Genomic DNA, 72,089 nt, shown 5'->3' on the forward strand with positions numbered 1-72,089 from the left:
GGATACAGTTTAAATCACTGCTCCACTGGGAAGATTTCTGAGCACTTTCTCTAGCGATAGAGTAGTTGCTAGAAATATGGATATTTTCCACTTTGTCACCTCTTTTTAGATCTCTGCCCTTTATGTTAAATGCCTTTAAATTTGTGACTGTGGTTGGCAGCTGTTTGTAATGTACCTGCAGTAACTCGACGTTTGTCGCCAGAGTGTCAAGTTCATGTTTTGTTTCTCCAAATCAAATTCCAGTTTCTCTGTGGTTTCTTTCTGCTCTCCCACCTGTGCCTTTATTCTCAGACAGGTAGGCCTAATGTTATCAATTTTTTTATTTCTGTTTTTTTTTTTTTGTTTTTTTTTTCATTTCGAGTTCTGAGTGTTTTAATGCCAGTGATACTAGTGGCCAGGGACTTTTTTTGTTGTTGTTTTCCTTTTGTATTTGTTAGGGATGCACCAAATCCACTATTTTGGATTCTGGCAAACATTGAATACTTTCTAAGAGATTCAGCCGAAAACCGGACCAAATCCAAATTATAATATGCAAATCAGTGAGGGGGTGGGGGAAAAAAAGAAGCGTGCGTGCAGCCAAATACATTTTTTTCACATCCTTGTTTTGGGACAAAACAAAATCACATGATTTTAAGAATTCAGCTCGGCCAGGGACAAGGATTCATCCGAATCCTGGCCAAACATGTTGCACCTTAATAACATGAATAACCTTCCTGGTTTCCATTTTGTATATTTGCCTTATCTCTTCTTTCTCCTTCGTTATCTTTTAACCTCATTTTCTCTATTTCATCAGCTGTCTCAAGCAGCATTTTGTCTTCCAGTGACTAAGCAAACTTGTCTATTTTCTGCCTGAGAGCCTTCATTTGTAATTTTATCCTCTCATTGACTTCCTCTTCCATCTTGTTTACCTTGCCCATATATCTAAGTGGGTTAGAGGAAGCACTAATAGGTTTGGGAGGCTCAGAAACATGTTTAACATCTTTTCCTGTATAATACACATCTAACTTTGACTGAAGGCTTTTCAGCCCATCATAGAATGATAATAGTTGGTTATGGTCTTTCACTGACAAAGAATTTAAAGGAACAATTTGCTTCAGGTGTTCATATCAATTTGGGGCAGAGAGGGTTGACACAGTTTGTTGCAGTCAGCGTGAAGAGTCACACCCAGGATCACACTCAGTAATAGGCACCTTTAGTTTACAGCATTCTCAGCTGGCCAACTCTTACACAAACGGATATCTGTACAGGTACACTGGTACTGTTGTACAAGACATGAGAAAAGTTATCTGAGGTTTCTATGTTTTTCCTAACCAGAGGAACATCAGACCGGTCCTCTTTCTTCCCAGTTGGAAACCAACGGTGACACTACTGTAACTAAATTGATTGTTATTAACTGTACATATTTTTCTCAATATCTTGGATTCTTAAAAGATGGATTCAAAATTGCTTATAATAGCACTCTCATCAATTTTGCATTCATGCCTCTTTCAGGGTTTATTTTTCTTTAAAGGAATATTGGCTTGGAACATAATACATGTATGGGATCCATTATCCAGAAATGTTGTCTTTTTTTCCCTGTCATAAATAATTTCCTTGTACTTGAGCCTAACTATTTTATAAGGCATCCTCATTGGAAGCAAACCAATCCTATTGGGTTTAATTCATGATATTGCCCACCTCAAGTGTGCATAGTAGCCAAAAACACAGCACTGAACTCCACTTAACCCTTAACTTAGCCCTTAACCCTGACATACCACCAAAAAGGCTACAGGTACGGGACCTGTTATCCAGAATGCTCGGGACATGGGGTTTTCCAGATAATGGATCTTTCTTTAATTTGGATCTTCATACCTTAAAGTAGAACTAAACCCCCTTGTTAATAAAAAAAACCCTATCCCCTACCCTCCCTCCATAGTCCTCCCTCCCTGCTCCACCCCGAACAGGTGTTAACATCTATAAATGCTCCTAACATATTTATCAAAGGTCACATTTTAGAGTTATGTGAGCTTTTTAAAACCACAAATGAACTCTTGAACAACTTGAATGGTTTCTGAATTAAGAAAAAGCAAGAATGGAAAAAAAACAATCAGCGAGTTCGGAGTTAACAACCCGAAAACTCAAATTAATACAGTTTTCAGCGGGAAGAAATTCAAATCTCTTGAATTATTCGAGTTACTAGCATCTTCAAATGGTTCAAGGGACCTCAAACATTGACTTCTACATGACCTTGACAGGTTTTAGATGGTGTACTTTTGGATTTGAGCTATTTCCAGGTTGGGGTATAATAAATCTCCAAAAATTAGTTGTTTTTTTTTTACAAAAACCTGAAAAATTCAATTTATTTTTACCTAAAAACTAAAAAAAATCTATTCTTGACTGAAATATCACCTTGAAAATTTGACCCTTCATAAATCTGCCCTTAAATAAACCCAATAGGCTGGTTTTGCTTCCAATAGGGATTAATTATATCTTAGCTGGGATCAAGTACAAGGTACCGTTTTATTATTACAGGGAACAAGGAAATTAATTTGAAAAATTGTAATTATTTGATTAAGGGGCCGATTCACTAAGGGTCGAATATCGAGGGTTAATTAACCCTCGATATTCGACTAGGAATTAAAATCCTTCGATTTCGAATATCGAAGTCGAAGGATTTAGCGCAGATAGTTCGATCGAACGATCGAAGGATAATTCCTTCGATCGAACAATAAAATCCTTCGAATCGAACGATTCGAAGGATAATTCCTTCGATCGAACGATAAAATCCTTCGAATCGAACGATTCGAAGGATTTTAATCCAACGAACGAAGGAATATCCTTCGATCAAAAAAAGTTAGCCAAGCTTATGGGGACCTTCCCCATAGGCTAACATTGACTTCGGTAGCTTTTAGATGGCGAACTAGGGGGTCGAAGTTTTTTTTAAAGAGACAGTGCTTCGACTATCGAATGGTCGAATAGTCGAACGATTTTTACTACGAATCCTTCGATTCGAAGTCGTAGTCGAAGTAGCCCAAAAAAAACTTCGAAATTCAAAGTTTTTTACCTTCGAATCCTTCACTCGAAGTTAGTGAATCGGCCCCTAAGAGTCAATGGGAGACGGCCTTTACGTAATTCAGAGTTTTTTGGATAACGGATCCCATACCTGTACACAGGCCCGGACTGGCAATCTGTGGGTTCTGGCAAATGCCAGAGGGGCTGCTATAAGGTCCCATAGAAAGTCAGTATTTAGTGGGCTGGTGGGGGTTGCTTGGGCCTCTATGTTGGGCTGGTGGGGGATGTTTGTGCCTCTATGTGGGCTGATTGGGCCTCTGTGTACCTGAAAAGCCAGGGCCTATTTTAATTCTCAGTCCGGACCTGCCTGTACAACTGATTATGAAGCTCAAATTTAGTGCTTTGATCAAATAGTCATGCTGGAATTCCTTCATTAGATACAATTATCTGTGATCAGAACATGCGATCCTTTCATCATCTGACTGTATAGATTGGCTCACACAATCAATCTATACAGGTATGGGGGGGGGGTGTGTGTGTGTGTAGCTAGGAAAGCAGGGGGCTTTCTGTTGGAATAGCTTTCTCAAAGTAAATTTTGAAAATTAACATCTAAAACTAGAAGACAATTGCGGATCTTCTTAAAAAACTAGTATTTGATGCACTGCTGTCTAGAAGGTAACAGTCTAGCATTTAGCAAAACAAAAAGGCAAAAGCATAGTCATATTTTTTTTTTTAGTTTGACTTTCTGACAATCTGGCTATGTACAGAATAATCATCAGATAAACAAGCACATAGCATGAAAAGCTCCTGTGTTTATGTCATAGAGAATTCACTACTACAGTGCCTCAAAGTATAGTACATAGAAACCAGTTATGCTGTTTGCATGCCAACCGAAGGTTCATTTCTAGTTCAACATTTGTGATGTCGCGGACAAAGAAGTAAAGACTTATTTACATGTCCTAAGAGTTGGCATGCAAACAGCAAATCAGAAGTCAGAAGATAACAGAGTTGCTTGTGGGAGCATAGAGAGTTGTTATATAAAGCAGACACCTTTTACATTAATGTGGAGTTGTCAGATCTTTACCACAGAAATTTAAAAAAAAAAAATAACTGAATGGCTGCAGAGACAGAAAATCTGGGAAATGCTAAATATTTGGTTTAGTGCTCTTGTACCTCTGGCACCGTCCATGTCCCTTTAATTAGGGCAGGGTATGGTGTTTCAATACTGAAAAGAAACCGTTCCTTTAATGACGACACAGTGATTGATAGAAATACTTCTTTAATCGAATATCTGAGGTCCATGACTTTAGGCTAGTCATTAAGCAGGATAAATCTTTTTTTCAGTGACCTTATCCTGCTTCCATTCTCTGGTGTCTGCAAGTGATAAATATACATATAAGCGATTAACAGAGAATTGATGACATAAACCAGACCTTTTCCACAATGGACCAAGCGTACACCCTTCATGCAGAGCGTCAGCGGTATAAATCATAATCACAAGTCAGAAACAAAAGGAGTATTCTCCAAATTTCCAGTAGCCGCCATAGATTTCTTTCCAGAAGCAAACTTCTTTGCGGCCTGAAAAATGCAAGACAAACAAATATTTATAATATAATATTTATATCATTATAAACGTGCTTATTGAGGTCATCGGTTATAATTGGAGCTTAGTGATGCCATTTCTGTCAAAACTCACTGAAACTTGTGTATTATAATAAAGTACCCCTGTTGCAAAATATGAGGATATTAGAAGTCACCTCGGAGTTCCATGACCTTCAATTTTGTGTTTCTAAATGGTCATGGAACGCCTCGGTAACTTATAACATCCTTATTTTTTTACAAGAGACGGTTTTACTCAAGAAAGCTACTTTGCATAGAAGGCTGCAGAACAGCTCCTCTAGTGTTCATAATAAACTGTGCTATTCTACTCCTCACATGCAGTGAAGGAAAGTTCAGTGAACATTATTTGTCCACAGAATTCACTGGAAATGGATATGCTGAATGTTTCCCTTCCTTTGTTTTGTTATGTAATGAAAATGCAATGAAACTTATCATTACAAAAAAAAAGGGGAAAAAAACTTGGGAAATACCCACTACTTAGATGTCACTTTGTGTGATGTGAGGTCACCACCTAAGCATTTTTATCGCAAAGAGATGCACACACAAGCACCCAGCATTAATTAGACGACCCAATTCACTCAGGTGCTCCGTCACTGGCAACCAAAGTTTAGCTTCAATTTCGAGTAGGTTAGTGAATTGAGGCAACAGCAGTCAGCAGAATACCTGCTATATTTTTATTGTGCATCACACAACATGTTTCGGGCATCAAGGGCCCTTTTTCAAGTGTGAAAAAGGGCCCTTGATGCCCGAAACATGTTGTGTGATGCACAATAAAAATATAGCAGGTATTCTGCTGACTGCTGTTGCCTCAATTCACTAACCTACTCGAAATTGAAGCTAAGCATTTTTATGCTGGCACAATAAATAGGTTTGCATCCATAGGTACAAATGCAGCTTTGGTCAATGTCCTCTTTAGTGTCATAGGGCAGTAGTGTATACAAGAATCTATATTCAAGGTGGACACTCACACTGACAACATCTGCGCTGGTCACAGAATCGATCTGCTGGATGGTTTCAGTTGGGGTTATATATGTTCCAGATGCCAATGCCTGGGAGCCAATTTCACCAATCAGACCACAGGAACTCTCCAGAGTCATCAGGTACTGGGATTTCAGTTGGTTCCTGAAGTAGCAAAAGAAAAGTGAAGGCAGGGGAAAATGAAGGGGCAGATTTATATTATTTATCACATTATAATATGCAACATAGTGAATTTTTTTTTTTGCAGTGAGCTCCAATCTCAAATTTTGATAGATGTGCACCTAAAACTAGGGGCAAAAAACAAGGTGGATGATCTGATTTTCTCAGTCTGCATTTTGTACGCAGGCAGAGAATCGATGTTCCACTTCTCCTTGTAGCTCCACTGACAGGCAAGGTGTTGGTTGTCCTGTGTGCAGAAGCCAGAGCAGAATTTGGTGCAAAAGTTAAACCATTGCATTATTGCACCAAAATCAGTGTAGCTGCACACAGGCCAACACAATGCCTTTCAGTGGAGGTACACAAAAGAGTTGGGAGCAGAGCTGTTTTCCCATTATGGTTTTAAGTACCAGGTCAATATTACTGCCGATACAAAAAGATTCACTTACTTTGCCCTAGTAACATCAGCTTCTGTGACATTGCCTTGAGCCACTGCCTTCACTTGGTTAAGAGCAGCATTGATAACCTAAAACAATGACAAATATACTTTTCTGTAAACATTTTCTGATCCTAGCGACATCTGTTGAGAATAAAGAATTGAGATTTCTGAAACATTAACATATGAAAATCATAAGATAAGACAAACCCTACTGTGGCATTCGAATTTACAGTACGATAAGTAGGGATGCACCGAATCCACTATTTTGGATTCGGCCGAACCCATGAATCCTTTTGCGAACGATTCGGCCGAATACCGAACTGGGTGGGAAGGGGAAAACATTTTTTACTTCCTTGTTTTGTGACAAAAAAAATCACGAGATTTCCCTCCCCGTCCCTAATTTGCATATGCAAATTAGGATGCTGATTCGGTTCGGCCAGGGGAAAGGATTCGGCTGAATCTGAATCCTGCTGAAAAAGGCCGAATCCTGGCTGAATCCCGAACCGAATCCTGGATTCTGTGCATCTCTAACAATAAGACAGATGCTTTTATACAGTTTACAGAACTTTAAGCTAACTTTTAACAACTTTATATTTATATAGCAGGAAAGCAGAAAGGTGTTACAGATCTTGTATGTTGAAGAATGATTGGTGTTTATAGTGAAGCACTTCTGAATATGTGAGCGATTTTATTTTGCCTTTTGCTTTTTAGTTTCATTGATGAATTATTTATATGGCACTAGTAAGTTAAGCAGTGCTTAAAGAGCACCTATAGCAAAAATCTTTTTTCCCCCACGGATGCAAGCTGTCAGGGGGGCACAATATTCATGTTATTATTCTTAAAAAATACTATTGTTTCCGGTGAAACTACATTTTTGTGGTAGGCGTACTTTAGCAGTAATAGAATAAACAGAGATCTTAATTAATTAATAAACTAAGAGACAGAAAATTAAAAATGAGGATTAACAGGTCCTTCTTGCCAGATCTTACAGAGGTTTATTTTATGAGCTAGGTCATTCAGAAAAATAGTTTTCAGCAGGAACAGTGTTAGGGTTTCTACCTTTTAAAAAAATCTCTACCGGCTGGTGGAGGGGGCGGGAATAAAAGGGCATTTGTTTGATGTATTACAAATTTACCGGCAGCTACATTGCCGGTAAATTTGTAATACCGGCCCCGGCTGGTGTTTTACCGGCCAAGCTGGTAAAATACCGGCCAGGTGGCAACACTAAACACAGTAGGGAACAGAAGCCAATATTTATCAGTCGCTGCTTTCACAGAGTGACAAATATAAGGATATTGTTTGCTGGATATTGTGTTATGTGTTATAACCTTATATAAAGATTTACCTCACTTGCTGCTGCTGCCTGAGAGACCGTGTAAATGCCAAAAAGACCAGAATCCGAGTAGCTGGCATTGAAAGCAGAGACCTAACAGAGATTTTAAAATAAAGATCAGTTAAAACACGTGTGTTTCGATAAAACGCTCTCTTATGGTATTTGCACTCACGTCAAAGGGCTGATTGGTTGCCTTGTTCACAGCTTGAAACAGTTTGCTGCTAGTATTGCTTCCTCTTTTGATGAAGGGCCCAGCTCCTAGAATGTGCTGAAGCGCACCAAATGCATTTGCTTCAGGACTACCTGTAGAAGCTCCTTCGGCAACAACAGCAGTGTGAACAAGGCTGTCTCCATTTTGTTCTCGGATTTCAGCTGCAGGAAGAGAAAATGCAATTTTTATTAAAGACTAAATGCTGGTCATCAGCAACTTTAAAAATCTATAATGGGCACACTCGCTTCCCTCTCCCAAATATACAATAGCTCATTTCCCAGATATATATGTGAAGCTCATTTAAAACATCCAGTAAACTGTACAAAGTTTTCTTGTAGTTTCATGAGAATAAACAATTCCATATAGTGATGTGTGGGTTCAGGCTGACCTTGCACCGCTTTGCATTTACTTTTAGTATGATATAGAGAGATTTTCTAAGACAATCTGCAATTGGTTTTCATTTTTTATTAGTTGTGGTTTTTAAAGTTATTCAGTTTTTATTTTAAGCAGCTCTCCAGCAATCGGGTTGCTAGGGTCCAGATTACTCTAGCAACTATGCACTGATTTGAATAAGAGACTTGAATATGAATAGGAGAGGCGCTGAATAGAAACATGAGGAATAAAATTTGGCAATAACAAATGTGTAGCTTAACAGAGCATTAAAGCTGGAAAGAAAGCAAATAATTAAAAAAAAAAAAACCTATACAGAATAAATAATGCAGACCAATTGAAAAGTTGCTTACAATTGGCCATTGTATAACATACTAAAAGTAAACTTAAACCACCCCTTTAATATGGTTGTATATTTCCACACTGCGTGGTCTCTTTTTTCTAATGTTAACTATTGCAGAACTATAACAGAAGTGAAATCATTCAATGATAAATTATATTTATCTATTTGCTTTTACAGGTTTTCCTCCAGTATTTTACTCAAAACAAGGAAAATGTTGTATACCTCCACGATACTGTGCTTTCACACCGGCAGAACCTGATCCGCTCCTTATATTCAGGAACTGCTCTCCCACTTGTTTAAGGACAGAGTGACTGACGCCTGAAATTCACACAATCAGCAATTAACCATATGTGCATATGAGAATCACGTAACTCTTTTTGAATGAATGTGAATGAATCAAGGACAATGTGCAGGTATGGGATCCGTTATCTGGAAACCCGTTATCCAGAAATACGGAACGAATTACGGAACAGTCGTCTCCCATTAACTCCATTTTATCCACATAATCCAAATCTTAAAAAATGATTTCCTTTTTCTCTGTAAAAGTAAATCAGTGCTTTGTACTTGAGCCAAACTAAGATATAATGAATCCAGATTGGAAGCAAAACCAGCCTATTAGGTTTATTTAATGTTTACATGATTTAATGTTTTAAAGGATTTTCTAGTAGACTTAAGGTATGAAGATCTAAATTATGAAAGATCCGTTATCTGGAAGACCCCAGGTCCTGAGTATTCTGGATAAAAGGTCCCATACCTGTATAAATGTTCAGAAGAAAAGGATTTAGAAGCCATTAAACAATTTTTATTAGGAAAAATTTTAATAATCTTTTAAAAATTAGGAAATGCATTTCATACCTTTTAGACTACTTGTGTTATTAAATGTTTAAAAAGTGTACACTTACAGGCCCTTAACTCATTTTTTCCTATTTTTACATGCCATGTACCAAAACATATTTTTTTAACTTGTTGGCCTTCCACCTACACAAACAAAATGGGTCTTTAGCTCAAATGTGTATGCATTGTATCTTTTAATCACATCAAGTATCATGTATGAACAGTGTCACGTCTTTTACAAACCTAATCCAACCAGTGCCATCCTTGAGCTTGTAAAATGGTTCTGTACAAACTGCTGCAACTGAATGAAAAAGAGAGAGAGAGAAAAAAATCACTACTGTACAGTAGATGAAACGTCCATGTGGTGCATGTAGAGAATAAATATTAACAGGTACCTCATCTGATGTAACTTTTCCAACCCTGTAGTCAGGACAGTACAAGGAGTTGGCAAGGGCATTTTTATAAGCTGCTGCATGAAGATTTTCTAGAACTCCTGTCCAAAAGCAGGAAACACAAAGCTTAATAAGGGCAATGCTGTGTATCAACAAACAGATCTACATTGTCAGTTCTTCCAGTAAATAGAAATCTGATCTCCTAATGCCCATTTCGATCTGTGAGACTGAAATTTTAAACTGTCCCTTGTCTTTAAAGGCGAAACAAACCCTTAATAAAAAAAATCCCTACCCTGCATAGACCCCCCTCCTCCTCCCCAGCCTAGCTGCTACCCCGGGCAAATGGCCCTAACTCTTTACTTACCCCTCCGTGCAAATTCTGTACAGCAGAGGTTACTCAATCTTCGGAATGAGACCGGTGTAGCGGCGCATGCATGGTTGGAGCAATTTTCTGTCTCGCGACAACTGCGCATGCGCCGAAACTCTTGAAAATTGTTGAAGCGCCGGTCTCATTCCAAAGATTACCAAAGCGGCTGAAGATGGTGCCCATGAACTCCGCTGTTTTTTTTTAATAAAGGAGAACTAAACCCTAAAAATGAATAGGGCTAAAAAAAAAACGTTTTATATACTGAAAGTATTACACCAGCCTAAAGTTTCAGCTTGTCTATAGCAGCAATGATCCAAGACTTCAAACTTGTCACAGGGGGTCACCATCTTGGAAAGTGTCTGTGACACTCACATGATCAGTGGGCTCTGAGCAGCTGTTGAGAAGCTAAGCTTAGGGGTTGTCACTAATTATCCAGCAGAAAATGAGGTTGGCCTCTAATATAAGCTGATGCTACAGGGCTGATTATTAAATTCTGATGGGAATTGCACTGGTGTCTGTGCTGCCATGTAGTAATAATCCATATTAATTACTAATCAGCCTTATACTGTGACATTTATACTCTATGTAGGGATGCACCGTATCCAGGATTCGGTTTGGTATTAGGCCATTTTCAGCAGGATCTGGATTGGGCCTAATCCTTGTGCCTGGCGAAAACGAATCCTTAAAATCATGTGACTTTTCTTTAGAAAACAACTAAGTAAAACTTTTTTTAGCCACCTACGTGCACGGCTCTCTTTTTCCCACCCCCTCACTGATTTGCATATGCAAATTAGGGTTCGTATTCAGTTCGGTATTTGGCCAAAAAAGTGGATTCGGCGCATCCCTTATTCTATGTGTACTGTATATTGTGAGTCGGTCCCTAAGCTCAGTAACTGACAGCACCATGGAGCATGTGCAGTGAATCAGCAGAAAAAAAGATGGAGAGCTACTGGGGCATCTTTGGAGACACAGGTCTTCCCTGCTAAAGGGTTGTGGTTGCCTTGTGCTGGTACAGAAGCTCAAAGCATAATGTACAACATTTCTAGCCTACTTCTTTAGTTTAACTTTCCTTGTCCTTTAAGGGTTTCTTTCTCCTTTAACCATGCTGCAATCCAACCTAACAGCTACATTCAGAATAGTTTGTACGGGTGTAATAAAGCATCTCTCTCAGTTCAACAAGAGAGGTTTTAGGCCACATGGAGCCTCAGAGTGTACTGCAGGTTACAAAAGGAAAGGAAACAGCAAAATATACCTGTGTAGTACTAAGCACATAGGGTAAAATATAATTTAGTGCTTTTTTTTGTGTTAATTTTAGAAGTGTTTACATCTCTTTCCTTACAGAAAGTTAAATATTAGAAGAGGAAGAAAAAGAAGAGGAAGTGAATGGAGAAGAAACAAAGGAGTACTGGCTTTGCTTCATAATTTAGTGCTTTTGATTGCCAAAGTGTTATTCCGTGAGCTCTTAACAGCACAATGTGTATACTTATGAACTCTAGATAGGCATCTACATGGAAAACCTGCAGACTGGTTCTAAACACAGGCAAAGATGATCAGATTATGCAAAATCTTTTTCAGACAGGACATCGGCACAGTACAGTGCCTGGATGTCTAACATAATAGCCAGAACACTACTTCCTGCTTTGCAGCTCTCTTGGTTTCCACCGATTAGTTACCAGGCAATAACCAATCAGTGATTTGAGAGGGGCACATGCGTCATAACTGTTGCTTTTGAATCTGAGCTGAATGCTAAGGATCAATTTCAAACTCACTGAACAGTCATGTTCCATGTGGCCCCCGTTCAAGTCGCTGACTAACTCAGAGTTAGAGAGCTCCAAAGCAGGAAGTAGTGTTCTGTTATGTTAGACATCCAGCCACTCCAGCCTTTATGCATTGCATTTTTGGCTAACTAAATTTTTTTTATTTTGCACAGCCTATTTACCCAGTTTTTATTTTTACACTGCACTGTTCGTTTAAAGAGGTGATTCACCTTTAAGGTAACTTTTATTATGTTATCGAACGGCCAATGCTAAGCAACTTCTCAATTGTTTTTCATTATTTATTTTTTATAGTGTTATAATTTTGACTTTTTTTCTGACTCTTTGCAGCTTTCAAATGGGAGTCGCTGACCCTTATAAAAAAACAAATGCTCTGTAAGGCTACAGATTTATTGTTTTTGTTACTTTTTATTACTGATCCTTCTATTCAGGCCCTCTCCTATTCATAATCCAGTCTCTTATTCAAATTAATGCATGGTTGCTAGGGTAATTTGGACCCTAGTTACCAGATTGCTTAATATGCAAATTGAAGAGCTGCTGAATAAAAAGCTAAATAACTCAAAAACCTTCAATAATAAAAAAATGAAAACCAATTGCAAATTGTCTCAGAATATCACTTTCTACATCATACTAAAAGTTCTCAAAGGTGAACAACCCCTTTAAGTAAATCCCACCAAATATGTGGTTGATCCAGAGAAAGTGTATAACCAGACATATCACTAGCAATAATTAGATTTACCCCTTGTATATAATCAAATTAAGCTGGCCATACACAAGGAGATCCACTTGTTTGGCCAAACAAGGGGATCTCTCCCGTATATGCCTACCACGAGGTAGGTGATATTGGGCCTATCTGATAGTGGGCCCTAGAGCCCAACGATTGGATCCCAATGAGAAGAATACGGGGTCGGATTGAGGACCGCATCAACTAACCAATGCGGTCCTTGATCCGACAGAATTTTTGAAAGCTGCTGATCGACATCTGCCCAACTTTCGGAAAGATATCAAATCGGGGAAGCCGGTCGGAGGGTCCCCCCCATACACTGCCCAATAAGCTACCAACTTAATCTGTCGGCAGCTTATATTTGTCTGTGTATGGGGGTCATTAGTTTAAGCTAGATAATTCAGACCCCCAGACAAAACCCTTCTCTGCCTCTGAAACAGAATATGCCGTACCAGAGAGGTACACTTAACATACAAACAAGTATCTCAAAGCCTTATAAGTCTGAGGATGCATAACTTACCAACTTGTGGGTTTTGATAGGCAAGGGCCTTATCATGTTTTACTTTTGACTGAACATCAGATACCTCCCATCTCCTGAATTCTGGGGCAGTGGTAACATTGATGAGGTATTCCATTACAGTGTCTCTAAAGCACAGATACAAATAAAAAACTGAAAAGGCATACATTTTATGAAGTATATCTGCAACTAGAGGTCACAGTATAACAATCTGAAGCAGCAAGAATATTATATTTATCTTGATATGCACTCGCTAGATTTATGACAAAGAATACTCACACATAATCCCGCAGACATTCTACCGAATACACAATATTTTCCCTTGTGGAGGTCACACTGGAGAAAAAAAAACAAAACAAAAATATCTACAACTTTTCGTGCACTTTAAAATCAGGAAGAAAAAACACCCTAAACTTATTAAACATATACCTTAAGCCGCCACCAACAGCTTCAATTCCACGGGTTATTTTAAATGCCGATGCACCCTTGGTTGTCTAAAGATAAAAAAAAAAAAAATCAGACTTAAAAGAAAATGGTACAATTAAGTAGACATTTTTCTTGCATGATACAAAGCACCCCCAGCTAAGAGGCACATTTATCAAGGGTCGAAGTTCGAATTCATGAGTTTTTTTAAACTCCCTTAAATTCAAAATGCGACTAGTCGAAATTTATTAATACAATAAAAATGTTTGAACTCAGATGAATTTAGACAACCCGAAAATTCTAATTCAAATCGAATTCGATTCTAATTAGATCAAACTCGATTTGAGTTTTTTTCTCTGAAAAAACTAAACTTGCATGTCAGGAAGGCTGGAAACATCTCCAAACTGATCCCTGGACCCTCCCATTGACTTAAACAGCAATTTGGCAGGTTTTAGGTGGCGAATAGTCAAAATCGAATTCCTAAAGGGCCACAGTATGATAAATCTCGAAAATCGAATTCTAATTTTTTTTAAGAAACTCTAATCGAATTTGGATAACTAATGAAAAAAAAAACAAAATTCAAATTCGAATTTTCAATTCGACCCTTGATAAATCTGGCCCTAAATATCAGTGCAAAATTTTTAATTTATAAGCAAATACAAGTATTTTTTATTCACATCTACCCCTGCATTCTCGTGGCCCATTTTGCTGTCTGGTAAAGAAGGAACTGTATATACCTCTGATTTAGACCAAATATTGCATTTATACCTTTATAATACACCAAGCAGTATGCAAAGTGCAGATGGTAAGAACAGGGCTAAATTGCACCTCCTGATGCTGGTATCTAAATGTTTGATCAGCTTTCTTTATGAGCACTAAGGGGGCAAACTGTTGTGGACCTGCACTTGTATCCTGGGGGAAGTTAATGAGCTCTAGCGTCTCTAGTTTGAGATTAGGCATGTTGGGAAGTATGTTGCCCATTGGGCTTATATAGCGCACTCTCTCTCTCTCTCTCTCTCTCTCTCTATCTCTATCTCTCTCTATATTCTCTAATGCACAAGTAAGATCCGCACTCAAAGGACTTATAAAAATTATGTACATTTTTTTTTAAGAGTCCTCCTCCGAGGCCTTTTTCAAAGTATCTAATACATTATACACATGCATTAAATACCTAGGTTGGCGGGAAAAATGGCCAAATTGAATGTGACGTATCCACCTCATTATTGAAACGCGACTGTTATATAAACAACACACATTAAACGTCCGTATTCACATAATAGCTATACATAAAAGACAAAGCAATAAACACAATAACAATTATGTAACAATCTCTACCACGACTTAATGGAGGCAGAATAGGAAAGTGATTACTAAAGTGCAAGATTTTGCCTTTTTAAAAACACAAATTTGATGCAGACTTTTCAATGTTATTAGTGATTTGCCTTCTCTAAGCTGCAAGCCCTGACACACTCCAAATCTGCTCCAGTTCATAAATGTGTACACTTTTTTAGATATCCAACACATACACATGTGAAAGCAGTTCAGACCAAAGCTCGCTAACGTAAATTTGTTTTTAAGCTTTTTTTATTAGTTAAATAGGAGATGGCAGGATGGCACTTACCAAGCTGGATGCAAGACGGAGAACGTGGTTAACGCCTAGATTACCGGCATTTTCATATCTGCTCCCTGCCCTTACAAACACGCCAATCTTGGATGAGGGGGAGTAATTTTCTAAAGATGCAATCACCAGTCCATTTGGCAACTTTGTGATCTGTGTATAACATAAGATGATAGGTGAACCAAACCAAGCTATTCACAGGACAGCCATTATACAGTACAGTGTTTATAGAGACTATAATAATTATAAAGATCATTAAAAGTGAACTTTAACAAATACTTCTAAACAAAATAATGAATGTCAAAATTAGGGGACCTGGCTACACAGTTAGACTTTAAGGAGGGAGGGGGAATGCGAGGAGGGCAGTGACATTTAGGAAGAGCTGAATGTAGAGTGAAAGTAATTAACTGCCCGCCTCCAATGCCGGGGGCATAAAGGCAGAGTAGGCAATATATGATTGACAGCTCAGATTTTAAAATACATTTAAAATTATTAAAAAGAAAAAAAAAAGATTGAATTTGGGTTTCATGTTTAACTTGCAAAGAACTTTTATTATACAGTTTTCTATGGGTGAGTTATAGGTCCCCTTTATATATTAAGAATAAAAACTGGGTAAATAGGTAGGCTGTGCAAAATAAAAAAAATTTCCAATATTGTTAGTTATTGTTAGTTAGCCAAAAATGTAATGTATGAAGGCTGGAGTGGCTGGATGTCTAACATAATAGCCAGAACACTACTTCCTCCTTTTCAGCTCTCTTGGTTTCCACTGATTGGTCACCAGGCAGAAACCAATCAGTGACTTGAGAGGGGCACATGGGTCATAACTGTTGCTTTTGAATCTGAGCTGAATGCTGAGGATCAATTGCAAACTCACTGAACAGTTATGTCCCATGTGGCACCCCTTCAAGTCACTGACTAACTCAAGAGTTAAAGAGCTGAAAAGCAGGAAGTAGTGTTCTGTTATGTTAGACATCCAGTCACTCCTGCCTTTATACATTAAATAGACAGGCTGTGCAAAATATAAAATGTTTCTAATATAGATAGTAAGCCAAAAATGTAAAGGAACAGTCACACCAAAAAATGTAAGTGTTTTAAAGTAATAAAAATATCATGTACTGTTGCCCTGCACTGGTAAAATTCTTCTGTTTGCTTCAGGAACACTACTATAGTTCATATAAACAAGCTGCTGGGGAGCAATGGCGGAAATTGAAAAACGGCTTTATGGCACAGGTTAACTAATGGATAAAAGATAACACCATTAGACAGACAGAGCTTACTTGCTATCTGATGTGTAACCTAAACCGTTTCTCATTTGAATGGCTGCCCCCATTGCTACACAGCAGCTTATTTATATGAACTATAGTAGTGTTTCGGAAGCAAACACAGCAGTTTTACCAGTGCAGGGCAACACTGCATGATATTTTCATTACTTTAAAACACTTATTTTTTTACGTTACTGTTCCTTTAACCAGTTTTTATTTTTACACTGAACTGCTCCTTTAAAGCACATTCGGTCTAATATAGATGGTCTATTCTATGCCGACTTTAGACTGGTCTTCTTCCGAGGGCAAGTGTATGATTTATTGAGCATCACGTTGCAATGTCGGTTGATGTTACTATGATGATCCTCCTCGCAGTCCCAGAACTCCTGCCTTTAGTAGATCGACATGCCGAATGTTTGCAATGTTACTGTACTGTGCATGCATACTATACTATATAACAAAGAGCAGGGGATCCCTGGGACTCTGCAATCGACAGAGATGGTGGTGCAGGGCTCATAGAACCATATATTCACTTTTCAGTGAATAGTAGGGTCTCAGGTTTAAGAACCGTATATACTCGAGTATAAGCCGTCCCGAGTATAAGCCGAGGTACCTAATTTTACCTCCAAAAACTGGGAAAGCTTAGACTCGAGTATAAGCCTAGGGTGAGAAATGCAGCAGCTTCTGGTAAGTTTCAATCAAAAAATTGAGGGTTACTGCTCCCATTGGAGGTCGGACGCCGGCGACCGTTTTTGCGCTTGACCCGAGTATAAGCCGAGGTGGAGTTTTTCAGCATATTTTGGGGGTATATACGGTAAGTTATTATATTTACTGGTAGGGTGCCACAAGACACGCCTAGTGAATTTGCGCTGACTTGTTCTGTAAGACAGGTTACATAGGAATATATCAATCGATATGTACCTGTAGCTCCTCCGGGTCAAGACGTGCCCGTCCGCTTGCTTCGGGTTTTGGAGCAGCTTTTGCAGAGTAAAGCCTCCTCTGAAAAAAAAGCAAGTAAAACAATGTTTTGGCATACATAATCTTTTGTATCAAAACTGAATATACTTCACAGCATTATAATAATCTATGCTACTTTGTGTACATTTATTGTGTAGTATACCATGTGTTTTTTTGATCACATGACTTTAAACTCATTATCAAAGCAGGCTACAATGTATGATGCAGAATACAATTTAGCCTCAGATTTGATGGTTTCCTTATTCAGATAAGGGGATAATTTGCAATTGGTTTTCATGTTTTATTATATGTGGTTTTTGGGTTATTCATCTTTTTATTCAGCACCTCTCCAGCTTGCCATTTTAGCAATCTGGTTGCTAGGGTCCAAATTACCCTAGCAACCATGCACTGATCTCAATAAGATACCGGAATATGAATAGGAAAGGACCTGAATAGAAAGATAAATAATAAAAAGTAGCAATAACAATACATTTGTAGCCTTGCAGAGCATTTGTTTATTAGATGAGATCAGTGAGCCCCATTTGAAAGCTGGGAAGTCAGAAAAAGAAGGCAAAATAACTGTAAAACAATAAAAAATAAATAATGAAGACAAATTGAATAGTTGCTTAGAATCAGCCATTCTGTAACATACTAAAAGTTAACTTAAAGGTGAACCACCTCTTTAAGAGTTGCCTTTATTTCTAATAAAGAATACACGCAGTGCTTGCATAAGACTATGCATTTTGTTAACATATGTTTAATGACAATATTTTACTGGATTTTGTTAAAGGGGTGGTTCACCTTTAAGTTAACTTTTAGTATGTTATAGAATGGCCATTTACTCATCTTTCTATTCAAGCCCTCTACTATCCATATTCCAGTTTGTTATTCATATCAATGAACTGATGCTAGGGTAATTTGAACCCTAGCAACCAGACTGCTGAAATTGCAAACTGGAGAGCTGCTGAATAAAAAGCTAAATAACGACAAATTAATCACAAATAAAAAATGAAAACCAAAAATTGGCTCAGAATATCACAAGTTCATTTAAAGGTAAACAACCTCTTTAACCTGACAAGACTGTAAAATACAGCTGCATATACACAAAGATGAAAAATACTAGGGTGTAGTGTAAAGACAAAAACAGGGCTAAAAGCAGATAAGACCATTTAAGACTACCCATCTCACATCTACTGCATATTCTAGAATGTATCAATGAAACAATCAAAAAGGAAAATATGCAGCTACGATCCCATCTTGTATTCCCAGGTTTATAAACAAGACAATGTCCTGTATTTAAATTATCAATGCAAACACAACTGACTAGATCAGGGATTGACAGTGAGTGGGGGATATAAATCCACTTAGCTTTACCCTAAAGGTGTAACCCATAGTAGCCAATCAGTCAACTGCATTGTGACAAATAAAAATACAAATCTGATTGGTTACACTTGCTATGGATAAATCATTTGTATATTGCCTGTGCCAATAAAGGTGATTTTATCTATTCACAGGTCGGCCATCCTAGTCTTATTACAGGGGTGGTTAAACATGACGTTAACTTTTAGTATGTTATAGAACATCTAATTTTATGCAACTTTTCAATGGGTCTTATTAATTTTTTTTATCGTTTTTGAAATATTTACCTTCCTCCAGCTTTCAAATGGGGGTCACTGACCCCATCTTAAAAACAAATATTGTTATTGCTACTTTGTTTTACTCCTCTTTCTATTCAGGCCTCTCCTATTCATATTCCAGTCTCTTGTTCAAATCAATGCATGTTTGCTAGGGTAACTTGGACCCTAGCAAGCAGACTGCTGACACTGCAAATTGGAGAGCTGCTGAATAAAAAGTTAAATAGCTCAAAAACCACAAATAATGAAAAATGAAAACCAATTGCAAATTGTCTCAAAATGTCACTCTCTACATCATGCTAAAAGTTAATTTAAAAGTGAACTATCACTTTAACTTTTGGCATGTTATAGAATGGCTAATTGTAAGCAATTTTTCAATTCTTTTTTTCTTTTAATTATTTGCCTTCTGACTCTTTCCAGATTTCAAATGAGGGTCACTGACCCCACCTAAAAAAATGCTCTGTAAGGCTAAAAATGTATTGATACTTTTTATTACACATTTTTCTATCCAGGCCTCTCCTATTAATATTCCAGTTTCAGAATATCACTATCTACCCTATACTAACATTTAAATGAAAAAATATGAGGGTACACAGATTATAACATACGGCAGAATACGTGGAACGTGGCCCTAAAATACCCCAATTTTATAGTTTTTGAATAATTTATCTTCTTCTTTGAACTCTTTCCAGCTTTCAAATGGGGATCACTGACCCCAACTGCCAAAAACTGTTGCTCTGTGTGTCTACAATGTTATTGTTGTTCTTACTTTTTATTACACTGTGTCCTGGTCAGTCCCTCTCCTATTCCTGTTCCAGTCTCTCTTTCAAACCACTGCCTTGTTGCTCGGTTAAATAAGCCCCTAGCAACCATAAAGCTGCTTAAATACCAAACTGGAGAGCTGCTGAACAGAAAGCTAAATAGCTGAGAAAGCACAAAAAAAAAAATAAAGAATGGAGACCAACTGTATATTGTCATGGAATATCAATGTCTACATCATACAAAGGTGAACAACCCATTTAATGCAGTAGTCTGCTCTCGGGTAGCCCTGCTGGCACATATTTTGGTTGTAATGTACTTTTTCCTACTGCACACCTGTAGTTCAACAGTCCTGCAATGGTGGTGCATTCTTCCGTTGACCCGGCCGGGTCCCCTAGCAACATATCCGTATAGAGATGGATCCGCACACACTCAAGTTAATGCAATCGGGGAGTATCCCCTTTTATTTAGCCACCAAACATTCAACATTTCGGGGGGAGGGGGCCCGGGGGGGCACCCTCCCTTTTGGTTTGTGCCCTGCTAGCACATATTTTGGTTTGTGTCCTGCTGGCACACATTTTGGTTGTATCCCTGCATTGGACATATTTTGGTTGTATCCCTGCATTGGACATATTTTGGTTGTATCCCTGCATTGGACATATTTTGGTTGTATCCCTGCATTGGACATATTTTGGTTGTATCCCTGCATTGGACATATTTTGGTTGTATCCCTGCTGGCACATATTTTTGGTTTGATAAATATAGGGTTTCAATGAAGAATTGGTATTTTCCTGCTTCAGGTACAGAGGGAGCCTGCGTCCCACCTCCAGGGCAATGGGGTGACCTTCAGCTCGAAGCCCTAATACACACCAGGCCTGAACTCCCTGCACCCACACTAATGGTCCAGCCCAGCTCCTCTGGCACCTCCCACACCCCAACAAGTGGAACACCTATATGAGGGGCATAATGGGGGCACAGGGCAGAGTAATTGTCCGCAACACAACATGGCTGCTTCCCCCAGCCACAAGCTACACGTTTTACAGCAGCACTGATTCCAGCCCTCGGGACGCTTATCAAGCCGGGAATATACTAAAAGGAAAGTAGAAATGCTTACAGAGAGGAACCGGGCACCCGTAGCAAGTTTCATGGCCTCACTCTCTCCTTCAGCCGCTGTCAGGAAGACAATATGGCCGCCGCCACCACAGACCCGGCATGCGCGACTCCGCCTACTTCCACAAGTGCTCCGTTCTTACAGGATGATGGGCGTGCACGTGACTTGTGCCAGTCACCTTGGAACTCGGCTACTTTTCACTACGGGATTTGCGTAGTGAGAAAGTGTCAAAGCCCCTAACTCCCAGCAAGCCCCGCTAAACCTTTATAGCGACGGGCAGCAGAGTTTCACTTCAGCAACAGCTTTAGGAGTGCGAGAGGTTTATCCTTTGTCTGGAGCAGGGGTGTCCAAACTTTTAACAACGAGGGCCAGATTTGATGGGGTGAAAATGTGTGGGGGCCGACCATTTTAGCCTGACATTCTTTGACTCGAACCATTAAGTTTATTTTCATGAAGCTGCTGGGCTGCTGGATCCAGGCAAAATTAAATGTGAAGCTACTATGATATGTTAGTGCCCTACTGCACTGATCTCCTTCTTTCCCCATAGCCAGCAGGCCCGGGCTGGCAATCTATGGGTTCTGCAAATGCCAGAGGGGCTGCTGTATGGTTCCATAGAAAATTACCAAATAGTGGGCTGGTAGGGGGATGTTTGGGCCTCTGTGTACTTGGAATGGCAGGGCCTATTTTGACTCCCAGTCCAGGCCTGATAGCCAGCCCCCACCCACCCCCGAATCCAGCCTCTGTAATCTTGTAATTTTTTATTCAACTGTTCATTCTCTCTCCGTTACACACTCACCTTCTGTAACTCCCCCTCCCTCTCAGAAACCAGGCATGAAAAAAAAGCTACACTACTAAAAAACCCTTTCTATCCCCTGACTCAAACCTCCCCCCTCCTCCATAGTTTTACAACTCCGGTCTCCGTTACTCATAAGCTCCTCTCCTTCTGGAGCTGCCAGCTCCCCCCTCCCTCTCAGAAACTAAAGGTGGACTGGACTCCTTGACTGTCTTCCCTGCAGCTGCTGCACATTCATTTCTATGTGATCACTGAGACACTTGTTAGATAAGCAGGATCAAGCTGCAGCAGCACATTCACTTCTCACGTGTCTCAGTGATCACATAGAAATGAATGTGCAGCAGCTGCAGGGAAGTAAGTCACAGTCAGGGAGTCCAGTCCACCTTTAGTTTCTGAGAGGGAGGGGGAGTGACAGAAGTTTAGTGTTTGTGTAGCGGAGAGAGAACAGAGCTTTAAAAACTCACGGAGGCTGCTGGCTGCTGCAGTGGGAATGGGGAGGCGGGTTGGTGTGCCTGTGCTGTGGCATGTAAGGAGAGGTGGAATCCCAGTCGGCAGCAGTTTTCTCAAGTGCAGCAGGTGCGCGTGTGACATGCTGCTGCGACGTTCTGCTCCTCTTCCGGCTCCCTCTCTGGCACTGACTTCCTGTTCACCGCTGGCCACTTCCACTGCACCCACTGGGGAGGGGGGTGGTGTGAAATGCTGCTGCCTGCGGGCCAATTAAAAATGAGTCGCGGGCCACAGTTGGCCCGCGGGCCGTAGTTTGGACACCCCTGGTCTGGAGAAATACTTTAGCATGACCAGGCAGAGTAGGATATTTCCCCCTTTTCTCTATAGAGCTACAAATGTATTGCTACTTTGTATTACTCATTTTTCTAATTCAGGCCCTCTCGTATTCATATTCCAGCTCTAATTCCAAGCAATGCATGGTTGCTAGGGTACTCTGGACCCTGGCAACCAAACAGCTGAATTGCAAATTGGAAAAGTTAACTCAAAGGTGAACAACCCGTTTAAATAAAGAAACACTAGGGTACACAAATTATAATGTGGACCTTTTATGCAGCCTGGAAGCCCTAAACTACCCCTAGAATTGCACATCTGGCCCCTTTGGGTCATCAGTTGGACTCTGCTTGGATAACATTTATATACGGTTTAAACAATCTCCAGTGGGATACTAAACCTGATTTTGAATCACTTGCCTTTATAAACATGCAAAAATCTGCAAAATTCACCTAGGGTTGCCACCTTTTTAGAAAAAAATACAGACCTTACTGTATATTTCATCTCTATTAATAACATTGGGATCAAGCCTGGTGGCAATTCTAATTCACAGTTATTTATTTTATTCGGTCACGGGATTTTTCTTTCTATAAGAACTGGAGCTATAACTTAAAGGGGACCCGTCACCCCAAAAAATTATTCAAAATCCTATTTTATCACATTAGTCAAGCAAAATTAACTTTAATTACACTATATCAATTATTTGAATCTTGTTTCCTTCAGTCTGGGAAAGAAAGCAGGCAGCAGCCATTTTGTGCACACTGTTATTAAGACAAGCCTTGTATCATCTCAGAATCTTGTTTGTGCAACAGAATGGGGGACCTGATGTCCATCCCCATGCCCTGGCTACACAATTAAATGGTAAAGAGAATGGGGAAATATGTGGAGAGCAGTGACATCTAAGAAGTGCTGAATGGAAAGTGAAAGTAATTGTCTGCCCCGCCTCGATGCCCAGGGCATAGAGGAGTGGCAGACAATATTTGATTGACAGCTGAGATTTTTAAATGAGCTTACAGCAGCTATGAATGCTTTAATAAAAAATAGAAAATGGATTTCATGTTTAATTTGAAAAGGACTTTTGTTGAACAGATTTTTGTGTCTGGGTGACAGGTCCACTTTAATTTTCAGCAACCGCGTTTATTTCTCCTGGTTCTCCTTTCACTTCAAGGGCTTCGGGATTTGTGGTTTTAGGCAAAGCCAGACGTGGCGTTTTTACGTTGCGTTTTAAAAAAAGCTAATTCGGGCGTAAATATGCATTACCACTGAAACAAATGAAAAACACACTATGGCAATTCTCACAGGGCGCTTGGAAGCCCTGTGAGAAACACCAGTACGTCAAGAAACTACCAAACCAATAGACTCTATGGGATCTGCACGTTTGAAACCACACTTAAATACGCAGCGTATTTTAAATATGGTGTCTAAATTCTTGAGAGGTAAATGACGCATATAGGTTTTTTTACGGCATATTAGGCCGGTGACGTAATTACGTTGCGTATTGACAATCATTCCTGCTCCATTTTGCATGTAAATAGATTTTCTATTTCTAGCCAGCGGAATTATGGGGGAACGAGAACAATGAGAAGTGCATGTTGGGAAAAGAAACCTATGTGCTGAAAAAGGCATAGTCGCGTGTGGTTTCAGTGCCCAACCGAGCTTTTTAAAAACGCAACGTAAAAACTCCACATCTGGCCTTGCCCTTATAGGTTATTTAGACCTCTTAACAAAGCTAGCAAGGTAATTTTGAGACCACAGTCCCCAGTGCCCTGCCTTCTCCCTCGTGTGGTGTCTCAGGGCTTAGCAACAACAATCAATAGAAGTTTCTTGGGACAGCTCCACCTCTTCACTATTTTCCATTTTCCTACCTATCAATTCATAAATGCTGGTTTTGTCTGAATTTAGTTAATTAACTTGAACTCATTTTTGTAACACCATATTTATTGCGCACTAGCACTTTCACTAAGTAGCCTTCTCAACCAATTAATTAAGGTTACATAAACAGTGAACGACCACAATAAATCACAGCACAGGCACTTCACTTGAAAGTTTTCAATCTGAATAATTAATTGGGATACAAATTGATGTAATTTGAGAATTTTTTTTTTTAATAATTGATTAGATTCAGTGATGGCACGGAATTAATTGGTAATTTTACTTTATTTTGAGTTTTCAGCACATTGCTTTTTAATAATCTAAAAATGATCAATTAGAATATTTAGTTATGCGTCGGTGCAGAGTGGGTTTTGCTGCTTTTCCTCTTTGTAATTAGGCAGTTCTAATTCACTATGCTTTTATCTGACAATGCAGCATTTTTCCTCAAAATGCCAACATATTTATGTTTGCCTGAAGGTCTCTTTATAATCTGGCACCTTACATCACAGGCACAACATTTGAGTCTGTTAATAAATGCCAAGCAGTTGGGCACAATGTGCACTTGCAATAAAATGGGACTTACACATAGGGTGGTCATAAGCGGGGGCTTGGATTACTGTGAAATGGGTTACAGAGCATAATTTGGACACATCAGGGCAGGGATGGATGGAATCAAGTTATTCTTGGTGGCAACCCTGATTGCCCAGGTAGAGCAAGGGCATGTACCTTCATGTCTCCTTAGTTGCATGCAGTGCAAAAATAGGGCAAATGGAGATACTGTAAATTATATGTTTAAAGTACAAAGCTCACTTGCACCTCTGTGTTGTGCATCTCATTCACATTAACAGTGCTAGGTGCAAAACAAGTGAGGTGCAACTGCTTAATGTATGGTGCCTTTCAATGGGAAAGTATACACAAGATTTTGCCATAGTGCTTGTATCTATGGAGAGAGTCATGTTGGAAAGTGCTTGGTTTGTTAATTAAAATGACACACTGTTTTTTCCTTTCCCTCTTTCTTATTCATACAGGGCTTCATTTTCAAGTACTGGTTAGTCCCACAAGGAAGATCAGAAGTATGCATGGATTTCTGCAAACTTGTCACTTAAGAACATTTTCTTGCTTACACTTGTGAAAAATAACAGGCATGAGAACCCCAGTGTGTGTCTATCTCCCATGTTTTTCATGTCTAACAGGCAGTTTGTAATATCGTAGCATAAACTGATTACACTCAGTTTACACAGAAGCTGTGATGCTGACCTGGACAAGAACATCATATATGAGCATCCCCTTGTTCCAATGGTGCGTAAGGATAAGAAGAACATTTTTATAGGCAACTACAATGAAATGGTGGCATGAGCTGCTGTCCATGGTAAGTGTCAGAGCAGCATTATTGTCTAAGATGGCTAAAAAAGACAATTGAATCCAGGCCTTTTTTGCCCTTTAATTTATTTGGCTAAAGATGTTACACAGCTACTTTACAAATCCAGACATCTGGTCATATTATGTTTTGGACTGTTATCGTCCCTCATTTATGTAATATTCCACATGATTTCGTGTTTTTTTTTGCTCAGTGATACTTTCCTCCCTATTATGCTCACCATTATGGAGCTCATTATCCTGGCATGCGTCAAATGCCACAAAGGAAGAATTTAGGAGAGCAGTAGGAGAGCAAGTTTAGGTCACTTCTGACTAAAACAAAGATTACAGCAGCAGCCAGAAATGTGAAAGGTCTTCCATTAACCACTGAACAGTCTGAATATGAACAGAGGGCAGTCCAGCTTCCCACGCTAACTTGCCAAAATATCTCAATGACGCTTTGGTATAGTTGGCTTTCAGTGCAATGGAATTACGGCACAATGCTCTTTCATTCCTCAACAAGGTAGCAAAGTGTTCATTGCTCTCTCCATATGCAAATGTGTGGCTCATCGGTTCCAAAAAAATTGCATTTAAGCAGGGCCCAATGGGGGACCGTAGCAATGCAATTAACAAAGTTCAGGAATTACCAGACTCCAGCCCTTCAACTGTTCAGCTACAACTCCCAGCAGCCCCTGACAGTGATGGTTTGCTGGAAGTTGCAATGTGAGCTATACTATATGTGCTGAGCTATACTCAGTTCAGATCAGACATACTGGCCCTTCAGGAACCATGCATTGCACCTATGTATATAATGCACCACAAACTAAGTACCGTATATACTCGAGTATAAGCCGTAATTTTACCTAGAAAACTGGGAAAACGTATTGACTTGAGTATAAGCCTAAGGTGAGAAATGCAGCAGCTACTGGTAAGTTTTCCTAAATTTGGCCACAAAAAAATGTAATGATTGAAAAATTTCTCTCAACCAGTGGTAGTAGTAATCTTCTTGGATACACTGCTAGGGCAGGATTTGGAGACAAGTGACCTGCTCACTGTACTAATGTGAGTAAAATGTGTTGTCCAGATTTTGTAAAATAAGCAGGTTGGTTGTTTCTGAAAACTTTAAAAATAAAACCCAATGCAATCCTAGCATTACATATTGGCCCTGATCTATAGGCTATAAACAGCAGCTGAAATGGCTTGTATATTTCACACACTGTGTTCGATGTGTGTATGTACTCAGGCAGCAGCTGGTATGTAAGAGGGGAGAGAGAGAGAGAAACCCCGTAGTATTGGCACAATTAAGAAGAAGATGTAGGAGGGGCTATCGCCGCATACTCATATACGGCAGGAACAATGTCATGCAGTGAAAATGTCATCCAGGCTAAATACAGCCAGGAACAAGGCAGCTGAGCAGGGCACACGAGGACATTTCATGAGCGCAATTGATGTGCTTTGGGTCATTGTGCACATTGGCTTCATCTACTGACTGGAGTATAAGCCTAGGTACACTTTTTCAGCACATATTGGGTGCTGAAAAACTCGGCTTATACTTGAGTATATATGGTAAATAGTGCTTGTTTGTGGATTTTCATAGATGAGAGGCTAGCTAGGAAGAACTTGAAATATCTGAATGTATCACAACTCCTGCATATGGCAGCATTGTAGAGTGGATGAAAGGTCACTGAAGACACTGTGTATTATAATAAATAATGTAGCCCCTGTTGTAAAATATAAATATAGTATAAGTCACTGAGGAGTTCTGTATAAAAGACCTAGCTTTGTGCCTTTATATAGTCATAGATCTCCTTGGGGCATATTTATTATGCTGTGTAAAACAGAATTTGCAGGACAAAATGGTGTAAAAAGATTTGTAAAATAAATGGTGAATTTATCAAGGTTTGTATAATTTTACGCCATGTGAACCCCAGTTTTATGCCGTTATTTTACATTGCTTCTGGTCACTCTAAGAAAAAACATGTAAAAATTTGACACCGTTTTCTACACAATGAAGCCTGAAGATGTGCAGTGTATTATCCCTCTGTTTGTAACCAGCAGAATAAATATGCCCCATAATGTCCTTAAACATTTATGAAACCCATGTGACTCCTGTTAGGTCTGGGCTACTTTTTAGGCCAATATGGTTCTTGCCTAGGGCCCACCTGATCCAAGGAGCCCAGGAATGGGGAGATGGCAAAAGTGCTAATATTGACCCAGTTTTGTTCACAATTCACAAGTTTAACACTTTTTTTTCGTAGTGCATTAGAAAAGGTGGAATGAGACAATGGTGTCCAATTTAGTGTTAATCCGACTGCTATGGCAACGTGCTGCTAAATCTAGTTCAAATTAGGATCAGATTTCCACATACACTTTTATTTATGAATAATATCTGCCTAAAGGCCCCCATACACGGGCCGATAAAAGCTGCCGAGTCGGCAGCTTATTGCCCAGTGTGTGGGGCCCTCCGAAGGGTGTCCCCAATCGATAACTGGCCGAAAGTCGGGCAGATCTCGATGGGGCAGGTTAAAAAATCCCGTTGGATACGATTGTTGGGACCTAGGGCCCACGATCAGATCAGCCCGATATCACCCACCTCAATGTGGGCATATCGGGGAGAGATCCACTCATTTGGCAACATTGCTTTACTGTGCATTTTATGGCTTTGTGGCGCCCTCCTTCATGTCTCTTCAGAACTATTTCTTTGTTGCAATAAGTGCCCCTGTACACAAGCATGCAAATGTGCATTTGTGCAAAAATAACTGCATTTATTTGTGTGCATGCTGAAGGCATCTTGTATATATACATTTGCAAGTGCATTTTTGTGAGTTTTCTAATCATTTCAACATTTGTCAAACACATAGAAATTCAGCACATGTGTTCTGAAATTAAAAAAAAACTGGAACGCGACTGCTAAAACAGATTTGAATTCTCATGCATACAACAGGAAGAATAAAATGGAAAGCTGTTTTTTCCCAGGGGTGTAACTACCTATACCTCCTGGGGGTAGGGTTGCCACCTTTTCTGGGAAAAAATACCGGCCTTCTGATATATTTATCTTTTTTCCCTATTAATAGCATTGGGATCAGCAATAAATTTTACCGGCCAGGCCAGTAAAATACTGGCCAGGTAGCAGCCCTACCTGGGGTGCCCAGGAGGTATAGAGGCCCCACAATTCAATTCATATACAATTTCAATGAATATTCTTAAAACAAGTCAACCTGTAGACATTTTGGGGGCCGTAAAAATAGTTTGCTAGTTACACCACTGTTTTTTTCTGTTAGTTTTAGAGAGATAATGTCTCGGCTTGGTCTGAGATTTTAGGGGTGACACAGTTCATGCATTGCCCCTCCTTGCACTGCCCAAATGAAATTCCAGCAAGCCTTACCGGGGCAGTCCACCGGGGGAGTGGCAGTTAGAGGTGGTTCCCTTGCAAAAAAAACCTTTAAAATGCTGAGAGTAAATTTCCAAGCTGGCAGATCTCTAGACACTCTGAACCCTGCATTGTGCAACTTTATTACCATGAACGAGCAGCCGGCTTTCATTGGGGCCAAGGTAGTGGAAAAGTACTTAGATTTTGCCACTCTCATTCCCCTGCTCGAGAGAGCTCTGATTCACTTCTCCAGTGGCAATGAAGGGGGAGTTGTTCAGCCCATCAGGACCATTGTTCCAGTGGCTAAGTACAGTGGGTAAGAGCTCAAACTAACAACAATGTATTACTGTTCTGTGTGACATTATTGCAGGGCACTAGGCATTAGTTTTCGTGTAGAAAAGACAGAGTCTGGCACACTGACAGCTTTCAGCTGCTGCAGAACATCATAGAATGAATATGTATTGTTTCTTGAAGAGTAATATCCATTGTTGCCCTGGATTACTGTCAGGGTGTGTAAGAGCAGGGACAGGCAGCCTCTACATCAGATGTATGAAAACTACAACTTTCACCACCCCTAACTGTGGTGACCTATTTGTGGAATTCTGGGAATTGTAGTCCTTTTTTTTTTTGCAACATCTGTAGAGCCAAAAGTTGCTACTAGCTGGACTGTGAGTGTGTATAAATATATGTTTATTGATAGGCACTGAACTTATATTCTTACGTTGAACCCCGCTCCGTAAAATTTTTCTTGCAAAAATCATGCTTTCTACACAGGGCTGATCCTATCAAATGTGGGGCCCAATTGGGACCATGTTGGCGGGGCCCCTAGACAAAGTGTTGCTGGCTACTGACACACCAAGTATTTAGGAAAATAAGGGCCTACAGGCACAAAATAGAAAGGAAAGGGGCAGACAAGGTAAGAGAGTGAGAGGGATGAAATAGGGGCACACAGGGTAAGAGAGAGAGGGAGGAAATAGGAGAGTGGACTGAGCCAATTAGTTTGGGGCAGGCTGGGCCAATTCAGCTTGGGAGCAGGCTTGGTTGGATTGGGGGCAGGGAGAGCCTATCAAGGTTGGAGGAAAGCTGGGCCTATGAGAGTTGGGGGCTCGCTAGACCTATGGATTTGGGTCGATAGGCTGGCTTATCAGAGTTGGGGGTGGGCTGGACCTATGGATTTGGGGATGGGCTGGACTCTCAAAGTTGGGGGCAGGCCAGGCAGCATCATGTGCTGAGGGAAATATTATCTGTGCTGCCCTGTGGTGCGGGGCCCCCAGAGGTGCGGGGCCCTATTGGGCCCAATTGGTCCAATAGGCCTAAGGCCGGCCCTGTTTCTACAAACCGTAAGTACGTTTAAAAAGAAGAACACAGGCACTCAATAACAATACTTTTGTCCGCATGAACCCTACCTGACTGCTACTGACAATTGTGCTCAGGATGTATCCAGACTATAGGACTAAATTACATTTTCTGTACATTAAAAAAATGTATTTGCTTTGAGACAAACCACAACAAAGCAGTATTAAACTGAAAATATATATTTTTTACATTTTGTTTTGTTCTCCAGCTTTCTCGGGGTGATGCCCGCATACAGCAAATGGGATGATGCTCTAACTACGAAGGTAGTAACTTTTTATGAGAAGAAGACATCCAGTGAAATTCCTTCCCACCAAGCAACGGTCCTGCTGTTTGAGCCCAGTAATGGAACATTGAAGGCTGTGAGTAGAGATTTGGTTAGCTGTTGTGTGTCACTGGACAGTGGCATTATCAACTCATTCACTAATCACAAATGAGGAATCATAATTATCAAGGCTGTGCTTGTGCAACTCAGCTTAGCTTTCTGATTGACTTCCCCCCCAATTTGGGGCCAACGAATTGGGCTAAAAATGGGAGAGGCTCCCAAAAAACTAATTTAACCTACAGGGTTTACAAGATGGGAGGTAATAAAAGAATATTTTTGCCCCAAAAGACTGCTAGCCCACTCCTCACTGTTGCAGTAGTGTCTTGTAAATTCACTTTATTCCAGCAGGTTGTGCCAAGTCACAAGTTTACTAGGAGTCTGTTCCTGTACCCCGTCCAAGGTACACAATGTAAGTAATACATAGAAATTGTATGGAATCAGACCAGGAGAGGTTCAGTGCTTTGCTGCAAATTATCCTTTTATTAGACACCATAGTGTCTGGTAGAGTTAATGGTCCCTATAAGCGAAGAATCCTTGTGATCACCTCTACATGGAGATATTAAATATCATTTAATCACCAATACCACTGGTCTGATTTAATACAAACTGCTATGAAACCATCAATTGCGACTGATCCAAATCTATACATAAATAACTTCAAGTCATTATCAGATTATTCAAGTCATTATGTTACTAATATTCACAGAAAGCACATTTGACCGTATAGTGTATTTGATCCATATCAATAAGGATCAAATCCACTTGGAAAAATAATTATTTATTCTAGTTCCTTCTAGCCGTAGTGCCAGCCATGTAGCATGACAAAACTGCAGCTTAGTGAGACAAAGCAAGGAGACTGAGCCCCATGAGCCTTGCACAAACAAGTTTTAAAAATGTATGCAAATCAATATTCTTTTCCAAAACTTTTTTTTTTCACGCAGTGTTTTCTGTTACAAATGAATTTACAATTTTTGATGAAAGTGTTTCTGTAAGTTTATATTTAATTCTGTAAGAATACACAAGAGGGCGCTTTAACCTTTCTCTTGGAAAGCGCAAAGAATTTGCACAATTATCTGCCAAAAGGCTAACATGACCTTATATTGCTTCTTTTGGAGGGTGAATTCATTCATTTAAACAATTTTTAAATAAAAAAGGAAGCTTAAGATTTTAAACTAATAGCTAGCTGAAAATATATCTATTTATAGATATGGGGCCTAGCTTAGGTTAACCCCTTCTCTGTTCATTATATGCCACAAAATGGATATGTGAGTCGAACTTGTCTTGAGGCTTTACCCTGAAATTGTCTTGCAGATATAGGATTTAAAGGAGGATCAAACCTGTTTAGTCACCATAGAGCGCCACATACCCCTCTCCTAAATTACAGCAACATTGCTCCCCAAAATATCCCTGCATGTGTTTTTGGTCAATAAACAGAGTAAGGCATCAGAAGTAAAGCAGATGAACATGGTGTCTGTGCAGCTCTCTTAAGAAAACAGGTAGAGAGATGCATCTCTGTTTTTAGGTGGATATGAAGTTGACCGTTGCAAGGATCCCTTGGTGAATGAGTAGGTTTAGTTTTGCTTAAAAGGCAGGAAATATGTTCTTTTGATTTACTGTAAAAATACTGTACAGGCCCAGACTGGCAATTTGCGAATTCTGAGAAATGCCAGAGAGGCTGCTATAAAATGACTTAGACAGTCCATTCTTAGTGTCCTGGTGGTGGCTATTTGGGCCTCTGTGTACTTGAAACGCCAGGACCTACAAATATGACAAAAATACTGCCTGTGCAGTATTTGGCTTGAATATTGGGTATTGAGTTTTTTTTTAGTTGTAATATTGGTGTGTAGACAGCCATCTCAGATAATTTTGCCTGGTCATGTGCTTTCATAAAGAGCCAGCACTTTAGGATGGAACTGCTTTCTGGCAGGCTGTTGTTTCTCCTACTCAATGTAACTGAAGGTGTCGCAATAGGACATGGGTTTATACCAGGGGTGTCCAAACTACGGTCCGCGGGCCAACTGCGGCCCGCGATCCATTTTTATATATGATATGATATATAATATGATAGCAGGCATGGCCTGGGCAACCAGCTCCGCCCTTTTCCGACCTAGTACCCTAGCCGAGCCCCCTTGCCTCCAAGTCACGTGATCCTGACATCACAGCAGTCCGTTCACTCTCCTAGCGCTGGAATATGGTTAAAGAGCGATGTCTGCGCTGTGTGCGTCCCCACTGTCCGAGTCTGTGGGCGCGCACTGGAGTGCGCACGCAAGGTACGGATCATGGGAAACCTTCCTTCATGTTTCACCGGACGTTGGTTCCATTGCTCAATTTAGGAACATAATGCAAATGTCTTTGCATCTTCCTCTGCTCTTTCGCAGTGAATGGGGTGGGCTTAGTCCGCACGGTGGGGAAAAGGAAGCATCGGTCAAGGCTAATTATTCGCCCGTTAGGGGTTAAAATAGAGAAGGGGGCGCGATGATAAACCAAACCAGGGGAGAGCTAGAAAAGGGTTGGCCTAACCCTCAGCCAAAGGCTGTCAAAAGTCCTATTTGTTTTTTGCCAGACCGCAGGTTGGTCATCCTAAGCCCTAAGTAGACATATTGTTCAAAATGTGATGATGGTTGAAACTATTGCAAAAATATGCTATACCTGAAATTGCAATTGTGTCATTGTGCTATGAATTCTGGGGGTATTTATAAATGAAATTGCCATTGTGCGGTGTTAGTGTTAATGTGACCTGTTGAAACTAAGTTGTTGTGATGTGAATAAACATGGAAATAGCAAAATGGTTTTGAATTAAAGTGGCCTTAACTAGAAAGTATTGGTGGGCGAGGCTTATAATAATGGTAGGCATGGCTTATATTTGTGGTCGGCCCCCACACATTTTCACCTCACCAAATTTGGCCCTTGTTGCAAAAAGTTTGGACATCCCTGGTTTATACTATTGAGTGCTGTTCTTATATGACTATGAAGATTTTCATTCATCCAGGTCATGGTATATCTAGTATAGGTCAATCTAAAAGCTGCTATCTGATTACCTTCCCATTGTTCTGTTGTTAGGCTGTTGGGGGGAAAGGGAGGGGTGATATCACTCAAATTTGCAGTGCAGCAGTAAAGAGTGACTCAAGTTTATCAGCGCACAAGTCACATGACTTGGGGCACCTGGGAAACTGACAATATGTCTAGCCTCATGTCAGATTTCAAAACTAAATATAAAAAAACAGTTTGCTCCTTTGAAAAACAGATTTCAGTGCAGAAGTCTGCTGGAGCAGCACTATTAACTGATGAGTTTTGAAAAACAAAACTCGTTTTCCCATAACAGTATCCCTTTAATTGATTGTTTGTGAGCCCAAATCCACCTTTTTTTTACCCATGAGCCAAAATCCAACCTTTTTTTTACCCATGAGACACATTTAAATGTAAAGAATAGTTGGAGAGCAACATAATCATGCAAAAAGTTCCCAGGGGTGCAAAATATGGGATGTGATTTGGTAGCCCCTATGTGTACCGGCAGCCTACAGGAGGCTCTTTTTGGCAGTACACATGGTTTTAATACAACTAAAACTTAGGTTCAAGCCTAGAATTAAAAATCAGCAACTGCTTTTAGGTCATTGGGAGCAATATGCAAGGGGTCGGAGAGCAACATGTTGCTCTTTAGTTACTGGTTGGGGATCACTGCTATAAGGTAACAACAGCTTTTGTATCCATAATCATTTGCATATTCGCAATTGGCAACACAAAAATCAACTGAATATTAGGGTTTTTCATATTGTGTGTGTGTATACAGACACACGGGGCAGATTACCAAGGGTCAAATTGAAAATTCAAATTTTTGAATTTTTATATGGTTAAAACGGTCACATTTGACTAGGGAGTTATCCAAATTCGATTCGAGTTTTTAAAAAAATTCAAATTCGATTTTCAAGATTTATCATACTCTGGCCCTTTAAGAATTCAAATATGACTATGCGCCACCTGAAACCTGCCAAATTACTGTTTAATTCACTGGGAGAGGTGCAGGGATCAATTTGGAGATGTTTGCAGCCTTGTTTGAAAAAAAATCGAATTGAGTTTGATCAAATTGATTTTGATTTGAATTTTCGGGTCATTTAAATTTGTCCGAGTATAAAAAATTTGATTTTAATAATAAATAAATTTTGACTAGTCAAATTTCGAATTTATGGGAGTTCTAAAAACTCACATGAATTCGAAATTCGACCCTTGATAAATGTGCCTCACAGTCTCTGCAGACCCTTTTTTTGTCCAGTCCCCTTTTGTGTTTAAAGGGAAATACACGGTAGATAACTTCAGCTTGTGACTGGTATATGTTTACCCTCAAATACGTTTGCTAGGATCAGGAGGAACATGCACTGGAGGTTTTCCGATCCTCTGCAGAGAAGCAATTAATCAAACTTGTATCCTGTCAAATCGGAGCGCTGCTCTTACTGTAATTCTTGCTGCAGTCACCGGAGGTCACATCACTGTTAAAAGTGTGTTGTACAAATTGTCAGTCTTGATTGGACTGTCACGTAATGCACACACTGTCTTTCAATGTCCCCTTTTTATACTGGTTTAAGTCTCAAGCTATATGTTCTCTAATTGATCATCTTATCTTCTTTGCTTGTTTTGCTGTCTCTTCTTTTCATTAAAGCCGTTAAAGCAGCTCTGTAGGTAGAAATGAGATGTTCAGATAGGATATGAGTTCTGTAAGGGCACTGGCACCCGTGAAAATTTCTAGCCTGTGGTGGTTGGGGGGCCGACAGAATACTCGAAATTGCACCTTCATTGTGCTTGGCAGCACTGTATCCATAAGGGGTGAGTGGGGGAGGCAATGTGCTCCTCCTACCTCTATCTATGCCCCTAAGGGAGCTAGCACAAGGGCATATTCGGGGAGATTTAGTCGCCTGGCGACTAATCGCCTCTTCTGCGGGGCGACAATCTCCCCGAACTGCCTTCCCCCTGCCTTGAGAAGACGAAGAGGAGAGAATGAGAAGACGCCAGCACCAATGCACGCACGGCGCTTCGATTTCTGAAGTTGCCCGAATCTGCCTGTGTGCTAAAGCCCTAACACCCTTTTTATTGACTGCAAGATTAGCAAATTCTGTGGTCAGGATGATGCATCAGCAAAAGAAAGTCACATGGCAGCTCCTACAAGCTCAACCTGGAGAACATTAGTGCTCTTTTTCTTGGCTCATGCAGGGCGATGGACAGAAGGCTGTGCAGCAGTGACAATACACAGGTCCGGGCCTAGAGCGGCAAGATTTTAGGGACAGCATGCTGCCCAGCTGCAATCTAGGGAGCACTGAGGACGCGTACTCCCAGCGCTCCAGCGCTCACGGTATGTCGGGTGCTAGGGCCTAGCGGCGCCCAAGCCCAGAATCGGGGCCTGACAACAGGGTTGGACTGGCCGGCGGAACACTGGCCCAGTCCCGCTATTGGCGCTGCTCCTCGGACCTCCTTCCCGGCCTCTGGTTTGGGTTGGCACCTGACCGGTAAAAATGATGGTTGATCTCAATGTTATTAATAAGGAAAAATTATAAATATATAGGAAGGCCGGTATTTTTTTCCGGAAAAGATGGCAACCCTACTCCTGGTTGAGGCTGCAAACAGGAAAAATGTAAGCATTGGGGGCCGGAGGGGGGTTGCAGCTGCGGAGTTGGGAGGGCCTGGCCAACACGTCATTACAGCTGGGGGGCCTGGGGAGGGAAGTGTGGGGGCCCTGAAGCACCCCCTGTCCGACCCTGCCTGACAATACATATAGTGGCTAGAAATTTGCATGCTTCCTACTAAGAAGAAACTGTTCATGCTGATTCTGCATAGTATAACAGAAGAATGATCTGAATCATAACAATTCTAGAAAAGGGAGTCTATATGAATCCCACATTGACTTAGCAAACTAATCAGAAACATGTTTTTCAAAAAACCATTAGGAAAAAAAGCATTATTGTTATACAGACTCAGCAAGAAGAAAAATAGGCCAGTGCTTCTTAAAATACTCCACTAGGATGGCAGGCATATACATCAGTGGGCAAGATAACAGAAACCTTAAAGGGGTTGTTCACCCTTGAGTTAACTTTTACTAAGATGTAGAGAGTGATATTCAGAGACAAATTGCAATTGACTTTCATTTTTCTTATTATTTGCGGTTTTTAAGTTATTTATCTTTTTATTCAGCAGCTCTCCAGTTTGCAGTTTCAGCAATCTGGTTGCTAAGGTCGAATTACCCTAGCAACCATGCATTGATTCAATAAGACACTGGAATATGAATAGGAGAGGCATTGGACAGAAAAAAAGTAGCAACAACAACATTTGTAGCCTTAGAGAGCATGGGGCCAGTGACCCCCATTTGAAAGCTGGAAAGAGTCAGGCAAGAAGAAAAGGCAAAAAATTAAAGAACTATAAAAAAAATGTAGACCAATTAAAAAGTTGCTTAGCATTGGCCATTCTATAACATACTAAAAGTTAACTTAAATGTGAACCACCCCTTTTAAATATAATAATTACAACAGTTTGCTTAGGGACTGGTTGGAATACTGTACTCGACAATTAACCATCTGCGTTCTTTTGTGCCATTGAGAACAAACACAATATTTAGCTCCAAGGTTATCTTCTATTTATACACATCACCCTGCACCATCAGAAGCGCTCTCTATCTCCAGCAGGTCCGTACTGAGAATTAAAATAGGCCCTGGCATTTAAGGTACACAGAGGCCCAATCAGCCCACACAGAGGCCCAAACAGCCCCCACTAGCCCACTAAATACTGACTTTCTATGGGACCTTATAGCAGCCCCTCTGGCATTTGCCAGAACCCACAGATTGCCAGTCCCGGCCTGCTCTCCAGTGTGCATCCATTAGCATTACTGAGCATGCTGCAAGTCATGGGCTTATGGGAAATAGCTGAGGGTTGGCAGGTCAAGGCAGTACTCCAATCTTAACATTGGAGTGAGGGTTGTTCTGCAGCAAGTGTCAGGGGACATGGAGCCTCTAAGGTACTACCAGTTTAATTTGGGGTTTTTAATTAATTATAGAAACTGTCTCTTTTATGTACCTGACATATTTCTGTTGTAGAATTTAGTTTTGGAGAAAAACTCGATTAGTCCAAAACGAATACAATTTGAATTTTCGGGTTGGAACCATTCGATCGAATATTAGCCATTCAAATTTCTTCTTGAATAACCTCCCATTCGAATTGTGAGTATATTCGAATTAAAGGTGCTAAAGTGATATTCTGAGACAATTTGCAATTTGTTTCATTTTTTATTATTGAAGATTTTTGAGTTATTTAGCTTTTTATTCAGCAGCCCTTCAATTTGCATCTTAAGCAACTAGGGTCCAAATGACCCTAGCAACTATGCATTTATTTGAATAAAAGACTGGAATATGAACAGGAGAGGGCCAGAATAGAAGGATCAGTAATAAAAAGTAACAATAACAATACATTTGTAATCTTACAGAGCATTTGTTTTTTTTAGAAGGGAGTCAGCGACGCCCATTTGAAAGCTGCAAAGAGTCAAAAGAAAAAGGCAAATAACTATCAACCTATAAAAAATAAATAATGAAAACCAATTGAAGTTGCTTAGAATTGACCGTTGTATAACATAATAAAAGCTACCTTAAAGGTGAACCACCCCTTTAAATAGAATTCACATAAATTCGACCTTTGATAAATGGTCCTTCAGGTGTTCAAAAATACAAAGGGGAAACTGCCTGAGAAATGTCTAACCCACAGGGTCCCTACAGAAGTTTGGGGTGTTCAATAGCTATTCTGGTAAGTGTCCATGTGAGTTTTTATAATAATTTGACCACAGGGGAAGCAGCCGCTGTGTGTAGCAGTCTCAAAAGAATGAATATAAAAAAACGTCTAGCCCAATTCTACTGAAGCCACATACAATTACTGTGCCTATTTCACACCTTTCTTCTTAGACGGGCAAGCTTTCATCTGTTAGAGCTACACGAGCATCATGTTTTTATTTCTTGCCTAAAATGGTGTCACTTTATGGCTCTTCAGGTTTTTTTTTCTCTGCCACTGACCTGCTTATTCCTTCCACTTCAATACTGTCACGGGAAATAAAAGAAAGCATAGATGATACAAATACCAACCCTTTTCTTACAGAGAAAAATGTGCAGCAGCAGCAAAGTAGCATGAGAAGATTAAAGCCAAAACAGACATTAAAAATGAGAAGGATGAAAATATGCACATATGTTCAATATAAAAACAAAACATATAATCACAATTTTGCCAAGTATTTTAGTAAGAAAAAAATGATTTTATTTATTTACTGGCTGGGGAAGTAGCCTATCAAATTAGAGGGAAGCCAATGAAATTGGGTTGGAATTACTGCAATGTATACCATAGCATATTTATTTGGTGTATATATGTGGGCTGTAGGCAATGGCCAACCATTGAGGAAACAGTAGATACCAATGAAAGTGTTTAATATTACTTTTTATTCTTCTTTAATGGGGGCATTTGTATTTTTGTATTTTAGGTAATCGATGGAAGAGTCATTACAGATAAGAGAACGGCTGCTGTTTCAGCAATAGCAACAAAGGTGAGGCTACCATAGTATATTTACATCTTGACGAGGTTTCTTATAGCATCTTTCCTCCAATAAGTTCTATAAGGGAACAGAGATATACATTCAGAAACTGGCTTTTGTTAACTATGGTGGGCAAAGTGAAAAATTGGAGAATTCCAGTTCCATCGTGCAAACTGAAAAATAATGTGCCTATAGGACAGTATAGGGTCACATTTTCCTCTTCTTTCTAAATGTTGAGCAAGTTACATTTGTATTGGTATGGCGCATGTTGTGGTTGTTCTCTTAAAGGAGATATAGGATAAAAGAAAACCCCCTAATTTTGTATTCAATAATGAATACCATATGGTGCTGGTTTTACTTAAAAATAAAAAAAATATTAAAAAAACATTATCTTTAACAATGTCCCCTTTATTGGAGCTCCCTATAGATCTGCTACGTTCCCTGTTCATGTTTCAAATGAATGGTGGGCATGTCCTAATGATCCGTGCCAGAAGTACAGTAGGAGGGGAATAGCCAATCACGGCCCTGCAGTCACATAAGCAAAGACAGGGTTCAGTTCCCTATCAAGTCAGCCTAGCTGCTGATTGGCTCCTATCCTACAGTGCAGTGTACTGAGTTCCACCAGCTCTCTTGCACAGCCTGGGAAAGGAGGCAGCAGGAAATGTAAAAGATGGGCAGGACTAGTAGGGTTTTTGCAAAGTTTTTAAATAAAGTAACCAGAAACACTACTTTTTCAAGCACATTCCCTTTTAAAGAGCAGAATGCACTGGCATATTTTGATTTTAACATATGTCTCCTTTAACACTCCAGCTATTTGCGCTCAATTCAGAATTACCGTGAATGCCCATAGCATAAAGGTAGCCCTGTCCTGCCTGGTCAATGACAAGTGTATATTATCTGGTTCCCTTGCACCCATGGTGCTGTAACCCTGTGATTAGCTATTTGGTAGCCCCTATGTGGGCTGGTAGTATATAGGAGACTCTGTTTGCCAGTACATCTGGTTTTTATGTAACCAAAATTTGTCTCCAAGCCAGGAATTCAAAAATAAGCACCTGCTTTGAGGCCACTGGGAGAAATATCCAAGGGGTTGCTTGCAAGTCACTTGTTGTAGATCACTGCACTAGACAATATCATCGTGCTGCTAAACTCTACAGCAGAATGGTGTTTAAATGAAGGCAAATTGTAGCCTTTTGTTGCACAGAGCACCATGCTAGCTCTTATTTGGCACTGAGGGACTACACTACATAGAGGTTTAATCCCTAACTCATTAAAGAGTTCAGAAACAAAGTAATGACTGTTCAATTCTCTCTGTAATAATATGCAGAAAATCCTCTCATTTCTGAAATCATCGTGTCTATGTTCATCACAGCCTCCATATTAATACTGTAATGAAATAGACGCATGGAGCGTAACCCTAAGGAACAGACTCTGTATTTCCATTAAGAGATTAATTCATTTTTTAAATTTAAACTCTTACAGCTGAACTTTTTGTTTTCTTCTCTTTTAAATACAGCGAAGATTAAACATTGTGCAGCATTGTGGAACTAGAGGCAGTATGCAATAGTTCATTCTGGGATAGTAGCTTTTGCCATTAGATATATGCCATTCTATAATGATATCTTAAATAAGATTAGTTTTTCTTTTGAATCTGAAGTCAAATATGATTGAAAATGTTATATTGCATATAGGAACCCTGACATTTCCGTTCGACCATCATTTTAATCTGGCCATACACTCGAAGGTCTGCTCTTTTGGTGAGGTCACCAAACAAGCAGATCTTTCCCCAATATGCCCACCTTGAGGTGGGTGATAGGCTGATCACAGCAACGAGAATACAGGCGGTAGATGCCAGGACAGCATCGGTGAACCAATGCAATTCTGGCTCCAACAGGATTTTTAAACCTGTCTGATTTTTAAAGCTGACCAATTATCGATTGGGGAAGCCTGTTAGAGGGTCCCATACATGGGCGAATAACACATTTTTGTTCATAAAAGATGAGCAGGTTGAGCATTCTCCCTCACTGTAGCTTGTGCCAAAATTACAAAAGCAATCACTCATCCGTACTGTATCTCAAAGTTTAGCCATAACAAAGTACTAGACATCTGAGCCTGGCCAGTGTTATAAATTAGTGAAGTGGATGGTAGTCGAAGTTGGGTTGATCTGATTATTTTCATGGGTCTGTACCAAAAGAAAAGGAGACAAATGCTAAATGCAGTCAAACATTTACCAATTTTTGGCTTTGGTGCATGCACTTATGGGTACAGAGTGAAACTGAGGTGCAGTGAAACACATAAAACTGCACCTCAACTTTGTGCTGGGAATGACCTCGTCCACAGGCAACACAGATCTGAAAATACCTTTCCATCCAGATACTTTCCATCGTTCTGGTTCTTGCATATGAATATATTATATATACATACTGTATATCATGTCAAGTTGATTTAACAAGGAAATATCTATCCATGAGATGCCTGAAAAAGTAAAGGCAATGATATATCTCTGCATGTTGTTTCAATGCTCTCAATGTTATGTCATGTGCCAGGTTTATCCTGATGTCTTCAACTGGTAGTGCACTTGGAATATAAATGATGTGTTTATCATTAATTCTAAACCCTGTTGCCAAAAAAAATAAAGAGAAATTGATGTTTTCTTGTTGCAATCTGTTTCTCTTCCAGCTCCTTAAGCCATCACACGCTGAAATCTTATGCATTCTGGGATCTGGCGCCCAGGCACAAAGTCATTATCAAGTCTTTACACAGCAGTTTTCATTCAAAGAGGTAAATAAGGGCAACGATTATGAACGGAAATGATTGATGCATCGACTTTGACCAGCTTGGGAAGCATTCAAACAGAAGCCGTGCACTGCTGGGGACACAATTAAACTGTCTATCTCTCTCGCAGGCAGAAGTTCAATGAAATGTTAAGATGGGCATTGGAAAGCCAACTGGGTAATTGGGTGCAGTCTTCAAAGTCATCACACAAGCACTGCAGATGTTGGATGCATTTCCTTGCCACTTTCCTTGCCAAGTTTTTAATCGGGGGTGTCACAAGTGCAGCCTGTCATCAGTTGGGTAGCTGAGGATGCTGGGAATAGTAAGGTAGCTGAGAATGCTGGGGGGTCTAATGGGAATGTAGTTTATAGCCATGGTATTAAATGCCAAAAAAAATGTGTCCTCCTTAGATATATAGACTAACAGGAAAAACTGCTGTATTGAGGTACCCATGGAGCAGCATTAACATATTACTCTATTAATAAAAGTATTGCAGTGCATAGGGAAGGTAAATGCTCATAAGGTGTATCAGTTTACTTAAAGGGTAACTATAGCAACATTGAAAAATGTAATATAAGCTTCATCATACGGAAATAAGAAACTTTCTAAATACAATCAATTAAATATTCTGCATCGTTTCTGAAATAATCAAGTTTATCTTCACTATCCCTCGCTCAGCATCTGTTTCTCTTCATTCTGTCTTCATGCAGCAGATATTCATCGACAGTTAGATCCAATATATCTTATAGGGGGGGGGGCTCCTTTCCTAGCAGATGAAATAGAGCTCACTCAAATAACTGATTCCAGCACAAACAAATGAACTGCCTTTTGCACAAATTCTGCATGTAGACATGATGTTTGGTGATTTTAATAGAGTAAGCTCTAATACATACAGTATTCTAGGCAAAAGGAGCCCCCCTAACTGTCAGTGAATATCTGACACCCAACTCCTGCATGAAGACAGAATGAAGACAACCAGATGTTGAGAGAGGGATAGTGAAAATAAACTTGATTATTTCAGAAACAGTACAGAATTTTTAATTTATTATATTCAGAAAACTTATTATTTCAGTATGATGAAACTTATATTAAATCTTCCTTTTTTACGATAGTTCCCCTTTCTTTTTCATAGCCCACCACTATAGCAACCTTACATTATACTGCACAGAACAGAATTCGAGTTGTTCCCAGGGTCAAGGTGTGATAAATCCCGAATTCGAGTTCGGATTGTTCCCAACTTGAATTTGTGAGTTTTGACCAAAAATCCAACTCGAAAATTCGAATTCGAATTTACAATTTGAACCTTTATAAATCTGCCCCTTATTGTATGTATCTGAATCGTACATCTACAGATGCATTTAGTATACAAGGCCAGTGTCAGATCCTTCTCATCTAATCTCACTGTAATATGGCGTTTTCTGAATATACTATGGAACCTGTTATACAGTGCTGGACCTGGAGGTTTCTGGATAATGGATCAATCAATAATTTGGATCTTCATACCTTAAGTCTACTAGAAAATCATTTAAACATGAAATAAACTCAATAGACTGGTTATGCTTTAAATTAGACAGTACATGGTACTGTTTTATTATGACAGAGAAAAAGGAAATTGTTTTTATATGAATTAGTTGTCTATGGGAGACAGACTTCCCCAAATTCTTTACAATGGGGTTTCGGATAACACATCCCATACTTGTACTGGGATTAAAAACTGCTATTTCCAGTACTACCAACATCATCCTGTCACATGCTGTATTTGTAGTTTTCCAAACCTGAAATGTGGTAGTTTGAAAATTTGGATGGGGCATATTGGGACTACAGACCCTTTCAGCTCTGATGTTGCTGTTTGTCTCTCATAACATCTAGGTTAGAGTTTGGAGCCGCACTCGGGAAAAAGCAGAAGGCTTTGCCACAACAGTGACAGGACAAGTGCGTGTGTGTTCAACACCACAAGAAGCAGTGACTGGAGCTGATGTTATCATCACAGTCACAATGGCAACAGAACCAGTGTTACTTGGAGACTGGGTCAAGCCTGGAGCACACATAAATGGTAACTGATACCACAGACAACTAGACTAAGATATTTCTATCCAACAGGAGGGATATCATAACTTTTTACAATTCCCTGTAAATAAAATTAATACGTTTTTACAACAGTTTATTATCGTATTATCTTAACGACTTTACGTTACCTAGGTTCAGCATTATAAAGACTAATGAAACTTAACTAAGATGTATAAGGGTATTTAACTCTCTGATATAATGTATTGAAGCCATAGACCTTAATACAGATTATCATCTAGAGATAGCAGATAAGCACATGTCATTAGGGTGATAATGATTCAGAGTTTTTTTTAAAAACGCATTCTGCCCTCTAAGGTCAGAGACACACGCTGCTATTTCGGAAGATTAGTCGCCCAGCAATAAATCGATTCTTCTTCGGGCGACTAATCTCCCTGAACTACCTTCCCACCGGCTAGAATGTAAATCGCCAACGGGATTGCTACTTGGATCGATTCGGCTTTCCAAAGTTGCCCAAAGCTTCCTTGTGAGGCAACTTTGGGCGACTTCGGAAAATTAAGTTTTCCAAGTGCCATCCCGCCGAGTGCCGTCCCGCATTGTACATTGTAGCCGGCGGTAAGGCAGTTCGGGGAGATTAGTCGCCCCGAAAAATACGCAATTTGTCGCCGGGGCAACTAATCTCCTGGAATAGCAGCGTGTGTCTCTGCCCAAAATAGTAAAAGAAACAAGATCTCAGATTCCTACAGTGGATCTTTATACCCTAATGACATGGGGTTTAAGTGGCAAACTTGGCATGTTAAAACATCAGTTTTTTTTCTTGTTCCTAGCACCACCAGTACACTTGTTGCACCTATTACTGTGGATAAGGTGCAAGGTATAGAATGCAGAGGTTCAAGGGAGCCCTGTACTGGCCATTGACCAGGAATGAAGTATGAGGGCTCTCTGACTAATATCTAGATGAAAGATAGCCAGATATCTATTGGACAGATTAGAAAACCCTGTCCAGTGAGAATATACATCAGCCTGTGTATGTGGTCCTCTTGAGATTGGCTCTACAAATGCCCCATAATGATTCCATTGTTGTCCCACTGGCTAAATGCTCAGATCAGGTTATTTTGGGATGCCGCTTGGGTAGCTAATCTGGGGAAAAATATAATTTTATGTACACGCAGCTTTGCAGTTCTTTTCTATTGCTTAGCCCATACTAGGATAATTAATCAGGGTATAACAGCCTCAAACAATCCATTTTAGAATGCACACACAAGCAGAAATGTGCATGACTCCATCAGACGTGTAGCTAGTGGTAAGAAATAAGCAAAGTGGTTTGGCTGGGTTGGCACACATTCTGCACTCCTAAATGGGTTAATTAAAATCAAATTTTTATGTATCAAATGCAGGCATTTTATGCAGTACTGGTTTAAAGGGGATGTGTGCTAAGAATCTATGTTAGAATTTGGATGCATTGCATTTCAGCTATCGGAGCTTGCCGGCCTGACTGGAGAGAGTTGGACAATGTTCTCATGGAGAGTTGTGTGCTGTATGTGGACTCTAAAGAAGCAGCTGCAAAAGAGTCTGGAGATATAGTGACTTCTAAGGTAGGACTTTGTTATGAGGAGATTTTGGGATCGTCCCACCTGCCTCAGGAAATTGCATAGACACCACTCCATGTGTGAGCCTTTTTTCCCCCATCGAGCCCCATTCTATTTGTTGGTATCATCCCAGGGAGAGCAGGTGACCAATATGTTAATTACAGGAGAGGGCCCTGATAACCATTTTGCACTGTAAAAAACGTCTTAGCATAGCAGCCCCCACTGTCACAAACTGGTTTATTTGAATATTTTACATGGTAACACTGCAGAAGTACAATATTTGGGGGCAGATTTATCAAGGTTCGAAGTGAAAATCAAAGTAAAAAAAAAAAATCGAATTTCAATTTTTTTGTGTACATCTGAATAGTCCAAATTCAATTTGAAAAAAATTAGAAAATGTGAATATCGAAATTTATCATGTACTGTCTCTTTAAAACTTCAACTTAAACGTTCACCATCTAAAACCTCCACGTTATTTTTTTGAAAATACTTTGAATCGAATTCGATCGAATATGATCTTACTTCGATTCGAACGATCGAATACAGCTTATTCACCCGCAAACAAAATAGATTTTTTTAATTTCAGTTGATCTTTTTTTATTCGAGTTTCGAAGTTATGGAAGTTCCCATTACTTTAAAATTTGACCCTTGATAAATCTGCCCCTTATTGTCTCCGCATGACTATGCATATTAACGCAGCCTTATCACTAAAAATGTTCTTGTACAGGTCCCAATAGAGCTACAGTATATAATATGGAGTGGAACATGTGTTTTTACCTGTCACAGGTATAATTATAAGCCTCTGATGTTGGAAAGCACTTTAATAGCCTGTTGACGTGGAGCAGGATTAGCTTCAGGGTCTTGGCTGGGAGGAATAATCCAGCAGCTGTTGAGAATAAAATCACTATAAACCCTTAAGGGTCAGGGCACACAGGCAGATTTGGGGAGATTAGTCGCCTGGCAACAAATCTCCTCTTCTTTGGGGCGACTAATCTCCCCAAACTGCCGACCCTGCCTTCCCGCCGGCTAAACTGTATATCGCCGGCAGGATGGCACTTGGATCGATCCGAATGCTATCCGGCCGGCAATTTACATTTTAGCCGGCAGGATGGCATTTGGATCGATTTGTTTTCTGAAGCCGCCCGAAGTTGCCTGACGAGGGAACTTCGGGCGACTTTGGAAAATGAATAGCTCCAAGTGGCATCGTGCCGACGATTTACATTTTAGCCAGCGGGAATGCAGGGGAGGCAGTTTGGGGAGATTTGTCACCCTAAAGAAGAGGAGATTTGTCGCTGGGCACCTAATCTCCCCAAATCTGCCTGTGTGCCCTAACCCTAAAGTGTTCTCTCCCTTACAATGTGCCATAGTAGCTGCATGCACCGTAAATAACAGCTCTTGACCAACGAGCCTATTCTGTAAGTAGCTAGGAAAGTTAAGAGTATAATTTGCTGTCGGTTGAGGAACATGATGTAGAGCACTTCTCCCACTTCCACTTCTGCTGTGAATTATTCATGATTGCTGCCACTGGCCTTGGGGGCATTGTGTGTATTCTGAATGTGCACTGATTGAATTCTCTGTCTAGTGTTTGTAATGGCCACTTCATTTCATTAAACATGCAAATAGAGTATACAAATAACCTACTGCAATACAGTTATGCCACAAGCCCTGATCTCTTATAATGCTTTCCTTTTTGTGCCCTGTGACCACTCAGAGATTACTTGCTTCTCATAAGAAGGCTTTTGTGTGTTTTCCCAATGTGTTTATTTTTTAGGCATCTATCTATGCTGAGATCGGGGAAGTACTGAAAGGAACAAAACCTGCCTTGGCAGATAAAACCACAGTCTTTAAGTCAGTAGGTAAGTGCATAATATTTTTCAGACTACAACATTAAACTGAACATAACTATAGGCAGATTATAGGAGAGAGGCTGCAGGACAATGTAGAAATGCAATATGTGAGTGAAAATTACTTCATTTTGGGTGTCCAGTTTGAAACCATGTTTACAGTTTGTTATACCGGCAGAAAATAGAATGCAGACACTGGATAAGGAGCAGGCAGGATCTTGCGGAGGTTTACACCCAGTCAATACTTCTACGCTACATCTCAGAAGCCAATCAGCTGCCTAGCAGGAACTGCTATCCATGGGGGCAGATTTACTAAAGGGCAAAGTGATTAACGCTGGCGAAACTTCGCCAGTGTTACGTCTTTCAGGCACTTCGCCGATTTACTAACGGTCACAGGCGTAACTTCGCTAGTGAAAGAGACAGACGCTAGCGATCATTCGCACTCTATCGCCAGGCGAATTTCCGCTCTTTCGACAGACTTGCCTTCGCCAGCTCAGACCAGGCGAAGTGCATTGGAGTGCATAGATGTTCCTCAATTTTTAGTTGAAAATTTTTCCAAGACCCAAAAAAACGCTGGCGTCTTTTCCTTTTGTGATAGCCTGCAAAAGTCCTTAAAAATTTTTTTTGGGTTACCCCATACATTTTCTAACATATGGAACATAAATTATACACTGGGTTTATGTGTATGGCATTATAACAACTCTATTTTCTTTATTAGGGTTCCCTGTGCTTGCGTAATGTAATGTATTTGTTGCAACACTTTATAATTTCCCGCCGTATGCAAATTAGCCAACGTTAGCGCATCTTCGGTTTGATTGCCAAAGTAACGCTAGCGAAAATTCGCCAGCGTTCAGCGCCCTGGACGCAACTTCAGATTTTATTCAATTAGCGTTGTCCTAGCAAATTTACGCCTGGCAAAGTGTTGGCAATTTTCGACAGTTAGTAAATTTGCCCCTATAGTTCCTTCCCAGCTAACCTCAATATGCAGGTTAAATTTTGCCAAACATTTTTTTTCCATGGGGGTCCACCTGCCAGCCAAGACACTTGTCATTCTAGAACATTAAGAAGTAACAGGTTTTGATCCCCGCTGTTCTTCACCAGAGGCCAGTGTTGGTCAAACCTTCTTGTGTGCTACTAGCCTAAAGGTATTCATGGCAGGTTTTAGTTGCTATATCAGCCTCCATAGCCTGAATTTGCAGCTAATCTCCCTTATTAGAAGACCAGGAAGGGATTAATTTTATTAGGGTTAGGGTTTATTGAGTTATTAATCTGTTTTGGCAGAAAACCCTATACATTGGTCCAATCTGTGGTGCCCCATCATGTGATCCAGTTGTGCACAAGGGCTACATTTCTATATCAGCTACTGATATATATGGGCAGGTCTGCTCTCTCACTAACTACTAGCTAGTCTCTGTTTTTTGAAGGGTCCTAAAAGCTGCAGTCATGGAAACCCCAGCCTCCTTAGAACCTCAGGGTTACTTGACTGCTGGTCAGAAACAAAAGAGAACTCCAGCAGGACACTCACCATCAGTGGCGTAACTATAGAGGAAGCAGACCCTGCGGCTGCAGGAGGGCCCAGAAGTTATAGGGGCCCCACGAGGCTCTAATTCATATACAAAAACAGGTCAATCTCTAGACATTTTTGGGGCCTATAAAATTATTTGCTGTGGGGCCCAGTGATATTTAGTTACACCACTGCTCACCATAAAATGTTGTAATACTGGAACCCACTATGGATTCTTGTGCTGCAGTCTTGTAACTATGCAGTTTGGTTCTTCATATTAACAATATAGAAATGTTTATTAGTGCCTGTTGTCTTAAAGATTTACCTTCATTCGTGTAATTTCAGGCATGGCTGTGGAAGATACAGTTTCAGCGAAGCTCGTGTATGACTCCTGGCTGGCTGAAAATAAATGACCTTATTTAAATTGGAGTGAAAATGCTTCTTGAGAAAAGAAAATAAAGATGAAAAATGTCAAACGCAGAACCTTTCCTTTGAATACCATGTCAAGTATTATGGCTTAATCCTGTGCAGTATTGTGCAGTTATTATTCCCTGGGACCCACTGATTCTTAGAGAATACATAATAAATCCAGCTACGTTATTGTTGCCTCATTAATGTGTTACTTGCATTAATAATAGCCCATTTACATTTATAGCATTCAGTGCATCAAATTGTGTGTGTGCTGGTTTTAGGTTAGTTCAGCTCCACTGTATAACCAACAAGTGAACTGCTGAGGAAGAAGGAATGTTGATTAGGGCAGAGACACATGCTGCAATTCAGGGAGATTAGTTGCCCGGCAACAAATCTCCTCTTCTTCGGGGCGACTAGTCTCCCCGAACTGCGACTTCAGAAAACGAAGCGCTCCGAGTGCCACTCCACCGGCGATTTTCATTCAAGGCAGCTGAAAGGCAGGGGAGGCAGTTCCGGGAGATTAGTCACCCCGAAACAGCATCAGTCCAGCAGACTTCTGCACTGAAATCTATTTTTCAAAAAGCAGATTTTTTAATATTTAATTTTGAAATCTGACAAGGGGCTAGACATACTGTCAGTTTCCCAGGTGCCCCCAGTCATGTGACTTGTGTTCTGATAAACTTCAGTCACTCTTTACTGCTGTACTGCAAGTTGGAGAGATATCACCTCCCTCCCCCCAGTATCCTAACAACAGAACAATGGGAAGGAACCAGATAACAGCACCCTGGTAGATATAAGAACAGCACTCAATAGTAAAAATCCATGTCCCACTGCTACACCTTAAGTTACAGTAGGAGCAACAATAGCCTGTCAGAAAGCAGTTCCATACTGCAGTGCTGGCTCTTTCTGAAAGCACATGACCAGGCAAAGTGACCTAAGATGGAGCCTACACACCCATATTACACTTGCTGGTTCAGGAATTAAATGTTATATGGTAGAGTGAATTATTTGCAATTTAAGCAGTGTAATTTAGAAATAAAAACTACATCATAGAAATCATGACAGAATCCCTTTAAGTGCTGCTTGGAACAGGAACACTGCAATCAGCATTTCTCAAGTAACACTTGCTATTCACCTGGGAAAGGCTTTGCCCTCATGTACAAGGCTGGCCTGTGGAAAACACACGTCAGTCTCCAGCGAGCCTTCTCATGGCATCAGCAGTATTGTCAAAGACCAGTGTGAGCACCTGCTGCTGATCAAACATGCCAACATTTGATCATCTATAGGGCTTTGTCGCCCAGTGTCATTACCAAGCAGGATTGGACTGGGAGTCAAAATAAGCCCTGGCATTCCAAGTACAAAGAGGCCCAAACAGCCCCTCACCATCCCAATACATAGTGACTGTCTAAGGCATCTTACTGCAGCTCCTCTGGCATTTGCCAGAATCCACAGATTGCCAGTGCGAGCCTGGTACCAAGGGCCCTCTGAGAAAATGTGATATTAAGGCCCCCTGCCCACTAGTGAGTCTCAAAACATATTCTTGTTGAGAAAACCTTGGTGCCCCCATGTGTGAGCGATTCATTTTTCAAAGGTTAATACTTGATATTACCAAGTAGGTACTGCACTGTTTTCAAAAACAGCTTGCCCCACTAAACAAGAGGATTCCATGTGCAGTTTTGGGTATTAATAAATAGAAGTAAATAAATATACCATAAATGGATTCTGTCATGGGAAACATATTTATTTTTACAAAATGCTCAGCTAATAGTGCTCCTCAAGCAGAATCCTGCATTGAAATCCATTTTTCAAAGAGCAAAATTTTTTTTATCTTTAATTTTGAAATCTGACATGTTGTTTCCCAGGTGCCCTCAGTCATGTGAACTTCAATCACTCCTCATTGCAAGTTGGAGTGATGTCACCTCCTCCCTTCCCCCCAGTAACCGATTAGCAGAACAATGGGAAGGTAACCAAATAACAGCTCTGTGGCACCTGCATTGCTAAAAATACTTCCATGCTCCACCTTGTAGTAAATATAAGAACAGCACTCAGTAGTAAAAATCCAAGTTCCGCTAACCCAAATTGAGACTCCTCATTTAGATTGAGTTGGCGAAACAATAGCTTATCTTAAAGCAATTCCATTGTGAAGTGCTGGCTCTTTCGGCAAGCACAGGATCAGTCACAATGACCTGCCTACACACCAATATTACAGCTAAAAAATAATCCCTATAATGCTATTAAACCCATTTTTTTACTTTTAAAAACAAAATGCACAATATAAATGAACGAGAAAACAGAGAGGGGAGGCTGCTAATAGCCCAAGCACATAGGCTTAGGGGCTCAAGCAGCTCTTCCCTTTACTAGCACCAGAAAATCCTTTGAGATTATAGCAACTATTAGGCCTGCTTCCTCTGTAACAATGTATAAACAGTTAAAATGACTCAAACAGAAGAATAATGGTTTATTTTCTATTTTTGTTACAGATATTTGATCACTAATAATTCCCTGAATGTATGCATTAGCTCTCCATATCCCATTTATGCTGTGTTCTTTTATCCTGTGGCATTCTCTCTGCCAGCCCTATAGACCTTGCTGCTTCCCTAGAGCCTCCTGCTTATGAGGCAATACAATTGGCTTCTTGTCTTTTCCCCCACTGTATGTCCTTAATGGAGTCTTTTCTATATTTCCTACATGGTGACCTTTCAAAATCTTGCTTCCCAGCGCACCTTGTCTTAAATATATCTTTTAGAAGAAGGTGTTAAATCCGCAGGTTATAGGTAATCCTGGAGAATTTCATTTCACAAAGAAAGTAAGCACACTGCTGGCAAACAAATGAAAGCAAAAGCCAGAGCCAGAAGTATGCATCATCTATTGACACAGGCCACTGTGGGAACCCAAGAGCTCCAGGGTTCTCCAGCATCAATAGGCGCACTGCATTTCCTTCATCTGAACAGAACAGTGGGGTGCATCATTGCTTGGAGCCAAAAAAACAACTGTGGTCATCACTCATAATCGTAGCTGCACTTGTGGGTCATAAATTAGCCCTACAGTTTCTGAGTTGGATTTACATTCACATTTTTTCTTATTTTTCTGTTTGATAGTAAAGCATTATGGCATAATTTATCCTGCATATTGAGCCTTTATACCTGTGTGTGGGAGCGATCATGGTCAGAGCCGATATGGGCTTGCAGGACATAGGGAAAAAACTTGGTGGGTCCCAGCCCTGATGGGCCTCATTGACCCAGACCTGGGTGCTGCACCCTTAAAGGGCATGTAAAGGCAAAAAAATAAAATCCCATTTTTACTTTCTTTAATGAAAAAGAAACCTATCTCCAATATACTTTAATTAAAAATTGTGTACTGTTTTTATAAGAAACCTGACTGTATGCAGTGAAATTTTCCCTTCATTTACTGCTGTGGATAGGAATTGTCAGATGGTCCCTAACTGCTGAGCAGGGAAACAATCATACTTATGAACAGCAGGGGGAGCTGTGCACAGTCTTAGGGGCAAATTTATGAAGGGTCGAATATCGAGGGTTAATTAACCCTCGATATTCGACTCGGGAATGAAAATCCTTTGACTTCAAATACTTTGATCGATCGAACGATTAAATCCTTCTAATAGAACGATTCTAAGGATTTTAATCCAACGATCGAAGGATTATCCTTCGACCAAAAAAAATTAGGCAATCCTAAGGGGACCTTCCCCATAGGCTAACATTGAGTTCGGTAGCTTTTAGGTAGCGAACTAGGGGGTCGAAGTTTTTTCTTAAAGAGACAGTACTTCGACTATCGAATGGTCGAATAGTCGAACAATTTTTAGTTCGAATCGTTCGTTTCGAAGTCGAAGTCGTAGTCGAAGGTCGAAGTAGTCCATTCGATGGTCGAAGTAGCCAAAAAAAATACTTCGAAATTCGAAGTTTTTTTTCTTCTATTCCTTCACTCGAACTTAATGAATGGGCCCCTTAGTCTTGCAAAGATGTTTAACAAAGTTACAAGATGGTCACCCCCTGTTGTCAACTTTGAAAGCATAAATTATTTGTTTGATTAGGCTTGTGGTGCAGTAAGTTCATGTTTATTTTATTACACAAAATACAGCATTTCTAGCCTTATTCTATTTTAGACTTTACATGCCCTTTAACTCATTCCCAGCCCCGATAGCAGCCAGAACAAGATAAAATAAGGTAAATTCAGGGGGGGGAGGAAGAGTGTTGTAGATGGGGCAGGGGGGCTGGAGGGGGATGTGTTGGTCCTTAATGTGGCAGCTATGGCCCCCCCAGTCTGAACCCCAGGTCTGGCACTGAGCATGGTTGGTCTGACAAGATCTCATTCACTAATTTAAAGTTTCTTCAGTGGTCAAATAATCAGGACAAATGGAGGAATGCTAGCTCGGCATTACCAACCAATACTTTGTAACGAAAGGCATGCTCAGTCTGTGGTGTCCCATTATCTTTTTCATGTCAGTCACTAATTTCTCGATCCATAGTCCCTTCAGCTTTAGGGGGCTTTTTCTTTAGAAAGTAGAACAGAGCCGTGTGTTTCATTCAGAGAAGATGGCACATGGGTGGGTGGAGCGTGTTGTGACTACACTCACAACTGACTTGCACCTAGTGAATTGTACACAAATGCTGTTATTGAAGTCGTGCTCATTCATGTCAAAGAAAGATTTAACAAAGTGGATGCTGATTTGCACCAGCATTGGTAGATTGTATTCAAGTTGGGCACATGCTATTTTAGTGGCGCCTGATATTATGCTGGAATTCTGGGGGAAAATGCTGCACTGAGTTTACAAAAATATTTAGGTTTGCAAACAGTAATGCCGATTAGGTAATTACACTAATTACATTTGCTTTGGAATATATTGCTATTTTTGTGATTATGCAGAACAGCAATTAGTCCCTCATTATGCTAAGTGGTATCTCACCAAAACATCTCCCGCCATGATGCATCTGTACCCTGCTCATAGTTATACCGCATTGCAAAACACACTGGGGGCAAGTAGATGTTAAATATGGGAGAATGACACATGTAATCTTTATCATTTCTTCTTGGTTTGGTGCAATTTAAGATTATTGACCAAATATGAATCATCCCAGTAAGGCTGAAAGGTATAGGGCAAAGAACTAACACAAAAGAGCTCTTAAAGATCGTAAGTGCATTTTTGGATGCAAATTGCCATTCTTTTTACCCATAACTCTGTGTTCGCCCCCCCCCTTCAAATTGCACGGTCATTAAATCTGAGCGCAGTGTTGCATCCAGTGCAGAAAAACAAACATGATTGCGTCAGTGTTGGTTGAAGTTGTGGCCTAAGTTTTCTTTGTGGTGTATGGCATTAGAATGGCGTTAGTGTGTGATTCAGGGTGGTGGTTAGGGATGTAGCGAACTGCCGTTTTGGTGTTCGCGAACGCCGTTCGCGAACACCGGCAAAAATGCAAACAGTTCGCGAACAGTTCGCGAACTTCGAACACCCGCAAAATCGTTCGATTCGAACGATCGAAGGATTTTAATCGTTCGATCGAAGGATTTTCGTTCGAATCGAACGATCGAAGCCATTCGATCGAATGCTTTTCATTCGATCGAATGCTTACAATCGTTCGTACGAATGGAAATCGTTCGATTTTAGCGGTCGAAGGAATCGAATGGTCGAATGGTCGAACGATTTTTATTCGAATCGAACGCGAACTCAAATTCGGCGGACGCGAACAGTCGAAGTTCGGCGGACGCGAACAGTCGAAGTTCGCGCGAACTAGTTCGCCGGCGAACAGTTCGCTACATCCCTAGTGGTGGTAGCTCCAGGGGTACCCAGTATCAATAAGAGCAATTGGGAATGTAGGGACCTATAGGATTGCTATGCCCCTATAGTGTTAAATCCCTACCTTCTTTCTTTATTCTATTGTTTTGGGTATAAGCCCCTGTAACTTGTCATTTAGTACACCACTAGTTATTGGTCAAAGGGTGTAATACCACTTCCTGACACAATGCTATATAGTGTTGGAAAGGAGTGGCCTCTTCCTCTTTGGCTCCTGGAATCTCTGCAGCTAAGTGTTTCCCATTGAGCCTGGGATCACCAAAGCCCCAGTAAAGCCATTTGCCCCAAAGGGACCTGCACCTTTGGTGATTAAGTCAGGGACCATAAAAACCCTGTGAACGAGGTTACCTATCATTAGGGCAGATCTTTAATAGACTCTCTAGGAGAGTAAGATTGACAGCTTATATAGAAAGAGCAGTTGTGTGCTCCACCAAGGATAATAGCGGGGAATAGCTTCCCACAAGGCTTCCCTGTATGCCTTTAGTGAAGGGACCACAGCGGATAGGGTGTTAGGCTAGACTTCTTCTCCCTAACCACTCCACTGGATGGGATCCGGAATGGTAATCTCCCAGAGAAACGCCTCCTACGTGTGGTGGATGAACTTGTCTCATTTCATAAAAAAACAGCCCTAATTAGATCAGCTCTGTTTCATGCTATACAGTGAATAGCTATCACTTGGATGAGCTCCATGGTCCCAACAGCCTCATTAATGGGAAACTGCCAATTAACTGACACGACTAGAGTCTCTCCCCCCAAATTTGAAAGAGTATAGAAACTGTGGCTAGATGCCTGTGTGGAACCCCCTATACCCCCCTAATATGCAGTATATTCTTTGACATATAAAATATGTCCCAGGTATCGGATCTATTATCCAGAATGCTCAGAACCTGGATACGGTATCTTTCTGTAATTCTGATCAACATACTTTAAGTCAACAAAAATCATTTAAACATTAAATAAACCCAATAGGCTGGTTTTGCTTCCGATAAGGATTAATTATATCTTTGTTGGAATCAAATACAAGGTACTGCTTAATTATTACAGAGAAAAAGTAAATTATAATGCAGAGCTTTCTGTATAATGGGTTTCCGGATAACTGATCCCATACTGCATATGTTTTAAAGTGTTAAAAGTGTTAAAGTCTGATCTTCTATGTTTGCTTTCAATCAGGATTGTTATAAATTGTATACGGTGACTGATGAACTAATTTCATGTCCAACGTTGCTTTGATATCCCACTGTATCAGTCTTGACACCTTATAGGTTTTCTCCTATTATCCACTGAAAGATAACATAAAACTGTGTGTTGACATGTTCATTATAACTCGTAAAATCCCTAAATCTTAATTATTCTATGGTTTTATTTGATTCCCTTCCTGCATTTTTTATGCGCAGTCCTGAGCCAGGAAAATGTCTGTACAATGACTATAAATCAGAGTATTGGACTTGGGACCCTAAGCTTTGCCACCATTAGTTATTGCCCATTAATGGGATATGCAGTTAAATGTGTGGCTTATTGTCATACACCTATAATACACTGATGCTGCTGGAAAGGACTCCAGAACAGCATTGCTGATACAGTACTTGGATAGTGTATGTATAGGGAAGTAACTATTCATTTAGAAAGACACTCTTATTCCAATTACCCTGCCGATTGTCCACTGACAATGTAATCTCTTATATATTCTGCTTTGGTAATTGTAAAAGACAGGGGCCTTGTATTAATCCAAGTGTAACATATTATGCACTTGGTAACTTTAATTAAAAATGACACTATTATAAAGTGCAAATTATAGTGCGAATCCACCCAAAATCTATTAGAATGATAAGGGGTTTTAATTGCTTTAAATTGCAGGGGGGGGGGGGGTAACGAGGCTGGCAAACAAGTTTTTTCAGTTAATTATTGAGATATGAAATATTTGCTTTTCTGTATATATATATATATATATATATATATACACACACATATATATATATATATATATATTGTGTATATATATATATATATATATATATATATATATATATATATATATATATATATAGTGAATAAAGTACCCCCTGTTGTAAAATCTAAGGATATTATAAGTAGTGATGGGCGCGAATTTGCGGAAAATTCCCACGATTCGCGGCCGGCGAATACATTTGTGAAACCGGCGTAAAATTCACTGGCAAATATCTGGACTCCGCCGTAAAAAACGAGTGGCCGGCGCCGTTTCGCAAATTTTTCACCTTTTCACGAATTTCGCGGGAAATATTTGGCGAAGTGAAACGCCACAGATTTGCCCATCACTAATTATAAGTCACTGAGGAGTTCCATGACCATATAAAAGCATGAGGCCGAAGGCCAAGGTTACTTCTAATATCGTCATATTTTCCAACAAGGGGTACTTTATGTATTATACACAAGTTTTAGTGAGTCATGTGACAAAAATGACATCACTACTCACCGTTTATAACTGATGACATCACTAGTCACCGTTTATAAGGATATAATTTACAAGATATTCATGGCTTTTGTGTATATATATATAAAATAGCAAAAAATACCATACTCGGCAGGCTTAGTTAGAGTAACTGATTTTAATACATCAACAATTTAAGAAATTCAAACAAAACAAATTCCAACGTTTCCATCACTGTGATTTCAGGAAAAAAAACTAACAAGAGTGTAGGCAGTGCAAACCCTCCCCCTGTGCAAACCATGGAACCATGATTCTTAAGAGTTTGCACTGCTTACACTCTTAGTTAGTTTTTTTCCCTGAGATCACAATGATCTCCCTGAGGAAGATCACTATAATCACTATGATGTGATGGAAACGTTGCAATTTCTTTTGTTTGAATTTCTCAGTTACTCTAACTGAGCCTGTTGAGTGTATGTTTTTTTGCTATTTTGTACACATTTTACCTGCAGCCAGGCATACGGTGTTTTTGTTTGGTGGGTGCTCCTCCGTGTTCTACTTAAAAGATCATTTAAACAATAATGAAACCCAATGGGCTGATTTTGCCTCAAATAATTCATTATTTCTTAGTTGGGATCCAGCAGAAGGTTTTAATAATAATACATTTAAAAAAAAAAAAAAAAAATTAATTAAAATGGAGTCTTCCATGATTTTGAGCTTTCTGGATAATGGGTTTCTGGTTATCAGATCCCATACCTGTATATGTATTTTTGATGTCCTGAATACATAATTTTTGGAATCAGCCAAGTAGTAAATCCCCAGCAGAAATCCCCCAAACCCCCCAAATCAGTCTCCATATATATAGAATATTATTGTGTATAATTTTCTTAAACCACTGTCCAGTGGAAAAAATAAAATATATTATGGTTTGTTTCATTTGACAGAAGAATATAAAAACATGAAATATATCCAGTTACAATTATCTATATTTTTAATATGTCTTTGTCCAGAAAGGTCATTTTTTTTCTTAACAATTCCAGTCTCAAATCCCCAAATGGGAGCTTTTGTGGCATGAAATATAACAGCTGTTGTGAGCATTTGTTACAAGCATTATTGGCTCAAGGTGTCTAGTAGAAAAGTGAATATTCTAGCACATTAGTAGCATGGTAGTCAGTAATAAAATTGTATTTCAGTGACCATACTGCTTAAGGGATGCTCTCCTCATTTCATAATTCTGTGGCTCAAGTTGAAAAAGGGTTTCCTTGTGCTCCATAATGCAGAACTGGCAATAGTGTCCCCAAGCAAGGTGGCATTATCTCTTGCCTTGAGAGAGCCAAGAACACATATTTATTGTTCTACGAGAACATAGATTTATATCAGAGATTCTCTAACAGTGGGGTAGAAGTGGGGAAGTTAAAGCAGTGGTTGGGGATGCCCAGCCTGATGGCCAGTTAGGGAGAGATTCAAGGATAATGCCTATTTGCCAAATTGAGTGGAACTGGGCCGAGCAATTATTTGCTGTTCGATATATAGCTGTGAATGGCTTTGATGCAAAATATTGGATACCCTGCATTTCATTGAGTGAGATTGCCTTGATTAAGTTGAAGCTACTAGATCTTCATAGACTTCTTAGGTTAGACTTCACAGACATCTAATTCTGACCTAAAGGAGTCTACAGAGACAATCAGCTCCGAGGTTTTCCAGTTCATCTAAAGGGACGAACAAGATTGCAGAGAGGGCTGTTTCACTGATAGCTGATGATGGCATTGGCTTAAATGCAATTTTCATGGATTTTAGCAGAAGCTTTTGTTTACCGTTAGGTTTGAAAGCATGCTCCAACAGGCACAATGCAGAATCAATAAATATTATCATGGCTGGCAGAACAAATATCCAAATGTATAAATTAGAATAATCACAATTGTTAGTGTCCCGTTCATACTAGACTTTGGAATGACAACCCACAGATTCTCACCAGGTGAGACTTAAGGTCGCCATACACGGGCCGATAAAAGCTGCCGACAGACTGTGTCGGCAGCTTATTGGCCCGTGTATGGGGGCCCCCGACCGGCTTCCCCGATCGAGATCTGGCCGAAAGTCGGCCAGATCTCGATCGGATGGGACAGAAAATCCCGTCGGATCGCGGCCGCATCTGTTCGTTGATACGGTCCCGCGATCCGACCGCCCGTTTACCATGGAATCATGATGTTATTTTTCAGTGAGATTGGAAGAAATAAGTCATATGACACAGGGGCTAGTTTCCTCTCCAGCACCATAATAAACCCCCATGACCAGTAGGACTTTCTTCTGCTGTAGCTGATTAAAATTTTATTGCTCAGAAAGGTGTTTAAAAAAAATGAGTTTCTTCAAAGCAATTTAACCATTTTTGAATTATGCATAACAGATATGTATATTATAGTGAAGGTCAAATTGGCTTTGGTTTGCTAAAGACATACAGTATTGGGATGCAATATTCAAATAGACTTGGAAATATATAAAATATGCAGAGCAAATGATAACTGGTAATATGCATGATAAAATTGCCATGTGTGCTCTCACCACTGGTCCCTGATTGGGAATGGATTTTATTAAATAAGGGCACGTCTGGAATGGGGGAATTAATGATGGAAATTGAGGAGATGAAAGAAGAACAGAATGTTATTTATTATTTTGAGTTTTTTTCGTCCCTTCTGGCCATCACTGCCACTCATCATAAAGTCATACCTCGTCTGTGTCAGTCCTTAATGCAGTAAATCTTTGTTGTTGACTGTGGCCAGTTTTTCAGTAATTCTGTATAGTCACAAATGTTTATTAGTCCAGTGGTTTAGTTAAATCACCACAATAACCATATGAAACCATAGAACAGCACTTGGACGTCTTAGGCCTAGTGATCAGTTCCACCCAAATGCACAATGAATACATTTGCTCTTGTTTTAAACAATATGGCACCTACTTTACATTTTGTTGTCTTATGGCTTGGGTCATTTTTTAATAACAAAAATAATAATAATAAATTGACTGGTAAATATTTCGGCCTTTACAAATGATTCTGTATACACTATAATTTGTTGAAGGAGTAGTTCACATCGGAGGATAGATTCTGGAAACTTGAGTAATGAATGGATCTGTTTTTTCTTTTGTACATCTTGGCCACTGACACAAAATAATTTAACAATAGCAGTTGAGCAGTTGAAATGTCTTGCCTTTTGATTCCACTAAAAGCTATGCAAGTCTTCGGTGTTCTTCTATCATACACTCTTTCCGGGCATGTAAATGCCTATCATTCGCATGCAGCTTAGGGAATCAGTTGAGGAGAGAGAACTATTGGAGGAATAATTCCACCATCTGACTGAGCATTGGGCCAGGCAATACACAAGGCTCATACCAGTTTTATAATTTAGTATCAGTGGTTTTTCCTGGTTTGTCCATGATCTTCTTCCTTTTTTCTATGGCATTGAGAACCTTCTTTCTCGGCCCAAGCGCGATGTTAATGCTTTGTAGGTCTTCATTAGAACAAAGCATAAGAGCATCCAAATCTATCTTTTCCCTGATAAGAGTAGCATATAATTCTAGCAAACCATGAGATGCCAGAAAGACCTGAAGAGGAGACGTTTCACCTTCATCGTCCAATTCCATCTCATCTTCATTCCAAGTCACGATCGATTCTTGTTCATTATCTGACTCTTCACCATTTTCAGCTTCATCTGTAAACAGCTCACTTGGAAGCTGGAAACCTATATCACTTCTAGCTGTTGACAGATCATCAAAATCAGTACTGATTCCTGAAGCGAGATTGCGCCGGAACATTATATTCCCAAGACCAGGCCGATTGAAGATTGATTCTTTTTCTTTCCCTTCATTTTCTTCCTCATTTTCATTAAAAACGTCCATGGCTTTGGGACGTGAAGCATTGGCATTTTCATCATTGGCAAAAATGACATTACTCACTGTCTCTCTGTCAATTGTGTTCTTGTTTTTCTTTTTTGACTTCAGCTGGAACGTGTCCTTAAAACCTTTGGAGATACTGCTTATTGTAGATGGTGTGGAGAAACGAGCACCGACTGAGCCAGACAGGGTTCCTTTGGAAGAGTTAACTGTTCCACCTTTGCTTTTATTATAATTCTTGCTCATCTGGTTTTGGTGCCTATCTTGAATTTTCTCACATTCCTTGATTTTCCTATCAGCGTCCTTCACTGCTTGGTCCTTCAGTCTTTCTACCTTTTTAGGGTTTAGGGATGTTTGTTTATTTGCTGCTCCATCCAGAATTTTGACACACTCGGTGCGGTCTTTTATAGCAGCAACATCAAGCGGCGTACGATATTTGTTGTCCAGCGCGAATATATTCGCTCCAAAGTTGACTAGGAAGGAAACGCAGCTTGCATGCCCTTTTTCAGCCGCATGATGCAGGGGTGTGTTTCCCCAGATGTCACATTTGTCTGGATCCCCTCTGAAAGACATATAATTATTTACAGGGGTTAGGATAAGTATTTACTTATAGTGATAAGCATGTTAACATTTGCAAAGCTCTACCTCAAGATTCCTGAAAATTAAAACCATAAATGTGATTTGCAATTTTCATCTAATGGGCTCAGTTCTGCTTGATAGAGTACAATACATCTTCATTATGCCTGGTATATTGGTACAGTTATTTTTAATTCCAAAGGGTTGAAAAGTTTTGCTCATGAAAACTGGAGCTATAAGTGAAACAGCTTTTTATTTAATATTCCTAAACATCATCTGGGAGGGTAAACTGCCATTGCTCCCTACAAAAACAAGAAAACCAATTACTTGCGTCTAAATTAGCTGTTTGATGCAACTAAATTAGTTTTTTGATGTGACCATAACATTGCCCTTTAAATTAGAAATGAAATCATATTGTCCTTTTTGGTCATTTAAAAGATACTTCATATCAGAGTAGTCCATTGCTGGAGAGGAACAATTTGTGATGGATTATTATTATTAAAGGGATACTGTCATGGGAATTTTTTTTTTCAAAATGAATCAGTTAATATTGCTGCTCCAGCAGAATTCTGCACTGAAATCCATTTATCAAAAAAGCAAACAGATTTTTTTATATTCAGTTTTGAAATCTGACATGGGGCTAGACATATTGTCAATTTCCCAGCTGCCCCAAGTCATGTGACTTGTGCTCTGATAAACTTCAATCACTCTTTACTGCTGTACTGCAAGTTGGAGTGATATCACCCCCTCCCTCCCCCCCCCCCCAGCAGCCAAACAAAAGAACCATGGGAAGGTAACCAGATAGCAGCTCCCTAACACAAGATAACAGCTGCCTGGTAGATCTATGAACAACACTCAATAGTAAAAACCCATGTCCCACTGAGACACATTCAGTTACATTGAGAAGGAAAAACAGCAGCCTGCCAGAAAGCATTTCTCTCCTAAAGTGCAGGCACAAGTCACATGACCAGGGGCAGCTGGGAAATTGGCAAAATGTCTAGCCCCATGTCAGATTTCAAAATTGAATATAAAAAAATCTGTTTGCTCTTTTGAGAAATGGATTTCAGTGCAGAAGTCTGCTGGAGTAGCACTATTAACTGATTAATTTTGAAAAAAACATGTTTTCTGATGACAGGATCCCTTTAATAATAATGATAAAGCTTTGAATGGGATTTTATAAGAATCAGTTTAACAAAAAATTATGATGTATGAGCTTAACCTGTGCCATGTATAATTGTTTTCAGTGCCTTTTTGTTAGTGTCCCTGCAAGTACGTTTGGGCAGGAATCCTATAGTGAATCCTATAGTGAGTGCATAAGGGCCCAGTCAAGTTCAAGGCCAATAGAACTTTAATACTAGAAATACTGGTGGAATATTGAGGTATTCCCCTAAAAGCTTGGGACTTGATTGCTACGGGAGGCAGCACCCATTAATGCCAGCATGCCCAAAATCTAGTATCATCTGTATAAAGCATAGGAACCAGATGCACACCCTAACGCTTTTAGATGTGTGTTTCTCTCTTCTTCATTTTGGTAGAATGTGGCTTTTGCTCAGAGGCTGCATGATGCTGTTTATAAATACCTGCACTGGTAGTGATGTAATAAGCAGGTGCCAGGCCCCCTGCAAAAGAATCTTCAGAGGGGCCCGACATGCACAAGCTACTTCCGGCCTCACCAACCCCCTCTCACTGCTGCATGCAAAAATTTAAAGTATAAGCAGCTGGTGAGGGGATTCAAGCTATAGGGGAAGCAGACCCAGTGGTTTGGGCTCCCCTTTCCCCCTTGCAACTGCAGGGTCTGCTTCCTCTATAGTTATACCATTGTGCACTGGTGTATTGGGTGGGTGGAAGGGTGAATGAATAGAAGATATGCTGCCTTTGCGTACCTATGTATGCTATTGCTTTTTTTTACTCATGCATTAGGAGTTGGCTGCAAAGAGACTGAGACTGGTGGTACACATCTATGCTACTGGAAGAGGATAGAGCAGACACACACCCACGGCAACCCCTGGACTTAACAGCCTGGAGCTCAGTAATAGAGGATACAGCAACCTCAGGATTATGCAATGGAACAAAGATACCGTCACACGAGGCTTAATTTGCGTGGCCTCTAAATATTGCACTTCCGCACTTTGAATTAAAGCAAGGGTTTCCCTGCAAATGAAGCCTTGTGTACCGGTATCTTTGTTCCATTACACATCTATGCTACCCCTTATGAATAGAATGCAAAATATGAGCGCGAAGGGATGCAGGGTGTTTCTAGGCCCCAAGCTTAGTGCTTGGTTGAGTCCAATAGTTAGGTGAAGGGGCTAATGTTCTGATGCAAAATTTGCATCTGTATGCTTTTAATTTCTGAAAATTATACACAAGGACCTCACTTACATAAACTCATATAAGTCTTAATCCCATTTAAATGGGATCTGTTATCTGGAAACTCACTCATCTAAAAAGCTCTGAATTACGGAAAAGCTGTCTCCCATAGACTCCATTTTATCCAAATAATCCAAATTTTTAATAACGATTTCCTTTTTCTCTGTAATAATAAAACAGCACCTTGTACTTGATCCAAACTAAGATATAATGAATCCTTATTGGAAGCAAAACCAGCCTGTTGGGTTTATTTAATGTCCAATTGATTTTCTAGACTTAAGGTATGAATTACAGAAAAATACGTTATCCGGAAAACCTGGATTTCTGCACCACGAAGTTGTCATTTTAGTCTTTCTGCAATAGAAAAATATGCCTATAATAATAATATGCCTATTTATACAAAGTGGATGAATCTCCATCAGTTAACAACATCACTTTTCATTACATTCCCTATAAAGCATATAATAACAGCCCGAAACCTAACTTTTTTTTTTATTCAGATCACCACCCCCAAAATATAAGCTTTGTGTCTGCAAACAATGTGTAATGTTCAGTAAAGTAGAAAAAATTATAGTCCTATGGCACTTGGTAACTGACTTACCTAACACCTTCTTTACCTCATTTCTAGGAACACATGTGCATACGTCATATATGCCTTAGTAAAAGCTGTACAGGTTGAAGTGTAGCTCTGAATATTTAAAGGTGTCTTATATTAAAGGTTATTTTCCAAGCCTTCAGTATACCTTATGGAGAGCAATCCACCCCAGGGTGCAGAGACTATTTCCAGGGAGGCTAGGACGAGGAGGCCAATGTCTAAGGAATGCAGAGGATAAGTTATTTATTCCCAGTGGGATAATATATAATTCAAAGGGCACCGGGTTGCATGGCGGGGAATTGCCATCACAGTCATATGTACAAACAATAATTACATGAGAATATGTTTATTTAGGACTTTGCTTATTATTTAGGTCATAAGGAACAACTACTAAGGCTCATTTGCTGGTCCTATTTGCACTAATGCAATAACCCATAGCAACCAATCTGTGGTTAGAACAATCCAAGAAAACATTTGATTGGTTGTCACTGGATACTGTCCAGGTGCAAATTTTCCTGTTTTTTTCATCAGCATTCTGTCTCTGCATTCTTGATAACACGTCTTGAGCATTCCTAAGCCCAGTTATCCAGAAAATCCCAGATCCTGAGCATTCTGGATAATAGGTCCCATTCCTGTAATGATATTATGGCCTTTGCATATCCTATCCTATTTTGACATTTCTGTGGTCTGCCCTGGAATTAGCCCAAAAATCAGACCATTTAGGGCTTTTTGGGCAAAAATACGAAAAATTCGGGCTTCTCGTACAATTTGGGTTTTCGCTCAATTTTATTGAGTTTTTACCAGAACTGATTAAATCGAGATTTTTTAATAATAAATAAGTTAAAATCAGGTATGGGAGTTCGGTTGTGTTCTTTTTAGTTATATAATGAGATCAATTCTGGTTTTAGTAAATTAGTTAAGTTATTAATTAGGTTTTTAGTATCCATGTTTGGATATGCATTCAGGGATAAATCATATTTTTTTTCTGGTAGCCATACTGATTGTCAGTGATCTAATGAAAAGCAAATTAGCCAGAAATAGCTAGAAATGGAAGGTTATAGAAGGCATGGAAGGTGCCAAATTGCATGCCTTAACACATCAATCAAAAACCCAATGAAGAATAACCACTCCACTTACGTTTATCAATGCAAAGAATTAACTTCTTGAGCATTCTTGATAACACGTCCCCTACCGATATATATGTATTCAGTATTTTAGTATCAGACGCATAACAACTATAAGGTAAGATAATGTATGTTTTATTGTTTGTGTGACGCACGGCATGCGCATAACAGATGGGTCTAGATGTAAAAAGTAATCTCTCTTTAGAGAATGCAATGGTGTTCTACAGGGCATTGCTAGTGAAGGAGACATATATTATTCAGCTGATATTACTATTAAGAAAACAGATTGTATTTTCCAGTCCAGAAGATTAACTTGGCAAAAACCAAATATACAGAATGTATGCGTTAGCATGGTGCTGGAAAAAAAGAAAATCTGACAGCATTATTATTATTTATACACTATAATAAATACTGCACATATACCGTGTCCTGCTAATGTTTCTCCAAAGTCTACATTATTTTAGCTGGTAACGTTTCTGCTAAATCTGTTGTTTGATTGAAGCTGACAGTGACAATATTGAAAGTATATTTGTCCATGTTGCGTTATTCCCCCCCCCACTGCGAGCAATATAGTTTTGTATAATTAGGTTATGTAATCAAAAGCTTCAAGTTTTAGGAGCTGGAAATTGCAATTTTAAACTAGATCAAAGCAATTATGTGAGGAATAGGAATAAGAAAAATGTCACCTATTTATGGGTTACTTTTTCCGGATAATGGATCTTTCTGTAATTTGGACCTATAAACTTTAAGTCTACTAAGAAAACCTTATGTATAGTGATGGGCGAATTTCTCCCGTTCTTGAATTTCCAGCAAAATTCGCGAAACGTCGAAAAATTTGAGAAAAAACGTGAGATCTGAAAGTTCACGGAAAAAAACATGAAATTCTAACGTTTTCATGAAAACAAACCGTGAAATTCGAACGTTTTCACGAAAAAATTGTGCAATTTGAACGTTTTCACAAAAAAATCTTGCAATTTGAACGTTTTCACAAAAAAATCGTGAAACTCGAACATTTTCACGAAAACCAGAAATTCGCCACAAATTCGTGCCAGGCGAATTTATTCGCCGATCACTACTTACGTCTAGTCGAAAATCATCATTAAACAAACCCAATAGGCTGGTTTTGCTTCCAATAAGGATTAATCATATCTTAGTTTGAATTAAGTACAAGCTACTGTTTTATTATTACAGAGCATTAGGAATTCATTTTTAAAAACTTGAATTATTTGGATAAAATGGAGTCCATGGAGGGTGGCCTTCCCATAATTTGAAGCTTTCTGATTAACAGGTTTCCAGATAACGGATTTTATACCTGTACTATGCATATACAGTATATAAACATATCTCTCAACCCATTTTCAATATTTTTAAGACATTAAGACATTCTGTGCCTTAAGCTACTAAAAAATGCCTTACCCGTTAAAACAGGGATTGTTTGTCCATATATTGCAATATATTTAAGCTGGCCAACTACGTCAAAGTCATCCCATATCTGGCCAGTCCTACACTCAAATTGCATCTCATTCATTAAGAATTAAATTGCTTCATTATACATTTTACACAGACTAAGTTTTACCTGCAACTTACAAGCTGCTTTCAAGGTTAAAAATGGATGTCCTTTTATTGGCCAACACTGGGATCACCTGACTATAGCTGGGAAATCCCTGTTTGGTTTAAAGGGTAAGGCATTTTTTAGTAGCTGTTTGCACAAAATGTCTCAATGTCTTAAATATATTGTATTAGTGCATTTTTTGTCCAGCTTTAGGATTTTAATGGCCATTGTTCTTTTAGTTTTAAATAACATGCCTGCACCTGTTGCACATGTTGTACAGGTATGGGATCCCTTATCTGGAAAGCTTGAAAACAAATTTTTAAAAACATTACAACATTTTCCTTTTTCTCTGTCTTAATAAAACAGTACAGGTATTGGATCCGTTGTCTGGAAACCCGTTAACTAGACAGCTCCGAATTATGGGAAGGCCATCTCCCATAGACTCCATATTAATCAAGTCATTCAAATTTTTAAAAACGATTTCCTTTTTCTCTGTAATGATAAAACAGTAATTTATCCAAACTAAGATATAATTAATCATCATTGGAAGCAAAACCAGTCTATTAGGCTTAATTAATTTGTATGAATTTTTGTAGACTTAATATATGGAGATCCGAATTAAGGAAAGACCCCTTATCCGGAAAATCCCAGGTCCTGCCTATTCTGGAAAACAGGTCTCATACTTGTACCTGGTACATGATCTCAGCTAAGATATAATTCATCTTTACTAGAGGCGAAACAGTCATATTGGGTTTAATACTTGTTTTAATGATTTTTAGTAGACTATAGATAGCCAAATTAGAGGAGAAATCAACCTGTCCTGAAAATAACCAATACCCCCAACCCCAGGTAGACCCCCCTCCCTCCTCTCCCCAGGCTAACTACCCCCCAGGGGAGATGCCCCATACTCCATACTAACCCCTCGCCGCAGATCTTCCAGTGAAGTTGGAAGTCTGTACTGGAATTAGCCCGAAAATCAGACCATTTAGGACTTTTTGGGCAAAAATACAAAAAATTCGGGCTTTTTGTACAATTCGGTTTTCGCTCAACCCTATGGACTTTTTACCCGAACTGATTAAATCGAGTTTTTTTAATAATAAATACGTTTAAATAGGTATGGGAGTTTGGTTGTGTTTTTTTTAGTTATATAATGTGATCAATTCGGGTTTTAGTAAATTAGTTAAGTTATTAATTAGGTTTTTAGTTTCCATGTTTGGGTAAGCATTCAGGGATAAATTATATTTTGTTCCTGCTAGCCAGACTGATTCTTTGTGAAAGTCTCCATTCCACTAAAGAGAATAGAGAATTTTTACATGGGAGTACTGTAAAGTGTAAAGCAGATTAAAGATGTGTAGGCAAGGATTCCCCAGGAGGAATCTTTCTGACTATTCTACATTTAGGTTTTCTATGGTGAATGTTATTGTAGGTCTGTTCTTGCTTACCGTTTTCCATGTAGTGGACCATATATATATATAATGCACCATACCTTTGTGATTATGCAGCAGATTACAATAAAATTATTTGTCACCGAGATATCAATCTGATAACTAGGGTCCACATGACCTTAGCAACCATGAATTAGATAAGAGACTGGAATATGAATAGGAGAGGCCCTGAATAGAACAACGAGTAATAAAAAGTAGCAATAATTATAAAAGTGTAGTCTTACAGAGCATTTGTTTTTAGATGGGGTCAGTGAACCCAATTGAAAGCTGGAAAGAGTCAGAAAAGAAGGCAAATTATTCAAAAACGATACAACTGAAAAAATAAAGACAAATTGAAAATTTGCTTAGAATTAGGCATTCTATAATATACTAAGAGCTAATTTAAAGCTGAACCACCTCTTTAACAGCAGGATCCATATTGGCCTACTTAGATGAATAATGCTTGTGTTTTCCAGTGTGATAAACGTGTACCATTATGTGTGAGCCCCCTACCAGACATATGAAAGGTCTTCTTAGCATGGTTAAGGCTGCTGGATGGAGAATATGGTAATCTTGTTAATAGTAGGAAATGTGTAGAAAGCCCTATTAAAGAGTGAGAAAATGACTTACATTTATGACCATACATTTAGAGGCCTATTTGTAGCCTCAAGGGAGGGTAGTGGTGACATCAGGGGGGTTGAGGTATTTTGGGGTGGCAGGTGGGCATGTCAGGGTGGGGAGCGGGGGGGGAGAATTTGTGCGTTGGGTCCGTGGGGAGGTCCTGGTCGTTGGAGTGTGGGTCGGAGCACTTAAAAGTAAGTGCTGCAATGGGAAAAATGAAAGAAATGGAGGAAATTACATTGCTGGTAAATTTGTAATACTGGTCCTGGCCCTAGCAGTTGATTTATCAAAGCAAATTCTAATTTGTTTAGTATAGGTGCATCGCATGTAAGTCTAGTGTACACTGTAATTATAGGAAAAACCACTGCATTGTGGATAAAAACCAAGGCAGATTTTTGCTTTTTTCACATTGCACTGCATTCATGAGAGAGCCTTTTGGACTCTATTCACAAAAGTACTTTGTTCTCATACATACTCTTTACAACCTATGCATAGTGTTTATGCTCTGCTGAATTGCACTCAAGTGCAAAGTACAGGGTGTCATAGAAACCCTGGAATTAACACCTGTCAATAACTCTAGGGATTATTATCAGGATGTGCCAACACAAGCTGGTGCGACACCATTTGCATACAAGTGAATTAAGAAAATGCTGGAATAGTGATGAGTTGCTGGAATTCCAGAAATAATGGTAAAAAACATGATTAATTACAACCTGGATTTTGCACTTTGCGTCGAGAGCTGCTTTGTTAAATGAGTTCTTTTATTCATAGAAAAATACTGACATGGCTGAAGCTCAATTAATCTTGGTATATATTGGCCAGCCAACACTGGTCTGCATGCCATATATCAATAGATAATACACAAGAGCCATGAATATCCTGTAAAACGGTTTTTAGTGATGTCATTGGTTATAATCTGAGTTTATGATGTAATTTCTGTCACATGACTCACTGAAACGTGTTGCAAAATATGAGGATATTAGAAGTCACCTTGGAGTTCCATAACCTTCGGTCTCATGCTTTTACGTGATCATGGAACTCCTTGGGAACTTACAATATCCTTATATTTTACAACAGGGGGTACTTTATTCACTATGTAATGAATGATCCCTGCCAGACCTCTAAAGACAACAGATAGTTCCTCTTTGCAAGAAGGACCACTATATTTCACTTTGCCTCAGACCTGCCTAAAAATGGATTTTGTCTCTCTGAGAAATGGGTGAAATATTCATTGTGAGTGAAAATGAAAGCACGTGGAAAGCCGATAATCAAACCTGGAAACTGTATCCATCTGGAAATTAACTGTATCCCTCTGGAATTAATTTCATCGTGAAGAGCTGAGAACTTATTGAGGTTGCATGAATCATTGTAGATTAATCACAATGTGCAATATGAACAAAGCAGCTGTTCCTAACTTTAGAAACCGAAAATGTAGGGCATTAGCATCTTAAGCATGGCAGTTGCAAATTGGCACTAGGATTACCAGTAACTCAAGGATGGGTTTACTTGGGTCCGGTGGGCCCTGTACTTTGCACTTATTTATTAGCACAGGCTGCAGTGGTAAAACTACCACTAAAGCCTGCTGTATGGTAATTTATTATAATACACAAAAGTCATGAATATCTTGTAAATTAAATTCTTATTGATGGTGACTAGTGATGTCATCAGTTAGAAACGGTGAGTAGTGATGTCATTGTTGCCTGAGACGGCAGTTCCCCACAAATTACCAGGGGCAGAAAAATTAGGCTTTAAGTATTATATTAGGCTTAAAGGGATAGTGTCATGGGAATTTTGTTTTCTCAAAGTTAATAGTGCTGCCCCAGCAGAATACTGCACTGAAATCCATTTCTCAAAAGAGAAATCAGATATTTTTATATTTAATTTTGAAATGTGACATGCGGTTAGACATATTGTCAGTTTCCCAGCTGCCCCCAGTCATGTGACTAGTGCTCTGATAAACTTCAGTCACTCATTACTGCTGTACTGCAAGTTAGAATGATATCACCCCCTCCCTTTCCCCCCAGCATCCTAAAAACAGAACAATGGGAAGGTAACCAGATAACAGCTCCCTAACACAAGATAACAGCTGCCTGGTAGATCTAAGAACAACACTCAATAGCAAAATCCAGGTCCCACTGTGACACATTCAGTTACATTGAGTAGGAGAAACAACAGCCTGCCAGAAAGCAGTTTCATCCTAAAGTGCTGCATCTTTCTGAAAGCACATGACCAAGCAAAATGACCTGAGATGGCGCCTACACACCAATATTTAAATTTAAAGAAAATACACTTGCAGGTTCAGGAATGAAATTTTTTATTGTAGAGTGAATTATTCGTAGTGTAAACAGTGTAATTTAGAATTAAAAACAACGTC

General features: G+C 39.6%; 3 protein-coding genes across 3 annotated transcripts in view; 1 reads left to right on the forward strand and 2 right to left on the reverse strand.

Moving 5' to 3' along the window:
• Window positions 1–4,253: 4,253 nt before the first annotated feature.
• uqcrc2.L (ubiquinol-cytochrome c reductase core protein 2 L homeolog) lies at window positions 4,254–20,992 on the reverse strand. Its single transcript, NM_001093218.1, is given in 14 exon segments — window positions 4,254–4,569; window positions 5,580–5,733; window positions 6,195–6,271; window positions 7,530–7,610; window positions 7,690–7,889; window positions 8,684–8,779; window positions 9,539–9,596; window positions 9,691–9,788; window positions 13,074–13,198; window positions 13,350–13,406; window positions 13,500–13,564; window positions 15,115–15,264; window positions 17,295–17,372; window positions 20,838–20,992. Coding segments are annotated over 14 exon segments (1,356 nt in total). The 5' UTR covers window positions 20,871–20,992; the 3' UTR covers window positions 4,254–4,485.
• An 8,143-nt stretch (window positions 20,993–29,135) lies between these two features.
• Window positions 29,136–49,567, forward strand: crym.L (crystallin mu L homeolog). The gene is given in 8 exon segments (NM_001099895.1): window positions 29,136–29,318; window positions 30,567–30,717; window positions 39,172–39,234; window positions 41,899–42,000; window positions 43,864–44,047; window positions 45,493–45,614; window positions 47,380–47,464; window positions 49,302–49,567. Coding segments are annotated over 8 exon segments (942 nt in total). The 5' UTR covers window positions 29,136–29,151; the 3' UTR covers window positions 49,370–49,567.
• Window positions 49,568–59,882: 10,315 nt separating this feature from the next.
• anks4b.L (ankyrin repeat and sterile alpha motif domain containing 4B L homeolog) overlaps window positions 59,883–72,089 on the reverse strand; it is an 18,348-nt gene continuing 6,141 nt past the window's right edge. Inside the window, exon 2 of the mRNA XM_018236455.2 lies at window positions 59,883–62,018. Within this exon, the coding sequence (XP_018091944.1) occupies window positions 60,962–62,018 (1,057 nt within the window). The 3' untranslated portion in view covers window positions 59,883–60,961. The remainder of the gene's footprint in view (window positions 62,019–72,089) is intronic.

Source organism: Xenopus laevis, chromosome 9_10L, assembly GCF_017654675.1.
Source record: "Xenopus laevis strain J_2021 chromosome 9_10L, Xenopus_laevis_v10.1, whole genome shotgun sequence".
Lineage (NCBI taxonomy): Eukaryota > Metazoa > Chordata > Amphibia > Anura > Pipidae > Xenopus > Xenopus laevis.